The sequence below is a fragment of the Mus musculus genome, chromosome 4 (assembly GCF_000001635.26).
Source record: "Mus musculus strain C57BL/6J chromosome 4, GRCm38.p6 C57BL/6J".
Classification (NCBI taxonomy): domain Eukaryota; kingdom Metazoa; phylum Chordata; class Mammalia; order Rodentia; family Muridae; genus Mus; species Mus musculus.
The window spans coordinates 120,853,041-120,906,406 of NC_000070.6; the positions used below are offsets into that span (position 1 = coordinate 120,853,041).

At 49.6% G+C, this 53,366-nt stretch overlaps 1 protein-coding gene and 2 pseudogenes across 2 annotated transcripts; all 3 read left to right on the plus strand.

The window, feature by feature from the left end:
* The first annotated feature begins 1,738 nt into the window (after positions 1-1,738).
* On the plus strand, positions 1,739-43,540 carry Rims3 (regulating synaptic membrane exocytosis 3). Of its 2 annotated transcripts, none has more exons than XM_006503102.1 (8): positions 1,739-1,893; positions 19,437-19,610; positions 24,798-25,045; positions 30,035-30,176; positions 33,894-34,003; positions 35,948-36,049; positions 36,315-36,454; positions 38,255-43,540. In XM_006503102.1, the coding sequence occupies exons 3-8, from the start codon at positions 24,829-24,831 to the stop codon at positions 38,465-38,467; spliced, it is 924 nt and encodes a 307-aa protein (XP_006503165.1). In that variant the 5' UTR covers positions 1,739-1,893; positions 19,437-19,610; positions 24,798-24,828; the 3' UTR covers positions 38,468-43,540. The 2 variants fall into 2 exon arrangements, with proteins under 2 accessions (XP_006503165.1, NP_891559.1); NM_182929.3 differs by having other exon boundaries at positions 1,759-2,082; positions 38,255-43,535.
* Positions 43,541-48,081: 4,541 nt separating this feature from the next.
* On the plus strand, positions 48,082-48,728 carry Gm12871 (annotated as a pseudogene).
* A 1,695-nt stretch (positions 48,729-50,423) lies between these two features.
* On the plus strand, positions 50,424-50,523 carry Gm24678 (annotated as a pseudogene).
* Positions 50,524-53,366: the final 2,843 nt, after the last annotated feature.

The window sequence follows — 53,366 nt, forward strand, 5'->3', positions numbered from 1 at the left end:
AGCTCACTTAAACACAGCCAAGTTGGGACCAGGCAGGACTGTAGGACAGGAAACCTCAAGTCCTAAGCCACCAAGTCGTTTTAATTTTTTTTTAATTTTTTTAAAGGTTTGTTTGTTTGTTTGTCCATTTAATGTATGAGTGCTCTATCTGCATGTGCACCTGCATGTCAGAAGAGGGCATCAGATCTCATGGTTATGAGCCACCATGTGGTTGCAGGAAATTGAACTCAGAACCTCTAGAAGAGCAGCCAGTGCTCTTATCCGCTAAGCCATCTATCTCTCTAGAAGCCTAAACTGCTGGGTCTTAAGTCAGCACATCCATTTGAAGTCCATTCAGGCAGATGCCAAGCCTCGTGCAATGGTTTTTCTAGGTTGTCAACTTGACCTTATTGGGAATTAACTGAAACCCAAGTGGTATACCAATGAAGGAGTTTTCCCCCTTAATTAAATCATTTGAAATGGGAAGACCCACTTTTACCCTGGATCGTTTGAGGTTGAAAGATCCACTGTTGATGGAAGCAAAAAAAGCTTGCTCTCTTTGCATACTGGCCCTCACCCTCACTGGCAACCTCAGTCCGTCACTAACATTTGAACCCACTTCTTTGGCATTCCAGCAGATATTGAAGGCCATCTGGCCTTGTGGAGTGAATAACTCCTGAGTTCTTGGACTTTCCATTGTACAGCCATTGTTGGACAAGCCGGATCACATCCTGTAAGCCATTTTAATAAATCCCCTCCCACATGTGTGCGTGTACGTGTGTGTGTGCGTGTGTGTGTGTGTGTGTGTGTGCGTGTGTGTGTGTGTGTGTATGTGTTTCTTCTCTAAATTCTGTCCCTCTAGAGAACCAACAGTAATACAGGGTTCCCACTTGCAGTCCTATTGACACAGGGCCTGAGGACTCTTTGGTATCAGGACTGGCCAGCACAGTTCCAGGGTTGGTTCTTACTGGAAACCCCTCATAATTGCAGAAACTACGAGTAACTCAAGATATTGTGAAAAATCCCTTCAGGACAAAACTGTCCCCAGTTGAAAGGCACTGCCACAGGTGGCAAAGGAGCTAATATGGGTCATAGGCCCCTTACCTGAAGTCTGAAAGTATATTGGAAGTTCCTTTTTTTTAAACAAAGGACTTACTTTCACTTCGTGTGTGTATGTGCACACATGTGCTGGAGCCTTCAGGTGCCAGAAGAGGGCATCAGATTCCTTGGAGCTGAAGTAACAGTTGTCTGACTTGGGTGTTGGGAACTGAACTCTGATCTTCAAAAGCAGCACTCTTTTGTGACTCCTGATCTCTCTCTCTCTCTCTCTCTCTCTCTCTCCCTCCCTCTTTCCAGAAAATCTTTTACAGCAGGCACTTGAGCAAGTCATTTCTCCTCCGAAAGTTTCCCCCCTTTTTTTGGTCTTTAAAATGGACTCTATGTTTGTAAGGTGTTTAGCCTTACTGCTCACCATCTGACATTCCTTGATCTTGTTCAGAATAGATGGAGGCACCTGGGAGGTGCCCCCAAGGACAAGGAAGTTTGAGAAGGAACAGATTGTGTAGAAGAGTGGACAGGCAGGGGACAGGAGGAGCATCTTAGGGACTTGAGCGGCCCCCAACCCCTGATTCTTAGAGGTTCACTTCTTCCAGGCCTACTCCTCAAGGATACACCTAGAAGATCCAGATTCCAGAGGCCACGCCCACCTTCGGGCCCCGCCCCATCTGGCCCCGCCCCATCCACTAATCCCTCCCACCAGCCCTAGGCCCCGCCCCTGCCAGGGCCCGCTTCCTCCCGCCAGCCGTGGCTTGGGCTTTGCACCCGGCGGCGACTGAGAACTGTGTGGCGACTGCGGAGCCAGCAGCGCAGGCGGGCGGAGCGGAGCTGTCCGGCCCGGTGGCGGGCGATGCCCCCGTGAGTCTCTGTCGCTGCCCCTCCCCGCCCCGCGTCCCTACCCCTTCGGAGTCCGCGCCCGCTCGGGGCCGGGCCGCGCCTACCGCCGGGTCCGCGGGGCGGGGTCCCGGGGCAGCACCTGCCTCGCCTTGCGGCGCCACTCCGCCAGCGGAATCCCGCTCCAGGCGTGGACCCCGGCCCCACCTCGGGGTAAGTCAGCAGGCCTTGCGCGCCTGCGAGTGGGCGTGGGGAGGGGGCTGCGGTCAGGGCAGGGGACCACGCCGGGAAGGGGGGTTCCGGCCGGCCGCCGAGCGCTACGTAGGGATGTATGCCAGATCTGGGGGGCGGGGGGGAGGGTTTGGGGGGGAGGCTCCGCGATGCGCACAACCTGGGATGACTGTGGGGCGGGGGCTGAGCCTGAGGAAACCTGGAAAATGGGGTAGGAACCCTAGAATCTGGAGTACTTTGCTGACGCTCAGGGTTTCACCTGGGGCCCTGATCTTCAACAGCATTGCTTCGCATGGCATTTTTGCAAAGTGCTTAAAATCCCTCCTGGAAAGGTAGCCTGCCTTTCTCCCTCCTGCCTGTACCCTGGTTGGGAAGCGGCCACTTTTTCCTTCCAACGTGACACCATTGTACCCAGAGAAACACTCCCCTTCTTAGTAAAAAGGAGAGAGGTGGTGCTCACGCAGCTTCAGGGTGAAAGAAGGGGCTTCTGGGAAGCTGGGAAAAAGTGGTCAGGGGCACGATGGGTCACCCAAGGCTTCAAGGAAGCTTGGCAAGACCCTTCATGGGCTATTCTGGCATCTTGTTCATTTGGGAGAATAGGTCTCCTTGGCTGGCTTCCTGGTTGCCTGGATCCCAGGCCCCCATTACCTCTGTACAACCCAACCTCAAGGAGTGGGTTTCCCCTCCTAGTATCTCAGAAGCGAATGAATGGTCCCTCTATAGCTCTTGTAGTCCCTGGCTAAGGTGGGAAATGTTGTAGCTAAGCCAGAGCAACAAGGGGCCCTAGCTAGCAGTGCCATCAGGGGCCTTCAGGGCTTGGGCCTGGGGGAATTGCTGTGTCCAACCCTGTCTCTAAGGGTGATATCTTGGAGAGAGATGGAAGGCAGCTGCTTTTCCTATTGCTCTGTTCTCTGCTGGTGATGACTTCTCACTGGGTTTTGGGGCCTGAATGGTGGAAAGAGGGTCTTTCACCAAGGGATTGACAACCCATCTCCACAGTTGCTGCCAGCCACCAATCAGTCCGTAATCACAATCACGCAACTGCCAACTCTGTCCCCATAGGCAAGTGAAGAGGATGGCCCAGTGGGACACTCTCTGGGCAGGGGCCTGCTGGGGAGGGGTCCATGCAGTTTGTGCTTAAACCAGGTATTCAGGGACTTCCTTGGGTTCTCCAACCATCTGGCCGTTTACAAGGGATAGAGCCCCAGAGCTGATTAAACTTGTCTTCAAATCCCGGCTCTGCTACTTTCTGCCTATGTGATATGAAAGGAAGGAATCACCTGCTTTCTCCGAGCCTCTTTCGGCAAAACAGTCCTACGGTTTTAGGAGGAATAAATACAGTGGTAGGTTTGAGCAGCTTCTCCCTGAGCCCTCCTGAGCTCAGTGGGTAACTGCTGAACTATAAGCAACACTGTGCCAAGCATTTGCTGGGGCAGGCATGCTGGAGCCAGGAGCTGAGGACTCAGCAGGGACCTTAGTCCCTTCCTCCAGGGGATGTGCTCAGTGTAGGTGTTGGTGTCTTAACTGTTCTTGCTCCCTCTGCCACTCCTAGTCTCTGGACATTGATTGGATTTTACTCTTTGGAGCCCGGGCTTGAAGCTGCTGGCTGGCTGAGTACTCAGAGCTGCCGCTGCCGCTGCCTCTGGTTCTCTGCTGCTCACCCTGAGCAGTTTCTGAGCTGGGGGGGGGGGGGGGGGGGTTGGGGGCAGGGCTGTCAGGGGTCTGGGTAATATCTGTCCATAGCTAGTAGCTGGCCCTTTAAGGAGTGAAGAAAACAATTATCAGGCCTGGGCATTGCATCAGCTGGAGCCTGGAGGGTCTCAGGGGAGGGGGAGGGAGGCTGGTGGTTGATTTCATTAGTGCCATGCGAGATCTCTCACCTGAGTCTGCCCCACTCCCCAGCTGAAACCTTTTACCCCCAGGTGCTAGCCGCCCCAGGGCTCTTTGACCTCAGGAGCCCTACTTTGGAAGGCTTTTCTGTGTCCCCTACTCTTGTCAGGAGCCCAGGCACAGGGGTGTAGGGAAGTGCTGACTATGGCAATGGCTCTTGCCTCCAGCATTCTGCTGACTTGGGGTGCAGAGCACTTCTCCTACAGCAGTACTTTGCTGATAATGGGGGGGGTGCCTCCCCCATTTGCATTTGCCTGGCCTGGGGGTGTTTCTCTCACAGTGTGTACAGATGACTTGGCCACCGGCCTCTTTTCATGGTGGGGCTGTGTGCACAGGGATATCTGATACTGGATAGGAGCTCTGTGGGTGAGATGGATTGGTTTTGAGTAGTGAGTCACAAGGGTGTGGGGTCAGTGGCAGAGAGAAGACAAGGGACTTGGGCATCGGACAGAGTAAGGTTCATGTCCTCCACTTGTGACAACTACAGCTTTCCAGCTCACCTCCCTTGCCTCAGTTGGCTTTGGAAAGCAAGAATTATTGCTGGGCTTGGTGGTGCATGGCTGAATGCCTTGTGATAGGGAAGGCAGGGGCAGTAGGGTGGTTGTTGTAGGATTAGTCTACATAGCAAAGTCCAAGCCAGACAGGGCTCCAGAATGAGACCTTGTTTCAAAACTGAAACTCAAACCAGGTATGCTTTGCATCCTGACTGGCCCAGCTACCTAGAAGGTGCTTCTGGGTTAAGTGTGATGTCAGACTATGCAGCCAGCCTAGGGCAGGTGGAACCCTCTCCGGTGATTCTCATCCCTTGCAAGTTTGGACTCTTCACACTTAAGAGTTCAAGATAGCTGAATAGAAAGAGCTGAGTCTGATGGTACACTCTGTAATCCCAGCGGATGGCGAGTGACTAAACTGAGCCACATAACAAGTTGGAGGCCAGCCTGGGCTACACAGGACCCTGTCTCAAACACAAAACAAAACAACCCAGGGTACCTTTCAAGGTCACTTCACAAGAAACAAGAAAGGGAGGCAGAGGAGGAGGGAGCACTCTTGCCTCTGTGGTCAGTCCCCCAGGTGCTGTTGGTACACAAGCTGTAGGGACCAGGCAGCACCTTGCTCTATGGCTATCACTCTAGCAGGCTCATGGTGTAGAGCAGGTGATTACACAGGTGACGTGCTGAGAGCAAGGTTCATAGACCCACCACTGCAGGTTGCTCCCCTACTTTGAGGTTCTAGAAGGGCTGCCAGAGAGGCTATCCTCTTAGCTGAGCATGGAGGATGCCATGTAGGCAAAGATGCAAGGATGATAGAGGCAACAGTGTTTACAGCTCCCGGTGGTGTAGTGGAGGGGTGTGTGGCAGGCTCAGAGACAGCCAAGCTCCACAACCCTGGATTAGTGGGATAGGAGAGATGTGAGGATTATCCTGAAGCCAGAGGCAACCCCTAAAGGGTTTTAAGGATTGGAGACAAGGTCAGACTTCCAGAGAGTGTGTTTTGGAACCTATGGGCACAAGTGAGCCTCCTCGTGAGTGACCTTTTGTCCTCTCTTAGCCCCTCCCTTGAGTAGCAGCAGAGGTGGTACCCAGGGAGCCCTTGTTTATGTGTCTCTTCCCAGGAGGGAGGCAGTTCTAATCTCTCTAGATACCTCTCTGTGGGCTGAGCCACATCTCAGCCTTGTTGACCGAAGCTCAGCCCTTGGGACCAGGTTTTCCCAGCCTCTAGGGAGTCAGAGGGCAAGGTGTAGAGGTTTGAAAACTGCTATGTGTTTGAATCCTAACCCAGCAGTTCATAAGCAGAACAAGATGGTATCTAAACTTTAATGTCATCAACTATAAAACGGGAAGAGGAAAGTGAAAAATCTCACTGGAAATTGTAAGGCCTGTGTCAGGCCTCACACAAGGGCCATCGTGGGAGAAATCCTGTGCTTAGTAGGACCACGTACTTTTTAATTTTCTGCTGCCGCTGTCGGAAAAGAGTGGTTTTGAACAAGGGACCTGAGCTGTCATCTAGCACTAGGGTTTTCATGTTACCTAGCTCACAATCCAGAGAGGACGCTGACTTGAACATAGCTCCTGAGTGGAAGACATCAAAGATGGGGGGAGAGGTGAGGGGTAGTGACTGTCTGTGTGAAGGCAGAAGGGTATTCGTGTCAGTGAGGCTTACGTGGTGATTGCCCTATGGTTCCTCTGCTAAGTGCTTTACACGCCCACTCTCACCACTGAGGAAACAAGAGTCACCCTCTCCATCGCATAGGTGAGGGAGCTGAGGGTCCTTGACCACAGCCCCACAGTTTATCAAGAGGAAGACCTGAGTTTCAAAGACAGGGTATCTGTCTGGTAGCAAGACAGCAGGCCTAGGCTAGGAAGTTTCCACCTGGGTTAGGGGCTGTCTGAGCTGAGCCTGGAAGAACTTGGCATGCATGCATTCATTCATTCATTCATTTCATAGGCTCTTACTGTGTAGTCCTGTCTTGTGTGGCTGCTACTTTCAACTTGTGGCAATTCTCCTGTCTCAGTTCCTCAGGTGCTAGAATTATAGACATGCACTGTCATGCTTGAAAGGGAGAGCTTGGCTTTGCCCAGAGGGATGAAGGGCTACAGAGGAAGGGAAAGCTTTTATCTGGACATTTTCTAAGCCCAGGGTATGCGCCTTGACTGGGAGAGGGAGATTCAAGGCCAGATGCCTTTGGGGTCTGAAAGCCTTTGGCTTCATGATTCTGACAGTGCAAGCCCAGAATGGCTGGCCGCTCTACTCCCAGGTCCTGCTGTTGCCATGGCACCTGTGTTACACTGATCCCTCTCTTCACTACATTGCCCCCTCGCCTGTCTTCCCTAGGTCATCTCACTTACTCTTCTGAATTTAGTCATCTCTTCCATGTTCAGTACCTGGTCTTACTGCTCCCTAGACACCACCTAAGGATGGAACCCAGGTCCCCAGCTCCACCCACCTGCACCTGCTCTGCTTCCAGGGTCCCTGGCTTGTCTCTATCACCGTCACCGTCACCCACCCACTTGCTCAAGCTGGAAGCTGGAAATTCTCCTGGACACCTCCCTGTCCTCGCCCCCACAGCCAAGCATAACAAGCCTGGTTCTCCAGCGTTCCTCTCTCAGGTCAGGTCTGCAGCCCCTCTTCCTGCTCACACCCCCTTCCGGAGCAACTGCTCTCTGTCACCTAGACGCCGATGACAGCCTCCTGCCTGGATTCCTTACACTCTCATGACTGCCCCACTTGCTGTCATTTGGTAGGTGTAGCCAGCACGATCTTCTAAAGATAAATGTTTGATTGTGTCATTTCCCTGCTTAAAACTTCCAGGACTTCTTAGAATAAAATCCAGATTTACTGACGCAGTCTCCACTCCAAGGCCCCGTGTAATCTGTTTCTTACCTCCCCTTTTTACATCATCTTCTCCCATTCTTTCTTAACCTCCACGGAAGGAGGTTCACACATACTGTCCTGGATGCACACCCCATCCTGGGGCCCTGCTGACTCTTCCCAAGTGTTACCACAGCAGAGAAGTCTAAAAGTGGAACACTTCACATCCATGAGACCACCACCTCCTCCTCCTTTTCCTCTTTCTCCTCCTGTGTGTGTGTATCTCTCTGTGTGTGGTATGGTTCATGTGCATGAGTGTGCAAATACACATATCCATGATACGGTCTCTCAGTACACTGCAAGCTCATGGTCTTGGCTCTAAGCTGACTGGCCAGCAAGATCCTCCCACTTCTGTCCCCTAATCCCAAGCACGCACACACACATACACGAACACTCACATGCACACTCACACACACACACACTCACACAGCCTTACCTGGCTTTTTACGTGGGTGCTGGGATTTGAACTCAGGTCTTCATGCTTGCACAGTGAGCACTTAGAGAGACTGAGCCTCAGACCTAGTACCTTGTACTTCCTCATGACGCTTGGCACCCTTTATTTGCTTCCCATCCTCATTGCTCACCTGAGCATTCAGTGGGTCTGGCACCTGTGTTACCTAGCCCTGACACATAGTAGGTACGCAGTGAGTTGGCTGGTGCATGAAAGAGCAAGTACTTCATCCTGACGCCTCCTCAGTGGCCTCTCTACCGCCAGGCCTTCCTTTTTCAGTCTTTTCTCCACCCATCCCCAGAGTGATCGTTCCAAAACATAGAACTGACCTTATCACCCCCTGCTACTTAAAATACTTCAATAGCTCCCCATAGCCGGCAGGAAAAAGCCTCGGCTTCTTAGCATGGTATTCAAAGCTCTTTATGATCTGTACCCGACTCCCCATCCATCCCCACCTCTCCTGCTTCCGCAGCATGCTTTGAACACCTGGCTGTCTCTCCAGCAGGCCAGGCTGTTTTGTGCCTCTGTGTACCTACACTTGCTGTTCTTCCTGCTTATGATGGCTCGCCCGCCCCTCCCCTTGTGTAGGACTGTTTGCCCGTCCAGTGTGGTTACCTACCCTGCCCTCGCAGCATCAGTGTCAACACTACATAGGTGTCTCCTTCCAATAAGCCTGAGGCTTGGGTACAGTGTGTGTTTTTAGGGTGTTCATCCTTATATCTTCAGTAGCTTCTCTTCTGTCTTAATTAGGAAAGAGCAGGCAAGCCAGCGTTAGTAATAAAGGTTTGTTACAGGTAATGGGGTGTAGGGTATGGGGGTGTGGACGGATGGATGAACAGACATCACTAGTCTAGGGAGGCGGGACCTGGAAGGCCAGGAGAATTTGAATCTTCATTCTCTGCATCCTGCTGGCTGCCTTTGCCTATCTGTCCCCTGACTGGATTCTGGTATCATGACCCTGGATTCTGGCCATACTCAGAATTAGCACCTAGGGCTTGGCAGATCTAAGTCCAAATTCCCAGGAGAAGATCTGATTGGCTCTGAGGGAGTTAGGTGTTACTCTGAATCACTCACCTTTAATCTGCTGGGAGGGATCACCAAGTCAGACATAAACGAGGCTCCTGGAACCTCCTTCAGGGGTGTATGTGTCACTGTTAGCCAGGCAAGGGCTTTAGAGGATATCTGCTATGTATTTAAGGTGGAGCAGGCAGGTGGGCAGACAACCTTCTATGCAGACAGTGCCTAGAGAAAGGGGGCCTGGAATTGTGACTTAAAGGGAACTCATTCCAGGGTAATAGTGGCTAGGGCAGGCACGGAAGAACTTGTCACATGTGGTTCAGGGCCCAAGCACACATAGGATGGGGTAAGGCAAAGTCTGAGCACTTAGAACTGCATTTCATCATCGTCTCCCTCTAGTGCTAGGGATCAGTTTCAGAGCCTTGTACACACTAAACAAGTCACCATCTACCAAGCTACATCCTTAGTATTTGAACTTTTGAGACACCATCTCACCATTTAGCCCAGGTTGGCTTCAAATTCACATTCCTCCTGCCTCAGCCTCCCAACAGGCATTGAAACACCACACCAACCAGAATTATCTTCCCTCCCAAATCATACCCATCCTTTAAGACTGAACTTACAGTAGTATTATAGTATTACTTATATATAACACTTATAGTATTACTATTATATACATTATATATATAGTACAATATGATAATAATAATATAATTTCCTTTCCTCAGTGAAGAACCATCTCGTGGCTGTGTCACCAGCCAGTCATTGCTGACCTGTGTTGATTCTGCTCTTCCTGTTTTCGTAGTAATAAACTATTTGACACTTACTCTATACCAGGCACCATCCACACGGTTCCATTATGTTTTAAAGATACAGCTGTGCTGTTATTTCACCCATTTTGAAGACAGGAAAGCTGAAGTTTGGAGAGGTAGTGTTGATGATGCAGAGATGTTCTGCTGTATAACTCCAGGGCAAAACTCCTGCTCTTGGCTACCTGCTTCTGCCTGTTTTCTCTTTGGGGTTGTGAGAGCCCTGTAAGCATATGCCAGTACCCATGCTTCTGCCTTCCCCACTGCCCAACCTAGGATCACCCAGAGTGAGGGTGATGTCATCTGTGTGGGAGTCAGATCTCCTGCTAGTTGATCTGCCTTGTGGGGCTATATGACTGTGGGCAAGTCTCTTAGCCTGTCTGGGCCTCTTCTCATCTTAAAAATGCAGATTAAAATTCCTGCTGTGAGTTTCCTCTTAGTTGGGGGACTATAGTGACAAATTATAAATATATAAATAGGAAAAAGTAACCCTGAACAATTTCTCTTTTAGAAATTTGTATTTATTTGTGTGTGTGTGCGCGCGCGCGCATGCACAGTAACACACATGTGGAGGTCAAAGGACAACGTGTGGAAGGAAGTTCTCTCTACCTCCCACCATGTGGGTCTTAGGGATCAAATTCAGGTCATCAGGCTTGGTGGCACCTTTACCTGCTGAGTCCTCTCATCAACCCCAAGTGGAGCAATTCATATAAAATGGTTATTCCAGAATGGGTGGTGGCAACAGGGTGCCAGCCGGCTGCTGTGCTCAGCTCCTTTGAGAGGAAGGCAAGGTGGGTGGGCTTCCCATATGGTAGAATGGCACCCTTAATGGGACCCAAGATGGTGTGCAGGGACTCCCAGATCTGCTGTGGTATAACCTCAACTTACTTGGTGAGAACATTAATTTTATCTCAACTCTAGCATGTCCAGGATCACCTCAGGGAGAATGAGTTTGTATCGTTGTGAATGCCTCTCAGAACTCTCCAGTTCCTCCCCACTTTCTCTCAGTAGAGAGAGCTCTGATAGGGGTGAACGCTGTGGTTGGAAACTCCGTGTCCCTGAACTGCAGTAACAGATCTTTGCTTGTTTGGTTTGGTTTTTTGAGACAGGATCTCATGCTCCTAGGCTGACCTGGCATTTACCCTGAAACCCAGGTTGGCCTCAAACGTCTGGTGTCATACTGCCTCCACCTCTCTGGCGCTGGGGTTACAGTGTAAGCTGCCAGGTTAGTACAATTAGATTCGTTTCTCTTGAGTGGGTGAGTAGGTGATTGGGCACATGCCACCGTGTACGAGTGGAGATCAGAGGACAACTGTGCGAGTCAGTTCTTCTCCGTCCATCACGGGGATCCCAGAAGCTGAACTTCAGCCATTAGGGTTGGAGGCAGGGGACTCACCAGCCCATAACATTGTTGTTCTACTTTACTTATGTTTACAGTCTTTTCCTATTTATTAACGGTGATATTGACTTTTCTGTTTATAGTAGCAACAGATTTCTATTGAAAATAATTCATTTAAGTTGAAAGTGTCAACTTAAAGAACATAATGGACAGGAGACTGGGGTTTGGCAGGAATCATCAATGTGGTACACTGATGTGTGGAGAGTGTGGTACACTGATGTGTGGAGAGTGTGGCACACTGATGTGTGGAGAGTGTGGCACACTGATGTGTGGAGAGTGTGGCACACTGATGTGTGGAGAGTGTGGCACACTGATGTGTGGAGAGTGTGGCACACTGATGTGTGGAGAGTGTGGCACACTGATGTGTGGAGAGTGTGGCACACTGATGTGTGGAGAGTGTGGCACACTGATGTGTGGAGAGTGTGGCACACTGATGTGTGGAGAGTGTGGTACACTGATGTGTGGAGAGTGTGATACACTGATGTGTGGAGAGTGTGGCACACTGATGTGTGGAGAGTGTGGCACACTGATGTGTGGAGAGTGTGGCACACTGATGTGTGGAGAGTGTGGCACACTGATGTGTGGAGAGTGTGGCACACTGATGTGTGGAGAGTGTGGCACACTGATGTGTGGAGAGTGTGGCACACTGATGTGTGGAGAGTGTGGCACACTGATGTGTGGAGAGTGTGGCACACTGATGTGTGGAGAGTGTGGCACACTGATGTGTGGAGAGTGTGGTACACTGATGTGTGGAGAGTGTGATACACTGATGTGTGGAGAGTGTGGTACACTGATGTGTGGAGAGTGTGGTACACTGATGTGTGGAGAATGCAGAGTTGTGGTGGGGCAGGGAGTCAGAGCTGTGCACCTTTTGCCTACGGAATCTTGGAAGTTGTCCCTCCCATCTGCCTAAAAATATTGAAGGTTTTTCCTGTTGTGTTGGCCTGCTCTCCTCTGCTTGTTCTGTGCTCAGGCTCTCCTCCTCCTCTTCTTCCTCCTTCTTCTCTTCTTCCTCCTTTTCCCCTTTCTCTCCATCTTCTTCCTCTTCCTCCTTCTCTCCCTCCACCTCCTCTTCCTCTTCCTCCTCCTCACTCTCCCCTCTTCTCCTTTTCTTTCTTTTTGGTGGTTCTGGGGATCAAACCCAGGTCTTCACACATGTTTTCTCACTTGGGCTGTTCCTTGATTTTATTTTGGGTTTTTGTTTGTTTTGGAGGAGTGGTTATGCTTTGAGACTCTTGCAATGATCTTACTGCAGACAAGAGAATTTGTGTGTGGTCCCCAAAACCTGTTTGAAAGGGCCTGTTGGTGTTGAGATGTCTGGATGGGGTCAGGAGAGACTCTCGTTCCATACCAGGACTTGGGATAGAGTGGTAGATGGGCTCCAACATCATGGTCCTCCTGTCTCCATACACAGCATTGACTTTGGAGCTCCCTAGGAGCCTGGAGCCCCAGGCTGCAGCGAGGCTTTGGGAGTTGCAGGCAAGGGAAACAGTCCTCAGAGCTTCGTGTCCCAGAGCTTGGAGCCCTTAGGACAACAGAGCTAAGGGGCTTTGGATTCTTCAGGGGCCCCATTTCCCAACTCCTTCTTCTACACACCTCTTTGTGCCTGTTTGTCCCTGAGGGCTGAACTGCAGCGACCAAAAACACCTCAGAAACTAGGTTTTTCTACAGGGCTCAAGTCCAGAGCAGAAACTGCAGAAGGGAAGGAGGAAAAAAAAGAGAGGGGTCTGTCTGTGTCCTGCCTAGTCACATGCATAGCTTGTGTACCTTGCCCTGGCACCAGGAAAGTAGGAACCTGGGCAGAGTGTGGGTGTGTGCTGTGTATCTATGGAGAGAGGGGGTCACTGTCAAGACATATTGTGTGTGTGTGTGTGTGTGTGTGTGTGTGTACACGCACGTGCAGATCTAATGGGTGGGATGTGTATGTATGTCTGTGGTCATTCCATCTCTGATGTGTGCAATGGGTGTCAGTGATGCATAATGATGTGTGTCTGTGCACATGTCTGTGCACATGTCTGTGCTCTGTGAATGCTTGTGCTTCATGCTTGAGTGCCCTGTTATGGTAGCTTGCATGCTGGGTGTGGTTGTGCTTAATGTTTGTGTATGTGGCCTTCTTTGAGCAGTGTGTGTCTAGCTCTGGGTGAAGGTGTTTGTTTCACAGGCCTGGAAGAGACCTGGGGATGAAGGAAGAGAGGCTGCCTCTGTCTGTGACCAGATCAGCTGAAGCCATGCTGGATATGAGAGGAAAGTCCCCAGGGTGGGCAGTGGGCACAGCAGCGGCGCCTTCCGGCTTGGTGCAGGGCTGGTAACTGGAGCCCCTTCCCTCCATGAAATATTGATCAGCTTGGAAGGCAGCCCTGACCAGGGGAGGGGCAGGCAAGGAGTGTACGCTGGCCGCTGTCCTTGGTGCTGCTGATGCTGTCCTGCTGAGCCTCTTTGCTCAAATGGGAGCTACCTAAGGAAAGGCTTTGAGCCGAACACCATTAGCAGTCCCTCTGCCCCCTGATGAGTTTGCCTGTCTCTGCCAGGACACCCTGTAGGTTTTTTTCTCCCTATCTACGATGGGGGAGCGTGAGAAGCAGGTGAGTGTCTTACTGAAACAGATATCTTTCAGGGTGTTTGCCCTAGGTTGGTCCGAGTTTACACATGTCTATAGTATTCACCAGACTGTTAGTAGCACCCCTGTCTATTCTCACAGGGGTCCTGGTGACGATAAATGATGTGCATACCTGCTGTGAGACAGAGTCAAACACCTATTCCCTTGTACCTCTGGTCTGCCTGGGAGTTCTGTGGCCATGTAGGCAAACTTTACATGTGCTTGGGGGTGCAGAAATTGTTTTTTCAGTGCTGGGCTGAGATGGACTAAGTGTTTGGGAGCCTCATCCTACTGCATCCCAGGCCATCCCCAGAGTATCAGACCCTTCCCTGCCAATCCAAATTCTACCTTTCCTGTTGGATGTGGTGGTACCCAACTGCAATCCTAGACGTTTGTGTAAGAGGTTGCAAGGCCAGCCTTGTCTACGTAGCAGGGCCCTATCCATCCAGCCAATTAATCAATTAGTGTCCCCTTTGGCTTCTCCTGCTTCTGAGGCAGACCTCTCTGTGGTCTCTACAGTGAGGTGGTGTAGGATTGTCCACCTGTATTCTCAAGTCATCTTCTCTGAGTTTACCTTTTTTATGCCTTTATCTAACCTCAGCACTCTGGAGGCAGAGACAGTCATATATCTGAGTTCTAGGCCAGCCTGGTAGACAAATCGAGTTCCAGGACATCCAGGGCTACACAGAGAAACCCTATCTCAAAACAGAACAAAATAAAACTCAACCAAACAACATCAAAAGAGAGAGAGACAAGAACTCACTCTGCAGCACAGGTTACCTTGAACTCATGGGATTCCTTGTGCCTCAGGCACAAATGTTGGAATTATAGGCCTGAACCACCATGCCCATTGTCCCCTGAGCTCAGTGGATCTGCTTCCTGCCCAGTGGCTCCTATACCCATAAACTGCAGTGTTGGCTTAGACTCCTTGTGACCCATTTTCGCTTTGGCCAGGTTTGTTCTCAGGGACCTCAGGCTCTGCGGATGGCACCTTACATCTCCATCTTCCCTATAAATCAGCGTGGAGTCCATTTACCCCCTTCTCCACAATGTGTGCCTTTACTCCCTCTAGTGACTCCCGAAGCCCCTCCCTGACTCATGCCTACCCTTTCCCCTTCCCTCATGCAAGGCAGCAGTCTAGTCCTTCCAACCTGTATGGAGCAGCTGTTCTCTCCACCAGCCTGTTTCTGATTCTTCACGAAGTGCCAGATTGATCTCTGGAAAGCATGGTGCTTGAATCGTGTTAGATTTCATTCCTATGGGATTAAGAGACATGCTTCTTAGCTCTACAGTCAGGGCCCCTCATTGACTGCTTGTAAGCACTCTTTCCAGCCCCCTCTTCCCTGTTGTGTTTACCTTCTCTTCTGCTATGCTCTGCTTTTGAGCCAATGAACATGCCTGTTCCATGGACCTTCCCAGTGGTCCCCACTCTTTTCCTGTCTTCCCATTCCCACCCATCTTCTGCTCTGCTCCATACTTCTTCCTGATGCTCTCTCTGGTTCTCCCCATCCTACAGTGTTCTTTCTTTTTACGGAGCACCCAGAGTTTTCCCTTGGCATCTCTGGTCCATGAGTCCTGAGACCATGGTCCACAGGCCAGTAGCAAGCTGGTGAAAACTACACAATTCCAGGCTCCATCTGTGAGCCCTAGAGTCAGAATTGCATTTCAGCACGATCCCTAGGTGATTTGTGTCGGCGTCTGAGCCTGAGAAGCACTGGTTTGTATGTTCATTAAGTATACTGTTTGTATTGATGCATGGCCCATCGCCAGAATATGGGAGGATAATCTCTGATGCCAAGTTTAGCACCATCAGGTGATGGCTGCCATGTTGGCTAGGTTCCACAGTCTATGGTGGAGGAGTGGATAGTGGAGAAGGCCAAGAAGACCGTGTAGCCTTCCCACCTGGAATCTCTACCTGCCCAGGCCTGAGCTCCAGCTCTGTAACTGTGCAGAAAGTACTCTGGCAACCCAAGGAGGAGTCGATTAATCAATAGAAAGCAGTCCTCAAGCATGGAACAGAACTTGTCCCTGTCTCAGAACACACATGGGTGGGAATGTCTGTTATTCTAGCACATGGGTGGAAATGTCTGTTATTTTAGCATATGTTTTGGAAAGGAAAATATTTATTGTTTTTTCCCCTTTATTATAGCATTAATGTGGTTTCTAAAGTAGTAGCTTTAGAAAACACAATATGTCACATGAAGAAAATAAAACTGACTCATGGATCCTCTCTCCATCAGCGTTCATTTAGTACTCTTGGTTGCCATTCATTCTTGCAGTAAATATTTACAGAGCCCTGCTATGTTGTCAGACCCATGCCAGGTCCTGGGATTGAGGGTGAAGAACACAGTTCCTGTTTTTAAGCAGCTCACAGCCTGAGGCTGGGTATGGAAGACAGGCACTGAAGAAGTCACAGACTGCGGTATATTCATTTCCCAGGGCTGCTGAGACAAAATAGCACAAGTAAGACAGCCCAGAGCAGCCTGGCTCTGTTCTCCCACAGCTCTGGAGGTTGGGAGTTGGAAATGGAGGTGTCTGGCAGGTCGACTCCTGGTGGCTACTAGCAGTCCTTGGCTGGTTGCCTCCAGTCTAGACTTACATACCATTCTTCCTTGCCTCTCTTCAGTGCTGTCTTCCTGCAGGGGATACAAGCTGGAGCAGGGACAACCCCACCCTCGCCACCTTTCAGGATGACTTTAATCACATCTGCAAAGATCACGTTTTCAATCAAGGCCACACTTTAGGTACAGGGCCTCAGGACTTTAACTGTAACATTCAAGGGCTGACCAGAGTTCTGGAGCAGCAAGAGGGGACTGACTTTGCCCTGGAAAGTTGCTAGGAATGATGACCTTCAAAGGGGAACTGAGGGGAGAGCAGGAATCAGGTAGGCAAGGGGGCGGGGGACAGACAAGCGTGCAGTTCTTGGAACATGGCAGTAGGGGGAAAATGTAGAAGAGTGCCCCAGGTAAACAGGAGACACAGTGGCACTTGTGAAGAATGAAGAAAAAGAAGTTAGTATGGTCCTATTACAGGATAGGGCAAGAAGCCAGGATGTAGTGGGACCTACAGGGGGAAGTCAGGGACTGAAGTCAGGACACAAGATGGGGCTGGGGTCAAGCAAAGGGGTTGGGTTCATCCTGTGTAAAGACCATCTCTTTCTGTGACTGACCATCCTGGGGGCTGAGTTGCTCTAAGTTGCTGTTCTGAGGGGATACACAGAGCCATGTCCTCGGGAGTCCCCTGGCTGGGAGAAGACACATGTCAGCTCTGAGCCTGGAAGGAAGCAGGAGGTGGCCCTTGCTTTCCATGTGCCTGTTCCCCGGCCCAGAGTCTGCTGGGCCTGTGAGGAAGGCCACTGAGCCCTGGGGCTCCGTGAGGGAGGCTCGTGACCACTGCACCCTGCATTACTGTGAGGGCTGTGATGGAGAATGTGTCCAGGGCCTGGGTGGTGCTCTGAGGTGAGAGACCCAGATGATGGGAGGACACAGATCTCTCAGGAACGTATTTTCAGTGCTCTGCTTTCAGGGACTGTCTGGAGCCTGGTGCCTTCCGTCATAGAAGGCCCCATGGGACTCAGCTCATCCTTTATCACACCCTCAGAGAGCTCTTCCTTTTCTGTGTGTGATGGGAGAGGACCCCAACCTTACCCAAAACTGACTGTAACTGCCTCTCCTGGACTGGGTGGGCCAGTCTGCGTGGAGGAGAAGTGGGTCAGCTGGTAGCCATGGTGACAGCAGCTGCTCCCTGCCAGCTTCCCATCTCTTTACCACAAACCTCACCGATGAGCTTCTTTGTCCGGTCTAGCAGAGATGGGGCCAGGAGAATGGGGTTGGGGGTTGCAGTGTGTATGAGTGTGTATGTGTTCAAGCTCATGCAAGAGCCTGCTTCAAGCTGGTGTATGAGCCTCAGCCTAGGGAGCCAGCCTCGGGATAACACACGTCTCGCTTTCCTGCCAATGGAAGCAAGGGGCTTTGCTGTTGCTCCTCTGACTGGGCAGGGCCAAGGGGAGGAGACACTACATGTGACTGTATGAGGTGTGTACACAGACTCTGAATAGCTGTGTGGCCGCTTCTGTGTGTCTTTGTGTGGGTGAGCGTCTTGGTTGGGGCATGTGCATATCCATGAACACATGTGTCTCTAAAACGTGGATAGTGGGTTTGTATGATGCTATCATGTTTGAAACTCTCTCTCACTCTCTCTCTCTCTCTCTCTCTTATGCTATCATGTTTGAAACTCTCTCTCTCTCTCTCTCTCTCTCTCTCTCTCTCTCTCTCTGTGTGTGTGTGTGTGTGTGTGTGTGTGTGTGTGTGTTGGGAGTGTTGTTGTCTGGAAAGACAGAGGTCTCCACACTAGGAGATTAGGTGAGGTTTATTCCCCACCCCACCCTGGCAGCCTGTGCCTCTTGGACTAGCCTGCCTCGCCCACCACACACCAACCCCTGTCATCTTCCCACCGCTCCCTAAGTAGAGGAAGGAGGGGCTAGAGTTAGGTCCTCTACCATGGTGAGAGGCAGGGTTCTTAGGCACCAGCTCCAGCATCTAGCACAGACTCTAGATAGATGCTGACATAGCTACCCACCATCACAACTGAGAGGTGCATATGTCCCCCACACACCTAGAGTGGTGTTTGGGGGTGATCTTATTAGCCCCTGGACTTCCCTCTGAACACGCTGCACGGGGGTGGGGGTGGGGTTAGGAACCAACTCTGGAAAAGTGTTTACCATGTTCCAGGCACCGTCGTTCTCAGCAAGCAGGTAACTGCCCAGCTGGAAGGCGCACACGTACCAATCTTGTTTTGTAACCTTTTATCTACCGCTCCTAAAGCAGAGCACACGTGGTCATCCCACTTTAGGGAAGAGGAGCCATGTGCTGGGGGTTGGAGGTAGAAACTCTTCGACTCTGCTTATGAGTAGCAGGCCCGGCTGTCACTGTCTAGCTCCTGAGCACGTGCCTTTGGATTTTTGTTTGTTTTGTTTTGTTGTTGGTTGTTTGTTTTGTCTTTTTCCATTAACTCCTGCTGGTCCATCTGACCCATAGTCAGCTGGGAAAGCTGGGTAGGTCTAGGTGGTCATCAGATTCTTCTCGGAAGACATGGAGGGCTTGGGCCTCTGGGCGACTTTCTCAGAGTTAGGAGTGCCTCCCACCCGACTGCTGGCTCCGGCACTGGACCTATGGCAGTGGTTCTCAAGCTGGGGGTCTGGACCCTTTCACAGGGGTAGCCTAAGAGCATCAGAAACCACAGGTATTTACACTGCGATTCAGAACGGTAGTGACGTTACAGTTATGAAGGAGTGATGGAATATTTTATGGTTGGGGTCACCACAGTGTGAGGCGCTGTATTAAAGGGTTGCAGCATTAGGAAGGGTGAGGACCGCTGGTCTAAGAGACAAACAGGTACTAGGGAATATACCAAAAGCAGACAGAGGATGGGCCCAGGGCTCCTGAGCATTCTGGCCTGCATGAGTCCTTCATTATTAGAGACTGTGTGGTGGCACCTGCCTGCCATCCCACTTAGGATGTGGAGGCTGAAGGGTCAGGAGTTCAAGGTTGTCCTTAGCTATAATGAGCTGGAAGTCAGCCTGGGCTGCTTGCGACCATGTCTCTAAGGCAGATGGAGCTCTGAGTTTGTGGCCTCGAAAAACAAAACAAACAAACAAAAAGGAAAAAATATCTGAATACTGGGAGGATTTGCTCAGTGTCCCACAGCTGTCTTCAGCGTCTGTTTCCCCTCCGGCCGCTGCTAGGATTCCCAGGGACAAAGGCCTCAACTTGCTGTCTTTTTGTGCTCGATTCTGTTTCTTTGCAGACCCTGTCATCGCATTCCTTCCCCCTGGAAGCCTGCCCTGATTGCCTTTACTTCCTTTTCTGGAAATTGCTATCTCAGCAGAAGTGAAGCTTTGTGCGATTCCCTAGGGGGTGTGCTGTTGAGAGAGCACAGCCCCTTGTGATGCGGAGCACCACACTCAGACTCAGCAGCTTGGTGAGTTTAACCTTCCCTTCTAGGTGAGAGGGAGGGAGGATGGGAACTCCTGACGGGTGATGGGAATCCGGGCTTTAGAAGAAGGGTTGGAGGACAGCCTTGGATGTATCTCTTTTCCATTCTGAGCCTTGATCTCCCTAACCGATGTTGAAAGGATGGAGTATTGAGGGCATGACAGTTTGGGCTCAGAGGCTGCTCTCCTGAGCTGGTGCTGGAGCACTGTGTTGAGGGCCTTCTGAGGTCTGTCAGGTCTCTGGGAACAAGATGGACTATTGATGTCTGCTGTAGGCAGGTAGTGGGGAAAGATGAATGAGCCTCAGTCATTTGCAGTCCTTTCCTGCATAATGGTACAAGCACCCTGGGATGAGGTCCCTGGGCCTCCATGTTGTAAGAGGAGGTGGTAAGTTCATCTTGAGCTCTTGGGTGCTTCATTGCTTGTCAAGGAAAACTGCTTGGCTTGTTAGCCACATCATCAAGGATGCAGGGGGCTTGGTAGGGCCTTGAGAGCTCCTCTAGGAACTGTGGAGTCCCTAGGGGAGCAAGATCTCAGGTAGAAGTTCAGCTCCCAGGGCAGAGAAGGAAACACTAGTCCCATTCCTGGGTATCTCCTGTTGGAACCAGTTCCTCTGCTGCTGTGTAGTGGGTGGGCATCATTGCCAAACACTGCTGAGTGAGGTCTTTGCAACTCAAGGAGCCCTCAGGAGCGTCATGACCTTGAGGTGTCATGAACTGGGCAGGGAAAGAGCCTGCCTGTACAAGCAGGGGGATGCTTGATATGACCTTCATGGAAAGGATGTAGTTCATTTGGCGATCATTCGTCTCCATCAGTATGCAGCATACTATGTTCTGGGTTCTATTAGGACCTCGTTAAACCCCGGCTCTGCCCGCCTTCCCTTCCAAATCCTTGTGATTTGACAGCTCAGGGGGTTGCAGTGCAGTGGACTATCTTCCTCTGGAACCCAGTGTGATTGGACCCTGTGTCTCTGGCTCCCTGCAGAGAGGACTGAGAGACATGTTATTGTTACCATCTTATTCCATGGCTCCTTGTTTTGAGACAGAGTCTGATGTAGCCCAGACTGGTTCCAAACTCATGGAACTACAGATGACCTTGAACTTCTGGTCCTCTTGTCTCTACATCCCAAGTGCTGAGGCTACATGTATGCCAGCTAGACAAGCACTCTGCCAGCTGAAGTCTGTTCTGAGCCCCACGAACCCCAGTTCTGCCCCTGCCTGCAGCATGTAGTCTCACACTCAGTTTCCTCGACAAAAGGACTGTCCCATAGCACCTGATGTGACACCTTCCATTTAACACAAAGATGAAGAAACTAAGACCCAGAAAAGAAGACAAGAGGAACCTGCTTCTTCCGACCCACATCCTGATGCCCAGCCCTTCCAGGTTTCTGTAGGACGACCTGTGCCCATGACCTTAGGCCTAGCACTTTGCATGTGTTTCCTCCTGCCTTCTTGAGGAGTAGCTTGTACACTAGGATCACCTAAGCACTCATCGGTACTAAGGAAGGATGCTTGAAGATGAGAACATGGCTCTTTATGGTAGAGCCCTGGCTGTCAGTCTGCTTGTTAGTCCATTTATTATTCTCGAGTAAACATTAGCTCCCAGGTTAGCACGGTCTGGAATTCTGTCCCTTCTCACCCCTCAAGTGTCCTGGAGGCTCACCAGGGACGTGTTTGCTTTTCTACTTACGGGCTAGGATCTCTGCCCCTTAAATGCTTGGCTTGGGGAGCTTGGACTTTATCATTGTAGATACTTTCCTTGCAGTTTTCTCAAAGAACTCAGAAACTCAGGGTGGATGGAGAGGCAGGGGCATGTCGGCCTCTTTATAGACTCAGGAGACCCAGGTTCTAATCCAAGCCACGGCACTTCCTAGCAGAGTGGGACAAGCTGTTCTGCTTCTCTGAGACTCGCTGTTCTCATCTACCATGAAGAGATAACAAGGCATCTAGGAAAGCTACTGTAGCGGGCAAATTAGACTCACACTGTGGCAGAGTCACAGCATCAGATAAGCCCTGTCCCATCTTCCACCAGAAGACTGTACAGATGCCCCCAAACCCACGCAGACTGGCACAAGAACTGGAAACTAAACAGAGGAGATCACCACAGGCCACAGAGACTTTCCATTAGCTCTCAGGCTGGTGGGGGCTAGAGAAATACAACCCCAGAGTCTGTAGCACCACCCAGGACAGCAGTCCCCACAGCCCCAGACGGCGGAAGGAGGCTCGACTCACCCCCCTTATCCTCAGCCTTAATTCACTGGGTGGGCTGACAGGAGCCATGTGACAGAAGGAGCAGTAGCTGTCCTCAGTGGCGTGGGGACTGTCTTCCTCAGCTGCCAGAAAAAGCCCCCCTCCCCTTCCACCTTCATTTCCCCTGCACTTTTCTACATCCTTTTGAAAATTCAGTCTCTCAAGCAAAATGTCCTGACCCTTGGGATGCACAGCCAACCCAGGAAGACTGGATGCCAACATAGAAGTGAGGTGGTACAGAGAATAAAGAGATGGCTTTCTTACTGTGCCTGAGCACAGCCAACTAATGTGGCCTTGGACTTAACAGCTAAGTCACCGAGCCGGTGGTAGCTGGAGACCCCACTTCTAGGGCTGGAGAGGTGGTTAAGTAGGTAAAGGACTTGCTATGCAAATGAGGGCCTGAGTTCAGCTCCCCAGCTAGTCTGGCCAAATTACTGAACTCCAAGTACAGTTAGAGACCCAGTCTCACAAAATAAGGTAGAGAAGGATTGAGGTGGAGGCTGGATGCCAGTCTCTTGCTTCCACACATACACATACAAACACAAAGAGACTCCATCTCTGTGTAAGACAGGGCCACGACGCCTGCCATCCCCTCCCCCAGAGTGTTCTCAGAGTCCTCTGTCCTCTTCCTTGGCTCTTATCGTAACCAGCATTAAATATTTAATGATACAATTAGTTATTTACTGTCTGTCTCCCCTCCTGGACTGGAGGTCTTGGGAGGGCAGGACCAAGTGGCCCTGGCTTAGTGCTGTATCCCTGGCACTCAGCCTTGGCCTTGGAATTTTAGGAAATTAAACATTTGTTGAATGCAGTTAATGAGGACAGTAAATTTTTGTACTTTGGAAAGGGATTTGGCAATATAGTCTAAGAATTTTTTTTAAAGCTCTAATATCAGGCAGAATGCTTTTGGATATAATGGAGAACACTGATTCAAACTGGCTTAGGCAAGAGAAAACACATTCTTTCTGAACTGAGTACCAGATGACAGCAGGCTCCAGGTGTGACCTGATATTCTCTGTGCTGTGTACTGTGGTCCTCAGCAGCGCAGGCTTCTGCCTGTGGCTATGCTGAGGTGGAAGGGGTATGGGTTGGGAGGGAGCAGGGCTCTACCACTCACTCCTAAGGTGAATTGATTGAGCAATGGTCAGATGTCTACTCCCCAACAAATAACTTGCTGAGGAGAAAGCCAGTGGCCTTAAAGTAATCAGTCTCTGTCTCCAAAGCAACAGGCAGGGTAGCACTTGGCCAAAACCATTGTCTGCCAGCCAGCAGGGAGAGGGTTGGGTGTTCCACACTCCATCACCACCAGTCAGTCCGTTCCTAGGGCAGTCAGCAGAGCCTGCGTAGAGAGATGTTCATCTCAGCCTTTGCTTGTTTTGTTTGAGGCGAGGTCTCATGTAGCCCAGTCTGGTGACCTGATCCTCCTGCCTCCACCTCTCCAGAGCTGGAATCACAGGCGAGAAGCACCACGCCTGGCTTTAGTCTTTATTTAAAAGAGAGGAGAGACAGTTGGATCAGATTCAAGAGGAAACTGCATTGAAATATTTAAGTCAATTATGTGCCGTCTGTACAAGGGACGATTACAGTGGCATTGAAACATTTATACAGAGTGTTAATGACATTGGGAAATGCTTACAATATGATGTGAGATGAAAAATACCAGGGCTTAAAAGTGTATTTTGAGAGCACAAAACAGAGCTGGGGTAAACACCGACAGCAAGGCCTCTCTGCAGTACTGGGAACTGTGATTTTTAACTCCACTTTAGACTTTTCTGGACCAGCGCCTTTCAGAAGGAGAAGCTGTTCCTCAGACTACATCCTAGACTTTTGTCCTTGCTTGTCCTTGTCACTTGATAGGAGAGCAACCTGCCTTGGGACTGTTCTCTGCATTTTTTTTTTATTTTTCGAGACAGGGTTTTTCTGTATAGCCCTGGCTGTCCTGGAACTCACTTTGTAGACTAGGCTGGCCTAGAACTCAGAAATCCGCCTGCCTCTGCCTCCCGAGTGCTTGGATTAAAGGCGTGCGCCACCACGCCCGACTGTTCTCTGCATTTTAATTCTTACAGCTACCCTGAAAAGTAGAAGGACTTTGATTTTTTTTTTAATTTTATTTTGCTGAGGGATTTACTGAAACTCTTTTTTTAAAAAAAGATTCATTTATTTATTTTTATGCATATGAGTACACTGTAGCTGTCTTCAGACACACCCAAAGAGGGCATCAGATCCCATTACAGATGGCTGTGAGCCACCATGTGGTTACTAGGAATTGAACTCAGGACCTCTGGAAGAGCAGCCAGTGCTCTTAACCACTGAGCCACCTCTCCAGCCCCCTTACTGAAACTCTTAGCATGTTTGGTCAGAAAGTCACCCAGTGTTTGTATGGGAGCCTTTAGAGTCCCATCCCAGCCTCATACTGCCAAATGGGCATCCGCTGCTCGTCCATGCCAGGCAGTAAAAGTCTCACTTTTTGTTCTCTAGGGACTTTGCTTATTTTATTTTATATATTAAGACATTTTAAATTACATGTTTATTTAAGATGGGTGGTGGTGTGCCTGTGGCATAGTTAGTGTGGGAAGATTAAAAGTCAACTTTTGGAAGTTGAGATTCCCTAGGACTATGTAAGTTCCAGGGGTAGAGCTGAGGTCAGGCTTGGCAGCAAGCATTGTTCCTACAAAGCCAGGTTGCTGGCCTTGGTTTTGATTGTGGCTATGGTGGGGGGGGGGGGAGGTCACACCCCAGGCCTCATACATTAGGCAAGTGACCCTGCCCCCTCATTTATTGAGTCATTTGGAGGTTCATTCATTTCATCCTTACCACCTCAGGGAGGCCAAGGGATGACCCAAACTCCCACAGCTAGGACGCGGTGGGGTTGCAGGAGAGTCTCGGGTCTTATGCGGAATCCCTTTTTCTCTCACCCACCTGCAGAATTGCCTGAAGCCCTGCCATCCTGGGGACCATGTTTAACGGGGAGCCTGGTCCAGCCTCGGCAGGGGCCTCCAGGAATGTAGTAAGGAGTTCCAGCATCAGCGGTGAGATCTGTGGATCCCAGCAAGCTGGAGGTGGGGCCGGGACCACCACAGCCAAGAAACGGCGCAGCAGCCTGGGTGCCAAGATGGTAGCTATCGTCGGCTTGACCCAGTGGAGCAAAAGCACCTTGCAGCTCCCCCAGCCTGGTGAGGGGTGTGGACACAAAGAAATGGGCGAAGTGGGGGGTTGAGGGGTGGGGGGGATGTGCTGTTGTTGAGTTTCCAGAGACTTAAAAAGAGGTGCACACTCTGTGTGTGTGATATGCTGTGGTCCTCACTAGCAGGCAGTAACAGCCCAGAGAGGAAAAGTCAGGTACTCCAGCCTGCACAGCCCAGGGTGGTGGAGTCTGGACTCAAGCCCCAGTTGTCCTTCCTGGCTCCTGTTCTACATGCTGCCGCCTCCACGTACAGACGTGTACATTTATAAGGAACAACCATGCTAAGGGACCCCACGCTTTTACAGACACACAGCTCATGATCCTGTTTGTCATTTCTCAGTCCCCTAAGGACAAATAGCCCCACAAATACAGTTGCATAGTCATGCATAGGTGTTGCAGAGTCACACTATGGTTTGCACAGTGACATACCCAGAGTGTTCATTTGCTTAGGCACGCCTCTTGCACTTCCAGGAAAGCATGGACCCGTCGCTCTCATTACACTGCCCATGGTCACAATAAACTCTAAATATGGGTCTCTGAACAGACAAAAGGACCCACATCACTTAGATGTATGTACCTGTGCCTCACAGTGCCACACATACACCTTAGCTGATACATCCTCATATCTACGGCATACATTCTCAGACAGCTAGCTACAGAGTTTCAGTTATGTTCAGACTTGGGGGCACCCACCTGGTTTCACACAGCCACATGTGGTCCCCACACCACAGAGGAGCCAGCTCTCTCAACCCAGACCCCCTCAGTTTGTGGCACCGGTCCAGATACCAGCTGGCTTTGTTTTAAATCTCTTCCGGCTTATTTTGCTCAGAGTAACAACTCCCCCAAAACCCTTCAAGAAGGCAGCTGGACGGGGGTGGGGAAGGGTAGAATGTTGAGCATCCAGGGAGGAGGCTCATCAAGATGCTCCACTGGGGCTGGTATTTGGGGGTGCTTTTCCAGACCTTAAAATAGATTTTTACAAAGCCATCTTCAGGAACACAGGGGATGGTCTTTTCCAGTGCTCAGGATCCCTTGTGGTTTCCGCTCAGGGAAAGGCTCGATAAGAAGGGGTATAGGGGTTATTAGTGCCTTTGGCTGGGCAGTGTGGGCTTGAGAGTAGGGAGCAGGGAGGTGGGAAGCTGGACTGGAACACAGAGGGCTGGGATGAAACCAAGCAGAGGATTAAAATTCAAAGGCCTTGGAGGAGTCGGACTCCAGAGGTCTGAGTCTGGTGGTACAAGCACAGGAGTCCAGCCTCAGACTCAAAGACGTCTCATATGCAAAGTGATTGGGAGAGACAGTCTCTAAGGCCAAGGCAGAGGGCCTGAGTCACTGGGAGTCATTGCAGAGATCTGCTGTGGCTTCAGACAGCAGCAGGCTGGGGTGAGAGTAGATGCCAGAAAGACCTGCTGTCTTGGGGAGAGGCAATGATGATAGGGCCTCTGGATCCCTTGTCTTTGTGGTACATAAGGGCACAACTGAGGGCTCAGGGTCTGGGGCCAGGGGAATTGCCCAGACGCTCTTCCAAGTGCAGGCCCCTGTGACTCATCTAATCACTGAGTGTCATAGCAGGAAGGGCCCTCGAGGTCATCCAGTCTGATGTTCTTACTGATCTACGAGACTTCCAGGGCCTGAGGAGAAGGCACTTCCCTGGGGAACGACCCCAGGCTGGCCTGTGTGGCCACACCCCATCATTTACTAGATGGACAGTTCAGGCAGGCTGCTTCACTTCTCTGAGCCTGCTGTTTGTTGAAGACGTTAATATATGCTTTGTAGGGCTAACCAGTTCGAGGGGGAAAGGTCTTGCAAACTCAGAGAGAAAACCTCCCTCTGACTTTGTTCCCGCCCAGCCTAGGCCCCTGCTGAACCAGGGAGTTAAGATAGATGTGCGAAGGTGCACAGCCTCCTGTGACTGGCACGTGGGAGACGCTCGGCAAAGTGTTAATACTTTTTTAAGGTTTATTTTTATTCTCATTCTCTCTCTCTTTCTCTCTCTCTCTCTCTCTCTCTCTCTCTCTCTCTGTGTGTGTGTGTGTGTGCGCGCGCGCGCGCGTGTGTGCGTGCCTGCGTGCGTGCATTCATGCACATGCACGAATGCATGTACAAACTCTGAGTATGCCAGTGCCTCAGCCTGCAGCATCCTCCTGGATGGGAGAATCAGACAAGTATGTGGTCACCTCGCCATGGACATTGCCCCAGGGATTGCTGCTCTGAGAAAAGATCCCAGAAGGGGACCCCTGTTGCCCTAAGTAGAATGGCTTGATTGCCTGTAGAACTTGGCTATGAGGAGGGATTCTTTTCCTCAGCCTAGCCTTTGGGGCTCTGGATCGTCTCTTGCAAGAACCCCACCCTCCCAGTTCATGAGTAGCCTATGCTGGCTGTAGCCCTGCCTGATCCTATTTGTTCCTGAGCCCAGCTCATGTAATGTAATGTCTAGTCTGTCACACCAGTCCCTCTGGTCCCCTGCCTGTCTGCCCTCTTGTAGTTTATCACTATGCTTCCCTAATGCAGATCTCTAAAATCCCACTCTGTGCTTTAGAGGGCTAGTTCTGGCTCCATAGCTTTCTGTGGAATTGTCAGAAAGTCACTTTCCAGTCAGGGCTGTTTCCTCTTCAGCAAAATGGAGCTAACAATGCCCTCTCCCAACTTCTTCTGAGATCTGTCAGTTCACCGAATTGTGGGAACAATGAAGGGTGAGGAGTTTGGGGATCCTAGGACCTATGTAAAATCTGACCAGACATTAATCAGGCAGATCCACAGAGGGTCATGCTGGGCTGAAGCAACCCCCTTCTAAATGTCCAGTACCAAGGACAGAGCCCTTCCTTCCTGTGCTGGCTGAGTCAGGGGCTTGAGACTTGTGGAAGATGGCAGAGTGTAGCTGCAGGCCATGGCTGCCCATCTTTTGTATGTGATGGCACAGAGAGAATGGCTCCTGGAAGCTTTCTCCAGGGAACACTGAATTATTGCAACCATTTGGTCTGGTTTTCTAGAGGGAGCACCATAGTTATTCCCTGGTTCAGCAGGGGCCTAGGCTAAATGGGAACGAAGCCAGTGGGAGGATTTCGCTCTGAGTTTGCAAGACCTTTCCCCCTCGAACTGAAGAAGCCCGAGTTTAATCTCTGCTGAGTCACACCTCCAAGAGAGGAAGTAATGGGAAAGGAGGGGGGTGGCATGTCAGCAGACAGGCAGTCTGAGGGCCTCCTGGCTAGCTCCAGCTCTTTAGCATCAGAACCCAGACTCCTCCTCACTGAAGTGATGGAGGGGCCTAGAGAAGTACATATCTCCGACCCTCCAGGAGTCCCCCACTCATGGGTACTCACACTGGGTTGGGCAAGTCTTATCTAAGAAGGTGATTTCACTTTCAAATGGGTCAGAGCTTTCCCAGGCTCCAAAAGAATGTGTGTTGAGGGGGTGAGGATGTGAGGGGGAGGCAGGGTGACTTTCAGCCCCCATGGCCATCTGTCTTCTGAGTTAGAGGGGAGTCGGCAGTTAGGAGTCAGGGACAGAGTCCCATGGCAGGTCACACGACATGGGTGGGTGGACATCATGTGTAGTGAGTAGATGGGCTCAATTCTAGATGTTAAAGATCATATATATACAACCTGTTTGACAGTGCACACTCTATCCATGCAAGACCTGGAGGGCCTGTGTGACTGTGTATATACAGACACATGATATCATACATGAAGTTATTCACATATATGATAGTCAGCACTCCTGTGTGTCTGTCTTATGCGTGTGTAAGAAAAATCTGTCCAAGCTAAAATGACTCTGTGTGTGTGTGTGTGTGTGTGTGTGTGTGTGTGAGAATGGTTCCTGGATGTGCTGGCTATTCTAGCTATCTAGACTAGATAGGCCACATTGAGTTTAGAAGCCATATTCCTTGGCACACTGTCCTGTTCTCTTTGCCTCCCCTCCACCACCCTATCTGCTAGAGTTTGCCCCCTTGGCCTTCTCTCATTCAGTGGGGACTTCCTGAAGGGTAAGTGGGGCAAAACCTCCCTTTCCTAGGCTGGGGACTTGACTGTTCCCTCCATAGCCCATTGGCTGCCTTCCGGGATGCGTGTGCTGCTACTCTGCCCTAGGCATGCTTGTTGGCCACTCCACTAACAGTTTTCTTGGGCCTGTAACTGGTGGCAGCAAATGGCCCATTTGGTACAGTCCCTATCTGAGTGCCACTTCCCTCCCCATCAAGTTGCTCAGCCATCAAGCTTTAGCAGGGGAGTCCCTGCAAAAACCCCAGCCTGTCTTCCCCCAGCCCCACCCCCGCCCAGGAGGAGAGCTGTCTAGAGGGACCACACTGCAATGCTAAGAAGGTTGCCATGGAAACCCAGGCAGGCTGGTGTGCTACTCAGAGAGGGAAAGTGCCCTGTGTTTCCTGCCAGGCTGAGGGGGGTGCGGGGCTGGGGCCCCTGAGCAGAAGCTACAGAGACAGGGTGTGTGTGTGTGTGTGTGTGTGTCGGGGGGGCTGGGGAGGTTCTTCTGTGGACCTTCTCAAATCCAACATCAGTCCTGGTGAAGCTAGTTACCCGACTCTGACCTTACATTCATGATGCTCTCCAGCAGGCTTACTTGAGAAAACAAGTTTCAAATGGCCAGACTTGTAGTGGCGCAGCAGAGGGCTTTGGAGTCTGGTCAGATATCTAGAAGAGAAAGTAAACCCGGAAATCCTAGAACAAACTTTCCAGAAGTGAGAGGAAGAAGCAAGTCTTAAGTTTTGGGGTTCAAGATGAAACAGAATGGGAAGGTAGAGAGGGGGAGCCTAGTGAATGGTGAGGGCCCCAAGACTACAGGGCTGTTTACTTCCAGTTGAACTTCTATGTCCCTGGGCAGCTTTGGGGTCAGCTCAGTGGTGTCCCAGCCTTGGCAGATCCCCACCTGCCTCTGTTCAGAGAATCTCTTTGGTAGCACTCTTCAAGAAGCCTAGGCCATGTTTTGACCTTTTCCCCCCTCTCTCTCCTTGGGATGGGAACCCCAGAAGGGGCCACCAAGAAGCTTCGAAGCAACATCCGACGGAGCACAGAGACTGGCATTGCAGTGGAGATGCGGAGCCGTGTAACCCGCCAGGGCAGCCGGGAGTCTACCGATGGGAGCACCAACAGTAACAGCTCCGAGGGCACGTGCGTGCACCTGCCACCTGGCTTTCCAGCCGAGACGCCTGCATCCCCCTCCTGCCCTAGTGTCCCCTGTCCCCTCCTACATAGATATCTGCATTCCTCCCCCCCGCCCCAATCCCAGCATCCCCTGTCCCCTCCTACATAGCAACAGCTCCGAGGGCACATGTGTGCACATGCCAACTGGCTTTCCAGCCAAGATGCCTGCATCCCCCCTGCCCCAGCACCCCCTGTCCCTGGGGTCCAGGTCTCCTCGGAGGCCCTGGGCACATTTTTTGTTCTTTTATTTTGAGAAGGAAATTGGGGCTCCTGCCTCCCATTACTCACCCTACACCCTGCTCCAGAGGACATAGACAGAAAGGAAACTGTGACCCTAAATTCCTTCTAAGCCTAAACCCATTTTCATGGCTTAGTTGTGTGAAATCTTTATAAATCACCTTGCTTGGAGATTAGGGAAGAAACTTGGACTAGATCCATGTTTTAAAAACTGTCACATCTTACCTGTGACTCACAGGCAGGAAGTAAAATCACTGTAGTGGGTCAAAAGCAGCACTAGCGAAATAACTAGATAATACAGGTGTCCCCTGTGTGGCAAGGGTGGATTGCCTGGAGAACCTGAGTTCTTTATCCAGGACGTCCATGGGGGGGCTGGGGTCTTAGCAGTCTTTGTTTTCGGTTTGGTTTTTTGTTTGTTTGTTGTTGTTGTTGTTGTTGTTGTTTTTTTTGCATTCGAGTTGCAGTAAGCGTTTGAAGGTCATTGCTTAGACAGACACTTCACAGATCTGTTCTAAATTGGGCTTTGTAGATTTTGTGTTTCATCAGGCCTCTATAATTTTCAGTCTTGGGATCCTGTGGCTTATTTAATATGCAGTTATTGTCTCTCACTACTGTACAGAGACTTTGGCATCCCTGTGGGATTGGCTCCAAGACCTCCCACGGATCTAAAACCCACAGCTTCTTGAATCCCTTAAATACACTGATATAATGTTTGCATACAACCTGTACACATCCTTCTGTATACACCAGCTCCTCTAGATCGCTTGTAATTCTCCGTATAAGCTAAACGCAGTAGAGATGCTTGTTAGCCAGGCCTCACTATATAGGTCAGGTGGTCTTGGATTCAGAATCCTCTTACCTCTGCATCCTGAGTATTGACTGATATTATAGGTATCCACCCCCAAGTCCAAGCTTAGACTGTATTGTTTAAGGAATGAGAAAAAAAATCTACATATGCTCAGAACAACTTTTTCCTCCATATTTTCAATCTGTGGTTGATTGGATCACAGATGCAGACCCTATAGAGACAAATGGACAACTGCACCTTCTCACATGGAAATAAGTAGCCGTTAGTATTTGTACATGAGACCTTGTCCAGAGTAAGATGGGTACCTCAGGCTAGTGACTCACTCTCTGGAAGCCATGTGCTATGATCATTTAACACTTGTACTTGCCCTTCGTGAGTGTGTAACGCACCAGTGTCTCCATGTACGAGAGAGGAAACTGAGGTCCCTGAATGGCAGAGGCTCTTTACCCACAGGCACAGTTTTTATGTGGTGCCCAAGTCTTTGTTTACACTAAGGTCATTTGATTCCATAGCCTTTATTCACAAAGTCTACACTGTATACTACTACCACCAGTACCAGCACCACCACCACCCCAGTTCTGAGATTTTTTTTTTTTTTTTTTTTAGTCTACATCTTTCTATTTCTTCTGAGGTCTCACTGTCATAAGAATGTAACACTAAGACTGGGGGTGGCAGTCACACCTGTAAATCTAGCACTTGAGAGATGGAGGCAGGACCAAGAGTTTAAAGTCAGAGACTTAACTACATAGTGAGTTCCAAAATAGCCTGGGCTACAAAAGGCATTGTGTGAATAAAAAAAAAAAAAAAGAGAGAGAGAGGAATGGGTAGAGCGAGGAGGAGGGGGGAGGAAGACCAAGAAATGAGAGGGTTGGAGAGAAGGTTCAGTCAGTAAAGTGTTTGCTGTGCAAGCTGAGTGTGGGTCCCAGCACCCATGTTCAAAGGCTGGATATGGTCATTCACAGGCCTGTAAGCCCATTACTGGGGACAGAGCGGGATTCCTAGGGTTTGCTAGCAGCCAGTCTCTCCAAATCTACAAACTCTAGGTTCCGTGGGAGATTCTACATAAACAACTAAAGTGGGAAGTGATTGAGAAAGTCACCCAGTGATGACCTTTGGCCTACATACACACAGCATGTGTTCCCACCCCCAGTCCCACAAAAAGAGTGACACTAGGCTACTGTTGATGGAGGCTAATGAAGGCAAGTATTTTGAAGCTTCTTGGGGGATGGGGGGAGATAAGCCTTGTAGGAGAAGTACAGGTTCTGTTCTACAATCCTATTGCCCCTGCCTGTCACTGACCAGTGGAGCTCCAAACTGTCCAATGGGGATTCTCTTCTGACCCACCTTTCCTGGCTGTCATTAGGAGTCTGGCATGTTCTAGTTCACTGTGGCCCTTAAAGAAGCTTTCCTGTTGGCTATGCCCCGAACCTTCGGGCCCGAGGAGGCAGCGGCAGCAGCAACAGAACAGAAGCAAAAATCTGTTGCCATTTGTTATCTCAAGTATCCAGAACTTTCCCCCGTGCCAGCTACTCCAGTCCTCCCCAGCCCCCAGTGAGCACTGTCGTCTCTGTTGTGGACAAGGCCAGACTCTTCCGTCTTGGAAATGTCTATTTCATCTGTAACACCGGATAATGGTTCCCACCACACAGACTGGTTGTAAGGATTAATGCTACAAGGCACGCGGAACACTCAATGCACTGCTGGCAGCTGGCCAGCTTTCAATCACTGTCAGTTTTTCTTGTTACTATTTCCGGCCCCCTCCTCTCCAGTCACAGACCACCCACAGTCACCTGCCATTCATCTAAGCCCTATCTTTGGGTTATTTTGGTCTCTGCTCCCGTTTTGAGCACCATCTCACCTTATTGACTTGGATTTTAAGTTCCTGGTTTAAAAAAAAAAAAAAAAATCAAACCTCTGTTCTTGGAACTCATTCCAGACAGAGTCTCTCGTTCTTGGCACTAACATGCCCTCGTGAGGATACATGTGTCCAGCAAGCCCTGCCTTCTGAGGCTCACTTCAGAACTCTTGGGGCTTGAGCTGAGATGTAGCTCAGTTGGTAACATGTTCATTTAGCATGCAGGAAGCTCTGGGGTCTGTCTCTAGCACTGCCTAAGCTGAACGTGGTGGTACATGCCTGTAATCTCAGAGGTCACCAGGTAGAGGTAAGGTGGTTGGGAATTCAAGGTTATCCTTGGCCACATTGTGAGGCTCAGGGAGTCACAAGAACTTGTCTCAGCAAACAAAACTGAGGCTTAAGGATTCAAATGCCTTAAATAACTTCATTATCGTCTTTAGTGATACCAAAGTGTCTTTCTCCAAGCTTGACATTGTGATACCTACTTGTTACCCAAGCACTTGGGAGGTTGAGGCAGGAGGGTTGTCAGGAGTCTGAGGCCAGCCTGGACTTCCTGGTGAATTCTAGGTCAGTCAGAAGTACATAGAGGGACTATATGAAGTGTAGCCCAAAGTATTTTTTTCTTCAGTGTGCAGAAATGACAAATGTTCACTCCCACTTAGAATAGTATAGTTACACTGTATAGAAGAGAAACTGAGACCCAAGGCTCCCAGATGGAAGGACTCTGCATCCACCCCATCCTAGCCCACCTGCTACCTCACATGTCTTCTGTGTCCTTCTGCAGGTTTATTTTTCCCACACGGCTTGGAGCTGAAAGCCAGTTCAGTGACTTTCTGGATGGCCTGGGACCAGCCCAGATTGTGGGGCGACAGACGCTGGCCACACCCCCCATGGGTAAATCTTGCTGAATAAGGGCAGGTTTTGGGGGGGGCATAGTAGAAAGGAGGAGCTCTGGGGTCCAGTGTGTGGTAGAGCCGAAGGCGGCAGCAGCATCAGAGGTGGCAGCAGGTGTCTTCCTCAGGTGCCAGAAAGGACCCCTACCCAGCAGCAGCTTTTCCAGACTGTCGCATCCCTCAGTGCATAACTGGGTCACAGTGTTAGCCCATGTTGACTTACCTTCCCTAGACTTTCTTGAGCCTCCGTTTCCTCATCTGGAAGATAGAATTAGTAATTCCTGCTTCAGTTCTGCAATCTAACGCCCCTTCTTGCTGCACTCCTGTTAGATACTTTCTATAAAGCATTTTAGCGCTCTCCTTAGGAACCGTGGCTAATTGGACTGGTTCCTCCCATCAGCGACTGGCACCTAGGGACCTTTAGTAATTTTCTCATCTCTTCCTGGCAGCTAGGAAGTGCTCAAAGCCCACACTGGGTCCTGTTAGCAGTGTTCAGATCTTCCCCCAACCCTGTGCTTTTGGGTCCTGGCCAGGCAGGCTTCCCCATTAGTCTAACCTGAGCTTTACTGGATCCAGATGTTTCTGATGGTACTTGACCTTTGAGCCTCAGAGCAGAAACAGAAAATGGAGTTAGATTCTATGCCAGGCTTCTTTGTATGGTACTCTCCTTTCTTCCTTGAAAGAGGGGTCCAGAGGACCCTCAGAGAGTCCGAGTCTACTCTTCCAGCCCTGAGTATCAGATTTGCTTAATTCCAAGCTTTTGCTCAATATCTCAGGCCCTTCCCTACACTCTGAGGAGTGGCAACCACTACCTTATAATGAACCCGTCAGAACCTAGAATATTTTGTGTGTGGTGCCCCCTTGTGTCGCAGAGCGGGAAAAACAAGTATATATTCATGGTTAGGCATGAGGCCCTTTGGTCTTTTTGCCAGGGTCAGGAACCTCTGGAGTGAGAAGGACGAATTTCAGGGTGTGTCTGACTGTGGTGAATTCCTGCCCCCAAAGTATGCAGTACAATAATAACATGATGGTTGACAGAACTCAAAGTCTCACCCATTTAATTGGAGGGAGGGGGACTCAGATTTATAATTCAACACTGTCTGAAGGGAGTTCCAAACACTACTGTATAATTCTAAACTTTGCTCACCCACAACGAGCACAGCTAGGAGTTCCTGGAAGTCAGCATGAGTTCTGTCAACCGTCATGTTATTATTGTACTGCATACTTTGGGGGCACGAATTCACCACAGTCCCTTACCTTTTTTGGAGTGTGTTGTGAGCTCTCATCATGCAGGGTGTGTAGGCCTGCCCAGCCTGTTTTTCCCGGGGTCAAAGATGTGCTGGGCAGGCTCCTAGCTTAGCTTCTCTTTGCATGGATACTCTTGTTATCCGTCTGCCATATACTGAAGAGACTGGCTAAGGGCTGCGGCGTACGCTGCATCCCCCAGACTTGCCTGTTCTGTGTAGTGAAGCAGAAACCCCTCACCCACCATCCATGGGTGAGAGTTTGGCAGTCATTAGTTATAACCTAAGTATGTGCTCCTTGAAGGTCATTCCCCCACAGTGTGCCTTGGTCCCTTTGAAGTGGTCTCCTGAGAGCTATTTCTTTTTTTTTTTTTTAAAGATTTATTTATTTATTATATGTAAGTACACTGTAGCTATCTTCAGACACTCCAGAAGAGGGAGTCAGATCTTGTTACAGATGGTTGTGAGCCACCATGTGGTTGCTGGGATTTGAACTCCAGACCTTCGGAAGAGCAGTCGGGTGCTCTTACCCACCAAGCCATCTCACCAGCCCCTGAGAGCTATTTCAACAAGTACAGTTTGCTCTATCATATTCCCTTCCCAGGGACACTGCAGCATCCCCTGCAGATTAATGTTTTCTGTTGCATCGTGCCAGCCAGCCCCATGTGACCTCACTTGGACATTCATTCTTTTCCTTGCAGGAGATGTGCACATTGCCATCATGGACCGGAGTGGCCAGCTGGAGGTGGAAGTGATTGAAGCTCGGGGCCTGACCCCCAAACCAGGCTCCAAATCCCTCCCAGGTGAGGCTAGGCAGCTGGGAGACCTGAGGAAGGATCCCGGTAGGGATGGGGTACCAGCCGGTCCCCAGCTCAGCAGTAGCCTAAAGCTGTGGGAGGTTGCTGAGCAAGATGGGTCGGGAGTGGGGTGAGGAGACACAGTGTTTGTGCCGTCTCTTTGTCTGCTGGGTTCACTGGCCAGCTCGATCCACTTCCTGCCAGGACCACCCAGAGGGTGGAGACTAGGCGGGCTGTGGCACTTCTCCCAACCACACTCCTTCATTTTCAGCCACCTATATCAAGGCTTACCTGCTGGAGAACGGGGCATGTGTAGCCAAGAAAAAGACAAAGGTGGCCAAGAAAACATGTGATCCCTTGTACCAGCAAGCTCTGCTCTTTGATGAGGGGCCCCAAGGCAAGGTCCTGCAGGTCAGTGTTCACAGGGCAGACTCTCAAGTTCTTCAGGACAGTGTTACAGGGTAGGCTCTCAAGTTCTGCATTGATGTATATCCTGTTACTCATTGTGGGGGGGGGGTGCACATGTACGGGGTACATGTCTATCATGGAGTCAGTTCTCTCCCTTCACCTTGACATGGACTCCAGGGATTGAACCAAGCTTCTGTGGCAAGCACTGTTCTCCTGAGCATCTGGCCAGTTGCTTTCCCTCTCCCCCCAACCCCCCCTGCCCATTTCCTCCCTCCCTTTTCTCCCCCCCCGCCCCCCCGCGCTTTTATTTTCCCAGCATGCTTTTGTCCCCTGTCAGTTCATAGGGTTCTGAGCATGGCAAAATGGCTCTCCAGTTCTCACATCAGGGCAGGAGAACCAGGCTGTAGCTACTGCCCGCCAGTGCTCTGTACCTCACTGGGGACTGGGTGTGGCTAGGCACTCTCTAGGATGATTGTGTCTGTCAGAGAGGATTCTGTGAAGGGAGGTGTGGTTTCCCCAGTGTGCTGCAGGGGCTCAGAAGGATGAAATGACTGTTAAGTTGTGGGACTAGAGGAGTCCACGTTCAGGTGTCTCTCGGCCCAGCTCCTTGACAGTGAAACACTGTTGGTGGGTCTTTCTGATGAGTGGGAGGGGAAGGGGTTGCCTCACTGTGCCCTTTCTGTAGATGAACCCGAGCTCACATAGGCCTACATGATTTTCTTGGCTCGGTCCTGAGTTCAAATTCCTGCTTGGCACTTGCTGTAGGTGGTATGTGTGGAGAAAAGATGGCTTGGAGGTTAAGAATATATATTACCCTTGTAGAAGACTGCTTCTATTACCCATGTTGGGTGGCTCAGCTGCCTCTAACTCTAGCTCCAGGAGGGTGAGGTGCCTCTGGCCTTTGGGGAACACCTCCACTCAGGTTTATGTATGCACATACAAATTTTAAAAAAAAATTAGAGTTTGCACATGGGCAGCCACCCACTAAGTTAAACCATGGTGGGGGCTGCTATTGGCTTGCCTTGCCTGAAGACTCCTTGCTCTTTATTTGTAACAAACGCCTAAGATTAATAAAAATGAGAAAAGATTATTCTGACTGAGTTGTGGAGACTCCGCTCACTGTCAGTCGGAGCTGTGGAGGAAGCAGAGGAAGAGCCTGGAATCCCATAATCCCCTTCAGGAATCTACCTCTGATGTTTTCAGTCCAGCTACACCCCCCCACACACACACACACACACAACAGCCTGAGCTGTGACAGTTCTGTTGTAAGAGCCCATGGGGTTACAAACCAAAGAACTGCACAACTCTAGGATTCTGGGGCAGAAGCCCACTATCAGATGCCTGTTTTAAAAAAAAAAAAAATTGAAAAATCATTGACGTAATTGCTTCCTCCTCAAGTTCCAGATGGAGCCAGTCAGGGCCGGGCCAGGGGCTTATTAAGGCTCACAACAGGACTGCAGCTGTGACCCAGGCCCTGGACTCCTGGAGGCAGCGGCTGCCTTGGGTGTTGAGGGGAGTGGAACCAGATCCACCCAGGATATAATCCGAGGTCACTGTGGGGCATTGTGCTGGTTAATTAGATCTTTGGGCCACAAGAGAAAAGAAGACTTGTTACGACAGTTCAGACAATGCATGGCCCCCATAGGATATAGCCTGCCATGTCCCAGCCACTCAGACAGTGCATGCCCAAATAATTTTTAATTCTGACTCTCCCATCTGTGCCCTGGTGAAGCTGATAGGTTCCTGGGCCTACTGCCCAGTCCTGGAGATTCAGTGCCTCCCTCTTCCTCCCACTGCTGCCAGGTGATCGTCTGGGGAGACTACGGCCGTATGGACCACAAGTGCTTCATGGGTATGGCCCAGATCATGCTGGACGAGCTGGACCTGAGTGCTGCAGTCACCGGCTGGTACAAACTCTTCCCCACATCCTCTGTGGCCGACTCCACACTCGGATCCCTCACCAGGCGCCTGTCTCAGTCCTCTTTGGAGAGTGCCACCAGCCCCTCGTGCTCTTAAGGACCTCGATGAGGACAAGAGGCCAGGGGCTATTGGGGGATGGGAGCCTGCTGGCCTCACCACCCCCTGTACATAGTCTCCATGTCCTTCTGAACCCCTTATCCTGCTGCATGCCTGTTAGCCACTGGGCTCGTCCCAGCTGGCAGTGGAGACTATAGTGTGTGTCTGTGTGTCTCTCTGTGTGTGTGTGTCCACATATTTGTCCATTTGTCTGTGTACAATCAGTCCTGGTGATCACATGGACTATATAGTCCACATCTCTGTATCTTGCTGGAAAGAACCCAAAGGAGCATCGTATGGACACTTCTTGCCCATGGAATCTCCAGGGGTGGAAATAGGGGATGTGGCCACTGGTGGGCCTTGCTTAGTCCCTGCCTTGTTGTCTTATGGTCTCCACTTGCTTTTCTGTCTTGTCTTTTTCTTTGCCTCTCCCAGCATTGCTGCTTTTTTGAGGAATGTAGCATCCATTGCAGCTGACCACACCTGGTTCCATCTAGAAATCTACATCTCTCCTCCCTACCACAGCCACACTGGTGGTCATCCCATTGAATGCACTCCACAGCATGTAGCATGCTCACTCAGTGCCCTAGCCAGGGCCCCAGGACAGAGGGTGTCTGGGGAGGAGGATGCAGGCCAGGCACACTAGAGGATGTACTGGGACCTCTCTTCCCCTGGGGTGTTCCAACATGCCAGAGGAGCTCCCAGTGGACCCAGGAGGCTGCCTGTTGAAGTAGCTGGCCTTTTCAGGCATCAAGGTGGCCCTGTCCCCCTTTGGGGTTATTCCTGAGGGAGCATGGCTTGGTAAGAGGTGCCATGGGTAGGGCTACTTGCTGGAGGAAGGAGGGCTAAGGTTAATTTGTTTTGAGCCACTGTCTGGAAACCTGTCTGACCTGGGGTTAGCTGCACGAAGCTATTCTTTCAGGGTTCTACTTTCTTTGCTCATCTGTAGACACCAGACCCCATCTGGAGTTCTGACACACCAGAGCTCCAGCCTCCTAGCTCTGTGGGCAGCCTGGCTCTGCATTCAAGGGTGCCTCAGTCACCAGCTCTGTACCAGCAATACTCACCCCTCCACCTCCCTGACTTTCTTGAGTGGGCCCCTGCTCTAGGCATCCCAGCTGCCTCTACCTTACTACCCCCTTCCCTTGTCTGGCTAGGGCTCCTCCCAACCACTGAGAACACTGTTGGAGGGACTAGTGCCTGGGCCAGATCCCAAGATGGCTGATGTGAATACTGAAGGCTGGCTCTGGACTGCTGCATCTGTTCTCCCCTCCTTAGCTATAGGGTGGGGTTGGAGGCTGCCTGGGAGATGGCAAAGTAGCCCTGGTTTATGTCGAGTAGGAGGAAGGACACAGGTGATGGGTGGGAGATGGGGAAGACTCTCTTTCTGCCTCTCTCCTAGCCCATGCCTCTAGCATAAGTGCCTAGGCAGGGAGAGCTATGGGGATAACTGTGAAGCAGCGTTGGCCTGTGTGTGGATCTCATTTGTACCAAAGCTGGGGTACACAAAGCTGTCTCAGCCCAAAGGGCCTCCCTGTAGTCAGAGTCCTGCACTCAGTGTCAAAGAAGGGCTGTGAAGAAGCCCCCATGCAAACTGGGGTGAGGAGGAGGAAGAGAAGGAACAGACCGGGGCTGTGTCCCTGCAGGCAGGAGAGGGAGGCGGGGGCCAGTTCTCTTGCCAGCCTTTCTGGCTAGGGAGTATATATGTATCTCCCATATCACTAGATATGGGGCAAAGTGCTCTTGGTCTCCAAGCCTTAATGGTTTGGGGGCAAGGAGAAAACTAGCTTGTGGAAGGCTGTTTTCGTCTTGCTTGAGGTGTGCGCACCTTTAAAGCAGTTACCGGCTGGATGGTGTGAAAGCCATCTGGAGTGGAGGAGTGTCAGTGACCCACTGACAACAGAGAGCTTTGCAGATGTGGCGTCGAGTCACTCCCAGAAGTGGGAGCTGCCAGCAGAGAGTGTCCCTTGCCTCTTAGGAGGGTCAGCACAGGGGATACTCTAGCCAGAGGAGGGACTTGATGTGCTGGGAACTCGTGCTGACCTGCCTACAGTCAGAGGCTGTAAACTACCTAAGAGATGGGCACTTGGCGGCCCCACCTCCATGGAAGATAGCCCCCCTCCCCAATTGATTTTGGGGAATTCACGCTTCTTAACACTGAGTAACCCCTTCTAGATGCTCGCTCCCACGTGTGGGTTGTGTAAGGCTAGTGTGTACATGTGATGAGGAGGCTGGGTTTAACGCTCTGTTTCTCAGCACACTGGATTGGGGGCTACACTGGGTGGGATGCCATTCCAGAAGCAGGTGTGCCCAAGTGTGACTCCTGCCTGGGCTGGGAGCCATCTGCCCTTTGAGGAAAGGACAATGGATCAAGAATTAGCCGGGTGCTTGTGAGTTCACCTATCAACAGGCCACCTCACATAACCTCTTGCTCCAGGGGTCAGTGGTTGCAGGAGTGGGATTTGGTCATCCCATCTCCTCTAGGCAGGCCAGACTCGTCGGTGATGGGCTGGGACAGGAGCAGCCCTGCAGCGATGCTGGGCTGTGGGCAGGGGCAGTGATAAATGACTCAGAGCATATGTCTCTGTATTTCTGCCCTGCTCAGCCTGTCCCACTTTTTAACAGATTCCTTTCCTACAAGGAAAGCAGAGATGGGACTCTGTGATATGAAGCGGTCTCTAGGAAATGGGCCAAGTCTTGGTTTGACAGGGACATTTGATCCTTTGGGGAGGAACCGGCTCCAGAGGCGCTCTCATCTTGCCTCTCAGCTCACCAGACTCTGAACATCACCTCTTCAGCAGGTTCCGGGCAGTGCCAGCACACTATGGGGTGGAGGCAGAGCTGCAGGAAGCTCCAGAGAGGAAGGGGTGGTAGTGCCTGGATGGTTCTGCTCTTGGGGACTCGGTGCCTGGAGCACTGGGGTCAAGCTAACTCTCCCAGGGGCTCAGCCCCTGACCAGGGAAGCATGCCAGCTCTTCCTTAACTGCCAGCCTGGGAGAGACCAGCAGCCTCCGTTTTTGTTTTTGTTTTTGTTTTAAAGACAACTGAGCCCTCCCAGGGCATTTCTTTGAAAATGAAATGTAGCACAATCCTCAACTGTGTTCCCAGGAGCCCTGACATACCCAGGGCTCCTGATACCTCACATTCTCCATCGCCCTTGGCCTAGGAGGCAGTAGTGCCCTAGCAAGGCTGCTCTTCTGTATTTCTCCGATTGCGTCCAGCACTGTGCAGACTCTTTAAGAAGTTGCTTCCTTTGCCCGAGGTTGCTCTCCACCGGGTGGGGAGATGCGGTACTTCATGTGGTGGCCTGAAGCTTGTCCAGCAGCATTTCTGTAGCGGCCACAGGGAAGTGGACAAGAGGAGGCCTGCTTTCCTGCCACCACCTTTTCTCTCCCACTCCTCAGTTGTTGTCTCTAATGTTCTGACACATACAGACGTTCTTTGGAACACAGCCCCTCTCCTTCGTCGTCGTCTTCTGATGGATGATCAGAGAGGAGATGGAAATGCAGACTCCTTCCCTGCCTTCTCCCTCCAGTCTGCTTCTAGCCCAGGTCAGAAGAGTTCAGAAGAAGCTAGGGAGATCAACCACCATCAGAGAGCAGGGGCGGCCCATCCAGTCAGCCTGGCCTGGCTGGGAGAGGGTCATTTGGAGAGTGCCTGAGCATCTCGGAGCAATGTCAGTGATGCCAAAGAGAGCGACTTGGCCTCCGTGGGCAGCAGCTCTGTCGGTGGAGCTAGATGAACACAGCTCAGATGGTGGCGTGCCCAAGGGAGGGTCCTTGTTCTCTGACAAAGGGCTTAATCTTTCCATGTAGCAAAGCAACTCCCTTCCCCCAACCCCGAGCATGGGCTTCTGTGGGCCCGGCATGGCTGTGCCTCTAAGAGAAGCCGCAGAGGCGAGAGACCTTCTCTCCTTCCTGTCTGTCTTAGCAAGTGCTCCTTGAAAAGCCTGTGTTGCTGCTTTGGAGAAACCCAGCTCTGGCTGGACAGTCGCCAGTAAGGACAGGGCCTTGGGCCTGCAAGGAAGTCCATATTGATGCCAGGAAGGGTCCCTGGGCCTGAGATTCCAGGGACAACTGAGCATCTGCCCCATTAGCCAATGACCTAGACAGGGATGGCTGTTCTGTACCTTTTTTTCTTCTTTTTTTCTTTTTGCCAGAAACTGTGACCTTGTGTCCTCATCTGTAAAAACCAGAGCATTCGCTGGTTGCTCCATGGCCCCCTCCAGGCTTTGTAAGTCTATGGCTTGGAGTTGCTGAGGTGGCTAGGGGCCTGTTTCATCCCCCTTGGTTCTCACTCTGGGAGCCTGTCCTCATTTGGTCCATGCCCAGATGCTGCTCCTGAAAAGCCCAGGTGTAGCTTCACCTCTGTGTGGTTTGCCCTCCTCCTCCCACTCTCTCTGGTCTTGGTGAGAAATAACCAAGGGTCTTCTACGGTGGACAGTTCCCTAGGTGCTGTAATGTCACCACCTAGGCTGAATCCTGAGTAGATCTATGTCCCTGCCAGCAGTCAGGCTGGGCCACCTGTCATTCTGCTTCTAGATGACAGGCCAGGAAGAGTGGACACTCAGAGCCCTTTCAAAGGAATTCTCTCTGATGGGATGAGAGAGAGAACGTCCTTCCAAGTATTTGGCTTTTTAAAACCACTTCTTCCCAAATTTCTTCTCCAAAACTTTCTCTTGGAAGGCAATTTGGCTGCTTCCTCAGGGAAAGCAGACCTGAGACTTCTTAGCAACTCCTGTAGCAATGAGAACTCACAGAAGGCAGGAACCCCTTTTTTAGAATTTCCAATTGCATCCTGCAAAGAGAGAGCGCGCGAGAGAAAGTGAGAGCTGTTAGGGACTGACAAGCACACTGTTTAGATAAAAGCAATTAGCCTTTTCTATTTGAGCTCTCTGCAGCATCTTCCCAAACCGTGGCTCCTGGGTGGCAGGTGGACAGCTGGGAGGGAATACCGGCTGCCTCATGTGATGTCCTTGCCAATCCCCCTGAGGAGAAAATTCTTCACATGGCTTCTGCATGTACAGTATTTGGGCAAAAAACAAAAAATAAAGTCCATTTGAAATTGGTTTTATGTATGGCTTTCTGAGGATGTTCTTCATTCCAAGAGAGAAGAGTTCTGAGTATTTAAAAAGGGAAGAGGGATGTTGGCTGGGTTGCTTGAGAGGTAGGAAAGAGGTACAGCTCAGAAAAAGGTATGAAGATGATGCCGGCCTCCTCCCCTTCCTGGGGTGCTTAGTTGCCTCAGCAACATTCCTGAGCCATGATTGAATCAGACTGGCCTGTTGGCTTCCCAGGTGGTACCCTCAGAGACCCTTGCTTTGTGTCTCTACAGACTCTACAAGACACACCCAAATAGAGAGGACAGGAGAGACGAGGCAAAGGCTGACTCCAGCCACACCTTATAAAGACAGTCACCAGTAGCCAAGCTTGCAGTAAGCAGGGACTCTGCAGCAGCCCTCGCACTCCCCTGCCTCTAAAAGATGGGAAAATCCTAAATGCAAACTATGATTTCCAACAATTACTAAAATGTAATAAGACATAATTAAGCAGTGTTTATCACGGGCATGCAAGATGTTGTTTATTATAAAAATTCATCTGCAATTTTCTGCATTAATAGATTAAAGAAGAAAATGTGTTTATCCTAATGCAGAAAAGATGTCTTATAAGGTTTTCTCTTACTTATAATTAAAAAAAAAGAAAGTCTAGCAAGCAGAAGAGGATTTTTAAATTTGATAATCTTCATACATCAAAATGCTAAAGCAGAGCTTGAGAGAGATGATGGCTCATTGGTTGGGAGTATTTAGTGCTTTTCCACGGGACCAACATTCAGTTCTCAGCACGCACACTGTGCAGCTCACAACTGCCTTTAATTCCAGTTCCCAGGAGTTCTGGTGCCCTCTTCTGGCCTTCACCAGCCCATATACACAGTATACATATAGACAGACACACATACACACTTTAAAATTTAAACTATATTTTCTGGATTTGGTAGCACATGGATGTCACCCCAGCACTGGAGAGGCAGAGGCAAGTGAATCTCTGTGAGTTTGAGGTCAGGCTGTTTTACATAGAAAATTGTAGGTCTTCCAGGGATAATAGAGTGAGACTGTCTCAAGAAGGAAATAAATAGCTTTCGTTTAAAGGGGCTGTGTGTACAGCTACAGATGTGGTTGGAAGGTTTGTGTTCCATGCATGCAGGCAGCAGAAGGAGACTCTAATTCCACATTGGGAGGATGGTTAAGCATGGGAAACCTCAAAGCTCATCCCCACAGTGGCACACTTCCTCTAACAAGGTCACACCTCCCAATAGTGCCACTCCCTGTGGGCCAAGCATTTAAATATGTGAGTCTATGGGGGCCAAGCTTGTTTGAAACCACCACAGCTGGGTAAGTAAGAAAACAATGTATAATTTTTTTTTAAGATTTATTTATCTATTATATGTAAGTACACTGTAGCTGTCCTCAGATACTCCAGAAGAGGGCATCAGATGTCATTATGGATGGTTGTGAGCCACCATGTGGTTGCTAGGATTTGAACTCGGGACCTTCGGAAGAGCAGTCGGCGCTCTTAACCGCTGAGCCATCTCGCCAGCCCCCGTATAATTTCAATAGGTACATAGAAAGAATGTACCTCAGTTGCAAGCCTGAGCACCCATGTGCAAAGCCTTGTGTGATGGTGTATGCCTGTGACCTCATGGCTGGTGGAAGGAGACGGGAGAATCCCAGGGGTCTGTGGCCAGTCAGCCTAATCAAACTGATAAGCTCCAGATTCACTGAGATACCCATCTCCAAATATATGGTGGGCGGAGCTTGAGAGATGGCTCAGTGATTAAGAGCACTGTTGGCTCTTCCAGAGGACAGGAGTTTGATTTCCTGGCACCCACATGGCAGTTCACAGCCATCTGTAACTCCAGTTTCAGGGGTTATGGAACACCCTCTTCTGGCCTCTGCCGTCACTGCTTGCATGTAGTATACAATAAAACATGCAGGCAAAACACTCATACCCATAAAATACAAATAAGTACATTTCAAAAACAATCTAAAGGTGGACACCTGATATCCACCTCTGGTCTCCTTGTGTACACTCAGACACATGCAGAAGTGTACCTACATATGCATGTGCACACACAAATGATGTGACAATTCAAAACTCATGATTTTTTTAATATTGAAATTAGTAGTAATGAAGCAATGTCAACCTCATGGGATGAATTTATAAAACATTGAAGTGTTAAAGACTGTCTTAGGGTTTTATTGCTGTGAAGAGACACCATGACCACTTCAACTCTTATAAAGGAAAACATTCATTGGGGTGGTTTACAGTTTCACAACTTTAGTCCATTATCATCATGGCAGCACGCATGCAGACATGGTGCTGGAGGATCTGAGAGTTCTACATCTTGATCCACAGGCAGCCAAGAAAATGGTGAGCCACACTGGACATAGCTCAAGCATAGAAGATCTCAAAGCTTGCCCTAACAGTGGCACACTTCCTCCATCAGGGCCACACCTCGTAATAGTGCCACCCTCTATGGGCTAAGCATTCAAACACATGAGTCTGTGGGGGTTATTCCTGTTCAAACTACCACAAAGCTAAGTCAAGCATGGCTGACAGATACCTGTCATCTCAGCATTTGGGAAACAGGAGGGTCAGGAGGACCAAAGAGCCTAGGCTACATTGAACAGCAAGCAATATCTGGTCTCAAAACTAAAACAAATCAAGTGTGATGGCTGGACCCAGCACTTGGGAAACTTTGACAGGAGGACTAGGAGTTTAAGGATATCCTGGGCTGCATAGCAGTTCTAGACCAAAGGTATCAAGTGAGACCATGTCTCAAAGAACCAAACTAGGGCCAAGAAAAGGGCTCAGTGGGTCAGGGTGCTTGCAGCTAAGGTGATGACTCAAGTTCCATTCCTCAGGATCCAAGGCTAAAACACACTGTAAACTGTCTTCTGACTTCCACATGTGTGTGACATGTGCCCCTCCCCCAGTACATATATAAGTAAGTACTTTGGGGATTTGAGTAAGAATGGCCCCCATAGGTTCATATATTTTAATGCTTAGTCTCCAGTTAGTGAACTGTTTAGGAAGGATTAAGAGGTAATGGTCTTCATGAAGGAGGTGTGTCACTGGAGATAGGCTTTGAGTTTTCAAAAGCCTAAACCAGGCCCTGTTTCTGCCTCTCTCTCTCTCTCTCTCTCTCTCTCTCTCTCCCTCCCTCCCTCCCTCCCTCCCTCCCTCCCTCCCTCCCTCCCTCCCTCCCTCCCTCTCTCTCTCTCTCTCTCTCTCTCTCTCTCTCTCTCTCTCTCTGTGTGTGTGTGTGTGTGTGTGTGTGTGTGTGTGTGTGTGTGTATTAACATCTAATAAGCTGTAGAACATTTAAAGGGTGGTGAGATGGCTCAGTGGATAAAGCTCTTGCCACACAAGCATGATGTCCTGCGTTAGATCCCCAGAACCCATGTGTCTTCATTTGCTTTCCATTGCTGTGATAACGCCATGACCAAAAACAACCTGGGAAGCAAAGGGGTTGTTTGGCTTAACTTTCCAATCACTGTCCATCATTGAAGGAAGTAAGGGGCTTCCTTCAGATTCTATCTTAGAAGGTAGAACCACAGCAGACTGCTGCTTATTGGCTTGCTTCCTCTGGCTTCTGCTTAGCTACTTTTCTTCTGTAGCTCAGGACCACCTGCCTAGGGATGTTACCACCAGCAGTGGTCTGGTCCCTCCCACATCAGTTAGCAATTATAGGAATCTCCTACAAACCATCCCACAGGCCACTCAGGTCCTCAGCTGACGTTTTCTCCTCCAAGGTGACTGGTTTGTGTCAAGCTAACAAAAATCTACTCAGCCCACTAGGAAAAGTGGAAGGAGAGAAATAACTCGCCATGTTGTCTCTGAACTCCCTACATGCACCAGGGCACATTTGTGGGCCCACACATGCACAACACACAGACAACAATCATAAAATGTTTATAGTAGCGTTTAAAAACATAGGGGTAACTATAAGAACTATACACTGAAACAAGATGCTGCTGAGAGAAATTAAACATGAACTGAAGGAGACATACTATAAACAAGTCATACTATAAACAAGACATACTATAAACAAGACATACTATAAACAAGTCATACTATAAACAAGACATACTATAAACAAGACATACTATAAACAAGTCAATGCTTGAGGCTGGAGAGATGACTCAGCACTTAAGAGCACTTACTGCTCTACCAGAGGTCCTGGGTTTGATTCCCAGCACCCATGTGGTGGCTCACAACCATCTGTAACTCCAATCCTAAGGGATCAAATGACCTCTTATGACCTCTGTGGATTATTGTACACACATGGTGCACATAAATAGCATGCAGGTAAAACACCCATACATAAAATAAAAACAAATGACTCTTTTAAAAGTTTTTATTTATTTACTTTGTATATATGAACATTTCATTTGCATGTATGTCATTTGTGCACACTATATGTCCCTGTTAGATCCCCTGAAACTGGAGTACAGGTGGTTGTGAGCTGGTATGTGGGTACTGGGAATTGAACCCAGGTCCATTGCAAAAGCAGCAAGTGCTTTTAACCACTGAGCCATCTTGTCAGGCCCCAAAATGAAATCTTTTTTAAAAAAGAAATCAGTTCTCCGCAGATTGATCTCTAGGTCTGGTGAACTTTGGATAGAAATCCCAGAAGGGAGATCACAGCCACCAAAATGAAATTCAATCCCTTTGTGACTTCTGACCGAAGCAAGAACCACAGACAGTATGTCAGTACACCTTCTCACACTCAGTATGTCAGTACACCTTCTCACACTCAGAGAAAGATCATGTCTTCTCCTCTTTCCAAAGAGCTGAGGCAAGTATAATGTCCAGTCTATGCCCATTCGAAAGGATGGTGAAGTTCAGGTTGCTCAAGGACACCACAAAGGCCAGCAGATGGCAAAGTAGTCCAAGTGTGCAGGAAGAAATAGGTCATGTACATTGAACAGGTCCAGCGAGAAAGAGCTAATGGTACAACTGTACATGTGGGCATCCACCCCAGCAAGGTGGACAAGGACCACAAGAAGGTCCTGGAGAGGAAAGCCAAGTCCTGACAAGTAGGACAGGAGAAGGGCAAATACATGGAAGAAATGATGGAGAAGATGGAGTAGAGGTATTAGAGGTATTGCATACAGGACTTTTTATTAGAGACTGCTTAAGTAAAGAAAGGAAGGGACGGAGAGAGAGAGAGAGAGAGAGAGAGAGAGAGAGAGAGAGAGAGAGAGAGAGAGAGAGAGAGAGAGAGAGAGATCCCAAGAGAATTTTTATAGAAACAGAAAATGCAAAGGATCTTGAATAGTTGGTCAATTTTTTAAAAGAATGCAATTAGGAGAAATTCTCTTTTAAATTTATTTGTGTGTGATAGGTGGGCACTCATGCCACAACACATATGGAGGTCAGAGGATGACTTTGTAGAGCTGGCTCTCTCCTTCTAACTTTACATAGGTTCTGGGGATCTCACTCGGATGCCAGCCTTGGGTGGCATGTGAGGCATCTCTTGGACCTAGGAGAAATTATGTTTCAAGAATTAACAGCTTCCTAGCAGCTCACCTGTTGGTTGGGATACTTTGTCTTCAGCTGGTGGTCATGCTTTGGAGGTTGTGTTGACTTCAACCAGTTTCTGTTAAATTCTGTTTCATAACCAAAACTATGTAACAACCAGTTGCCAACACACTTTCCACACTCCCACCACCACTACAGGGCCACACACTGCCTAGTCCTGTGATGGACTATGTAGGCGTCAACCAGAAACCAATGTAAATCTTTCCCTCTTGCAGGTTTCTGCTTTTTGTTTTAAATGTGTGTTTTGCCTGGGTGTATGTCAGTGCATCATGTGCTTCCAGCACCCAAGGAGTCCAGAAAAGAGTGTCATATCTGCAGGATTGGAGTGACAGAAGATTGTGAACCGTTGGACCAGTGCTGTGAATTGAGGTTGAGTCCTCTGGAAGATGAACCAGTGCTCTTAACCACTGACTGGCTCTTTGGCTTCCTTTACAGGTGACTTTTCACAGTGAGTGAATAGTAACTAAGACAGTTCTCTCACTTCCCGACTACTGCAAGGTAGAAACGGTGTTATAAGAACAGACACAGGGGTCAGTGGGAGAGAAGGGTGAAGATACAAGATCAGTTGATTTTTAACAAAGTTACTGTCTTAGTTAGGGTTTCTATTGCTGTGAACTGCCGCCATGACCAAGACAACTCTTATAAAGGACAACATTTAATTGGTGCTGGCTTCCAGGTTCAGCGGTTCAGTCCATTATCATCAAGGTAAGAACATGGCAGCATCCAGGCAGGCATGGTCCAGCAGGAGCTGATAGTTCTACATCTTCTTCTGAAAGCAGCTAGGAGAAGGCCAGCTTCCAGGGAGCTATGATGAGGGTCTTAAAGCCTACGCCCACAGTGGCACATTTCCTCCAACAAGGCCATACCCACTTCAACAAGGCCACACCTCCAAATAGTGGCATTCCCTTACCAAGTAATTCAGGTTCCTTTTCCCCCCACCCCCAATAGCAGGGACTGCAGATGTAAGAAGTTGGCTCACTATATCTGTGGATTCTTTATCCAGAGTTAGCCAGTCATGGGTTAAAAATATTTTTTAAGACGTCTATCTCCACTGTACATGGAAAGACTTTTATCCATAGTCACTATCCTGTAAACAATACAGTATAGCTACTCCTTTTCTATCATCTATGTTATGTTAGGTATATAAAGATAAACAGGAGGCTGTGTGTAGGATACATCTTGTTATTTTATATAAAGAACATCAGAATCTTCAGACTTGGGTGTCTGTGGGGTATCCTGGAAGCAGCCATCCAAAAATACCAAGAAGATCCTGGGGCAGGGAGGTTGCATTTGAGTGGGAAAATATAAACCTATCCTTCCTTAACACTGTAGAGAAGCTAACCTAACCATGCTTGCTTCAGCAGCACAGAGACCAACACTGGGATGATATGGAGAAGATTAGCATGGCCTTGCACAAGGATGACACACATTTGTGAAGCATTCCATTGAAAGAGAGAAAGACAAGAAAGAGGAAAGTTAACTCAAAGCAGAGCACAAACATCAATCAAGAAAACCACTAAAATGAGAAATGGGGGCAGAAACTCACAACCTTATGATAAACATCTTAGGCTATAAACAGAGGAAAAAAGATACCTTGGGTTTCACAAAAGTTAGATTTCTTCTCTTTTTCCAAGTCACTATTAAGATTCCTAAGAAGCCAGGCATAGTGGCCCAGCCCTGTCATCGTAGCCCTTGGGAGGTTGAATTAGGATGATTGCTGTGACATTTGAGGCCAACCTGGGCTACATAATGAATTCAAGACAGCCTAGACTATTATAACGAGACCCTGTCTGAAAGAAAGAAAGAGAGAAAGAAAGAAAGAGAGAGAGAGAGAGAGAGAGAGAGAGAGAGAGAGAGAGAGAGAGGGAGAGAGAGGGAGAGAGGGAAAGAAAGAAAAAAGAGGGAAAGAGGGGCTGGAGAGATGGCTCAGTGGTTAAGAGCACCAACTGCTCTTCTGAAGGTCCAGAGTTCCAATCCCAGCAACCACATGGTGGCTCACAACCATCTGTAATGAGATCCCTCCCCTGGTGCATCTGAAGACAGCTACAGTGTACTTAGATATAATAATAAATAAATCTTTAAAAAAATTGATGTCTTTTAACATATCTTACCCATCTTTTTAAAAAAGAAAGAAAGAAAAAAGAGGGAGTGGGGACACACACACACACACACACACACACAGAGAGAGAGAGAGAGAGAGAGAGAGAGAGAAAGAGAGAGAGAGAGAGAGAGAGATTGATTCATTACAAGATGAGTCCAAGCCAGGCATGGTGGCACACTTATTTAAGCCCAGCACTCAGAGGCAGAGGCAGATGGATCTCTGTGAGTTCAAGGCCATCCTGGTATACGAGGTGAGTTTCAAGACAGCTAGGGCTAAGTAGAGAAACCCTGTTTCAAAAATCCAAATATAAATAAACAACATGAGTCAAACAGGCTAAAAGATTTAAACAGACAAGTTACAAAACTACACAAATGCTGGGTGAGCACGGGAGAAGATTCTTAGCATCAATCATGAAGGAACAGCACGCCTACACTTCTGCTTAGAGTGAATGATCATTTCTGAGAGAAATGTCAGATGGTGCAGCCACTATGGGAACCGGCTTGGCAGTGCCTCACAAAGCAAGTGCTCTCACCACAGGATACAGCTACTCCGGTCCTCAGTGTTTATCAGGAGTAATGAACACACATCTTCCCCTTTCTGGTCTGGGCCAGTGCTCTGAGCAGACCTTGGCCACAAACTCTGCAGCCAGTCCCACAACACCCAGAGGAAGATCCACTCTCAGGTGCTCTAACACACCCAGGACCATAGGATCTCAGGATCCCAGGAGCTTGGTCACACCAGGATCTCAGGGTCTCAGAGGCAGCTTGACTCCCAGGAGCTCTGATACACCCAGGCTCTCAGGATCACAGGATCACAGAGACAGCTGAACTCTGAGGAGTTCTGACACACCAGGATCACAGGAAGGACAGGCTCCAGTCAGATATAGCAAGGCAGGTAGCACTAGAGATAATCAGATGGCGGGAGGCAAGCAAAAGAAAATAAGCAACAGAAACCAAGGTTACTTAGCATCATCAGGACCCAATTATGCCACCATAGCAAGTCCTGGATACACCATCACATCAGAAAAGCGACATTCGGATCTAAAAATCACTTCTCATGATGATGATAGAGGACTTTAAGAAGGACATAAACAACTCCCTTAAAGAAATACAGGAGAACACAGGTAAACAGCTAGAAGCCCTTAAAGAGGGAACACAAAAATCCCCTAAAGAATTACAGGAAAACACAATCAAACAGGTGAAGGAAATGAACAAAACCATCCAAGATCTAAAAATGGAAATAGAAACAATAAATCACAAAGGGAGACAACCCTGGAGTTAGAAAACCTAGGAAAGAGATCAGGAGTTGCTGGCTCCTTGCAGGCAGGTCCAGGGGAGAGGAGCAAGGTCCTGGTCCCTCCAGGGTCTCTCCGTGGCTGAGCAGTATGGCAAGTATCGATGGTCCAAAAGAAACACACCAAGCCAGGGGTCTTGTCGAAGCAGGAACTCAACTTTATGGTATCAGCCTCTCTCCCTTATATAAGTTCGAAACATAGGGAGGGGATTTTTGTGGAGTAAGATGACATAGGAGGCGGGAAGGGTGATGGATGGTATGGAGGCAATGGCAGGACCAATGGCAAAACTCTACATCTGCGGGGCAGAGGCAGGGCCAAACAGGTTTTGCTTAGTCACCCTGATACAGAAGTGACTGAGTCAGGTCTCAAAACCAGGCTTAGGCTCTCCCACAAGGCCACAGAAACTCGAGCCAGGCTCAGTTTTGTCCTCAAGGCCCAAACCAGGGCCAAAATGGGGCCCAACAAGGAGTCATAGATGCAAGCAACACCAACAGAATACAACAGACAGAAGAGAGAATCTCAGATGCAGAAGATACCATAGAAAACATTGACACAACAGTCAATGAAAATGCAAAAGGCAAAAAGCTCCTAACCCAAAATATCTAGGAAATCCAGGACACAATGAGAAGACCAAACTTAAGGATAATAGGTATAAAAGAGAGCAAAGATTCCCAACTTAAAGGGCCAGTCAATATCTTCAACAAAATTATAGAAGAAAACTTCCCTAACCTAAAGAAAGAGATGCCCATGAACATACAAGAAGCCTACAGAACTCCAAATAGACTGGACCAGAAAAGAAATTCCTCCCGATACATAATAATCAGAACAACAAATGCACTAAATAAAGAAAGAATATTATAAGCAGTAAGGGAAAGAGGTCAAGTAATATAGAAAGGCAGG

Coding starts and splice junctions, on each gene's coding strand:
- Rims3 (XM_006503102.1), top strand. CDS start 24,829: ATGTTTAACGGGGAGCCTGGTCCAGCCTCGGCAGGGGCCTCCAGGAAT. Junction 30,177..33,893: donor AGTAACAGCTCCGAGGGCAC/GTGCGTGCACCT, acceptor GTCCTTCTGCAG/GTTTATTTTTCCCACACGGC. Junction 34,004..35,947: donor GCTGGCCACACCCCCCATGG/GTAAATCTTGCT, acceptor TTTTCCTTGCAG/GAGATGTGCACATTGCCATC.